Genomic DNA, 72,089 nt, shown 5'->3' with positions numbered 1-72,089 from the left:
ACCCCATGTTAGTTTTGATTTGAGGTCACCACAAGTTGGAAATGACTTGAAGGCACACAAACAACAAGCCTGAACAAACTGGCGGAATACTATGTTGTGAGATATTTGTGATGTGTAGGTCACATGGATATTTTTAAAAATCAAAAATCAACCTGACTTAGGTAAAGGTAAAGGTTTTCCCTTGACATTAAGTCCAGTAGTGTCCGACTCTGGAGGTTGGTGCTCATCTCCATTTCTAAGCCGAAGAGCCAGCGTTGTCCCTAGACACCTCCAAAGTCTTGTGGCCGGCATGACTGCATGGAGCACCGTTACCTTCCCACCAGAGCGGTACCTATTGATCTACTCATATTTGCATGTTTCGAATTGCTAGGTTGGCAGAAGCTGGGTCAAACAGTGGGAGCTCACCCCGCTCCCCGGATTCAAACCACCAACCTTTTGGTCGGCAAGTTCAGCAGCTCAGTGGTTTAACTCGCTGCAGTATGGACACTGGCAAAAATAGAGTGCTCCTTGTATACTGACCAAATTAGACGATATGATATTCTGGGTGCGTAGTCAAGGAAAACTTGTCTAAGTTTAATGTGTGAATTTATGGATAAAGTATTATTTGAGTTTTTAATTTCATGGGCCACTCTCATAGCCACCGCAAGGTGTCTTACGATTCAGCAAGTACTGCTAGCTCCATCTCCAGCATTTAGGACCTTCTCAGAACCTTCTGCATGTGTGCAGCAACCATTAGTATTTAAAATATACGCCAGAAGTATTATAACTTTGCCTTGGGGTCACCATAACTTAGAAACAGCTTGAAGGCACAAAGCAGTAACAAAAATATGTGCTAATTGCTCAGTTGGTGAATAGACCATGAACACATCATACAGCCAAGGAGAGAAAACAGCAATCTTCCTAAATAATGAGAGCTATCCATAATTCTTAATCAAATCAGGAAAAGCAGAGTTACACTTGTTAATGAATTGCCAATTGGGACAATTATAGCTTTAAAATCTTTCCTTTAAGTACAGACATCCTTTGATTCAAGGTATATGAATAAGAGGAAGAAATATGTGCGTTCTTCTGCCATCTTTTTTCTTCTTCTTTTACTATCATATCCTATAAAGAGATCCCACTAAGAGCTATATTTCCAGGGCAGTCGCTTGAATTTGCATTAGATTTATCTCATTCTATAAAAGCACAATTCATTAAACAGTCTGATAAAACTGGTCTGTTTTAAACTAAGACAACTTTATCACAGTCATTTCAATTATTTAACTGTGCTTTCTTAAATAAGTGCTTAACACTTTCTTTTGACAAGTGTGCCTTTCGGTTGATATTTTAAAGAACGAGATAGCCACAATCAGCGAAAGTATCTATAAAGTTATCATTAATCAATTATTGCTTATTAGCTTTAACCTTCTTGTGTTTGTATAAATATTTTAGTTAGCTGATATTTGGGGAAGGGGGTCAAAGAGACTGCAATTATGTAAGGATTTAATAATTATAAAGGAAAATAACACACCCAATTGCTTCATTTGTTTTGACTATAATTATAAAAGAAGATACAGCCACAGACACATACTTGTAGTAAATCAACAAACAAAGACAATATCTTTTGGTTTGAGAGAAAAAAGATTAAAGTCAGTAATGCATAGTTTGTATGCAGCTTTGCCACTTTAGAGCTCAACTTTGCTATCTTATAAAAATCACCATAACATAAACTATAGAAGACCTGTTTAAGAGCCCACCAAGAGGACTGAGAAGGTTGCCAGATGCAAAAGGCTCTACTTCAGAGCTTTGCTTTGCTATGTTTTTAAATAATTGCCATAATGTGAGCTATAGAAGGCCAATTCAAGAGCCCACCAGGAGGGCCAAGTGGGTTAGCAGGTGAAGAAGGTTATGAACTTTCTTCTTACTTTCTGCTTAGACAGAGCTTGAAAACATTTCTGTTTCAGACCATTTTTAATAAAAAGTTTATCTTGTGGTTGTACAGTAAGACTCCTAGAACTGCCGAATGCATGTCCACAGTTTTACTTACCTGCATTTTTAGTACTCCAGGAGATTCCAATGTTATCCCATCTACCCAACCACATCCATCGCTGAAGTTAACCATTGCACTGAAGAACTTAGCAAATTCCTAGAAAGGATACCAATTCCAAACCAAACTAAAGGCAGTTCTACTATAATCCAGCTCAAGGGTGGGGTGTCCAAAAAATATACACCTTCCAATGCATAAAAAGGTAAAGGTTTCCCCTGATGTTAAGTCCAGTTGTGATCGACTCTGGGGGTTGGTGCTCATCTCCATTCCTAAGCCAAAGAGCCGGCGTTGTCCATAGACACCTCCAGGTCATGTGGCCGGCATGACTGCATGGAGCACCGTTACCTTCCCGCCGGAGCGGTACCTATTGATCTACTCACATTGCCGTGTTTTTGAACTGCTAGGTTGGCAGAAGCTGGAGCTAATAGCGGGTGCTCACTCTGCTCCCGGGATTTGAACCTGGGACCTTTCGGTCTGCAAGTTCAGCAGCTCAGTGCTTTAACACACTTCGCCACCGGGGCTCCTCAATAAAAAGTAGCATATAGCAAAATGTGCTGTAGGATGTCTTGCAAAAACGAAGTGTTTGCAGTTTAATAAACTGCAGTTTAATAAACTTTTTCCATGCTTTTATAATAGGACCAATTAGGAAGTGACATTGATAACCCAGGAACAAAAATTGTGTTACATAGTGTAATGGAAGTTATGATCCTACAAGTTGGTGAATACTGCTTAACAGCCCAACACCATATTACTTTTCAACTATACTGTTTCCTGCACTAAAGGAAGATGTATAAATAGAGCTAACGAGGAAGAAAGCCTATTTATGCAGAGGTTGTTTATGTACACCTTTGGTGTGCCATCAGTGAGTTATATAGTCTTTGAAGAACAAAAATTTATTATGACAGGAACGCCACTTGAGTGGCATAAATATACATACTGCTAAATATATAGCATACATGCTCATGCACGCTCTCACAAATATATATATACACACACACACACATACACAGACATACATGCAATATGTCTTATGTTATATGAGAACAATAGGAAAGAAAATGCCTTCTAGCTTAGCAGAGAAAATGTAATTTCTGTAATGAATGGTTTGTATCCTTAGTACCTTAGAATGATTCAGTTGTGCTGAAGTTTTGTTAAGAGGAACTGGGACACCGTCCACATCACTGAGGAGGAAAGGCAGACTTGAAACAAATGAATGCTTCACAGTCAAGCAGACATGGAAGGCACCCCAGTTGTTGCTTTTTCAAACAACAAAAAGTGTCACACTATTTTCAATGCTGATGAGCAGCCAAAAAAGGAAAAGAAGGGGAAAGAAAAACAACAAAACAGTCATTAGTTTTTATTGATGATAACGAGATATGCTTCCGTTAGTAATCCTAAGCTTGCCCCACAATGCTAATGTTTATTATTACTCTTTGTAGCTTTAGGCTGCTGAAAGCCTCATATGTCTTAGCCCTTATATCATCATTTTAAAAAGATTAATCTTTAGACAATGATCTCCGCATACTATTAATCTTGGTGTTGGGCTTGTTTGTTGTTGTTACACAGTAATCATGAGAGTGTCAAAAAGAGAGAAGGAGAGAGAGTCTGCCCTACAAGAAATGGGGACGAAGGGTCACTTCCTGTCCTGACTAAAGAACTAAAGAATTAGAAGAGTCCGCAAGGTCTGCAAGGTCAAGTAATCCAAATTCTTGCTGATGCAAGTAATGCACAGCTAAACTGCAAGTAATCATCTAAACTAAACAGCCTCTATTTAAAAGTCTCTCATGAAAGAGAGTCAACCACCTCCTGGGGTAGTCCATTCCCCCACCATACAATTCCTATGGAAATGTCTTGTTTAGGGCTTCTCCTAATGTTAAGTAAAATCTCCTTTCCATATTTTAAATTCATTGGTCTAGACCAGTGGTTCTCAACCTGTGGGTCCCCAGCTGTTTGACCTACAACTCCTAGAAATCCCAGCCAGTTTACCAGCTGTTAGGATTTCTGGAAGTTGAAGGCCAAAACATCTGGGGACCCACAGGTTGAGAACTACTGGTCTAGGTCCTCAAAAGGAGAAGGCAGCAAACTTGTTTCACCTTTTTTTGCCACATGAACATTCTTTGATAGTTTGAAAATGACCATCATATTACCTCCCAGTCCTCGTGTCTCAAAAATTAAATATACCCAACTCCCTCATAGGACTTGGTTTCCACACCTTTTACTGATTGATGTGGGATGCATCCATACTGTAGAATTAATGCTGTTTGACACATCTTTACCTTTTCCTTAAGGGTAGAGGAACATTGAATCCATGAGATTGGACCATGCCTTTGTTATAGGTGGATATTACAAACAGAAGACAGAAGTGTGTAGGGCCTCATGCATTTTCCATAGCACAAGAAGATCCTCATGGTTTGTAGAGCCAATGGTGTGGTAAAACAGTCTTATCTTGCAATGTTACTTTATTATGGGATGAATAGGAAATAGACAGAGCTTAGAAGTCCCTGATCTGGCTGTTCCAAATTTGTCAGATGTGGGTAACCGCAAAACTACTAAATCATTTCAGTCAATTCTACCTTTCATTGTGGCTTGCTTGCTATACCACTATATTATCCTCCACACAAGGAAGGTAAAAACATCAAAAAAAATCTGAGAGTTCCCTGGGCAACGTCCTTGCAGACAGCCAATTCTCTCACACCAGAAATGATTTGCAGTTTCTCAAGTCACTCCTGACATGAAAAAAAAAATCCTTCACTGCATTACAGTAGGGGTGAACAATGATGGGAGGCTAGTTGCTTACCTAAGCTCCGCAAAATATCTTTTAGGGCCATACCCTACCATCCCACAGCTCATAAAAAAGGTTTTCCCCCAAAATGCTGCTGAGAACCCTTTAAAGGGCACTTTGCTGTCTTTGGTCTTGCACAGGACTATCTTAGGCAAGAGAGATGCAGTTTATTCGCAAGCTGGGTTGTTGTATGTTTTCCGGGCTGTATGGCCATGTTCCAGAAGTATTATCTCCTGACGTTCGTCCACATCTTTGGCAGGCATCCTCAGAGGTTGTGAGGTATGGAGAAGCTAAGCAAGGAAGGTTTATATATCTGTAGAAGTTCCTGGATGAGGGGAAGAACTCTTGTCTGTTGGAGGCCAGTGTTAATGTTATAATTAATCACCTTTGTTAGCATTAAATGGCCTTTCCAGCCTTGCATCCTGGCCTGGGGGAATCCTTTGTTCAGAGTCATTAGCTGCCCCCGATTGATTCCTGCCTGGAATTCTTCTGTTTTCAGAGTGCTGTTCTTTATTTACTGTTTCTGATTTTGGAGTTTTTTAATACTGGTAGCCAGATTTTGTTCATTTTCATGGTTTCTTCCTTTCTGTTGAAATTGTCCACATACTTGTGAATTTCAATGGCTTCTCTATGTAGTCTGACATGATAGTTGTTGGAGTAGTCGAGTATTTCTGTGTTCTCAACTAATATACTGTGTCCAGGTTGGTTCAACAAGTGCTCTGCTATGGCTGACTTCTCTGGTTGAGTTCGAAGGCTTCTTCCAAAATATATCTAGACATGAATTTTCTTTCATACTTTGTTATGATTTCCATTTAGGTGATTAAACTTATCTATGTTTTTGGTTTTTGGACATAATGTTGATGCGAGCTTATCTACTATTTCCCCCCTTCTGTTTTCCTGTTCATATATGCACAGTAAGGGATTCTAGGGGAAAGGGTGGTTTACCTCACTCATTGCAGGAAGGCACATACGTGTACAGTAGAATTAGCTAGATAATTCTGTTTTTTTTCCCAGTTAAAGTTTTGTTTTCACATTATTCATTGGCAACATACTGCTGCAACCTAACATCAAAAGTTGGTGTTTCCCCACCTTTCCTTTACAGCAGTAGTTCCAAAACTGGGATCCACAGAAGCTTTTTTCACAAAATAAAATTAATTATATATGAAGATTTTATTCAAATTCAGTGTACCTCTGCTTTAAAACAAAATTTGAATCTGTGGCATTGAATGACCTGTATAGTGGTATTGATACCTGTCAGTAGACAGACTATCCAAGCTCTGCTCTTCTTCATATCCATCTATCAATGCAAATCAAACATTTCATCTTATGTTTACACCAAAAGCAAATTTAGGAATAAATTTTACCATTGCAAAATTTTTCGTGATCCTAGAATTGAGCTAAAGGGACTCATTTGAGGTCAGGACCCACAGTTTCAGAAATGGTTCTCTTGCCTATGAAATCAGTACCAGAATTTAGTGTTAGTGTCAAAGTAAGCTGAAAACACAGAAAGAAACAGTGAATTAGACTATGTCTCTGAGCGTATAAAGAGTGCATTTCTAACACCACAAATGCTTTAGTCTATAGTTCTCTTTACCATTGACTGTGCTCATTCTTATGGGTTTTTTTTAAGTAAACCGAACCCTGGATTTATATTTCAAATCAGGTGACAACTGGATAAAGCAAACTGTCTACTTCCAAGATATTTGAGTATGTCTGCCAATCTGCAGCTTGGTATAATTTTTTTGTTTGTTTTTATTTTTAGACCCTGTTTAAACATTTCTAAACTATGCAAGCAATGACTTTGAGGAGAAGTAATTGTGATATTAAATTTTATTGAAATTTCCCTGGCACTGATTTGTGTACGGGCTCCCTCTACAAGTTCCCACGAAGCTGTAAAACGTTTAAAATACTGTCTGTGCAAATGCAAAATTTATGAATTCACACATCTCTGGTTGATTTATGTGAAATAATAATGCACTATTTAATGCTTAAACATGGCTAGGAGCAATGCTAGGCTATCAAGATGTACAATGGAATAATAGATTTATAAGACAGATAACCTTCCTGCCTAGAGAAGCTTGTTTAAAGGTGTTGTACAGATATATTAAACTATATGTAATTTTATACTAACTTAATGCTGTAGGCCTATACTGGAAGCAGTAAAAGATTACTGCTGCAGCATTTGCAATAATAAAATGAGCTGGCAATCCAACATAATGGTGTCTGAGGAGTGGAAATAAGTAGAAGGAAACATGGAAAAAAGTTCTTCGTGGCTACAACTTTTTGCTGCCGGCTACAATCTGGATACCACCACCTTTGTCCTAAGCTCTTACTAAACTTCACAGATTTGGTTTCTGCCTTAACTCCTGCTAAGGCCAAATGCTGTCATCTTTCCACTCTTCTTTAGATTTCCTGTTGGAATGAATGGAAGTACATGTGGGCGTAATGATTCTCAAGAGACACGAAGCCATCAAAATCTGAGACTCAAATGTCAGAAGGAATTGTTAGTTGCCTGATGCCAGTTACACCCTGAAGAAACCAATGGAGCTAGTGTATCAAACTTCTGGCTATACTATAGATGCATATAGGGAATCTAAAAGGGGAACCCAGGTGTGATGTCTGTAGATTATACTTGCTTGGACAGAGTTTTTCTTGCCATATTTTTGCCACTGCCAGAGACTAGCCATAAATCAAATAGAGAATGGGAAGAAATAGCACTAGAAATAACCTCAATGACTGTATGAGATTCGCCATGGCTTCTTCTTCGTCTTCTTACTTATAGTTTACAACAGAGTCTAAGGTAAAAAGGTAAAGGTTTCCCCTGACATTAAGTCCAGTCGTGTCCGACTCTGGGGGTTGGTGCTCATCTCCATTTCTAAGCCGAAGAGCCGGCGTTGTCCATAGACACCTCCAAGGTCATGTGGCCGGCATGACTGCATGGAACGCCGTTACCTTCCCACCAGAGCAGTACCTATTGATCTACTCACATTTGCATGTTTTCGAACTGCTAGGTTGGCAGAAGCTGGAGCTTACAGCGGGCGCTCACTCTGCTCCCGGATTTGAACCTGGGACCTTTCAGTCTGCAAGTTCAGCAGCTATTAACACACTGAGCCATCGGAGGCTCCACGAAAGTCTAAGAATGTGAAAATCTTTTAGTCTCAAATTTGTCTCCTTTTTCTGATTCTCAACTGCATTTCCCCCCATTTTCCCGTTTCGTGGGAATACTTCATATTGCATGTATTTTGATATGCATTTTAACCTAATGTGTGTCACTTCGTACATAATTTTTTTCTTAAGATATCCATCTCCTTCAGAGAACAAATTTCATTTTGGTACATTTTTCAGAGCTTTATATTCTGAGTTGTGAGCATGAAATTGTTTATAATTTGCTGCTATCTGATTGCTACAAAGGATTCTGGAGTTTGGACAGAAATAGAGAGTGCAATGCTTGAATTTCTATCCATGGTCAGGGAATAAGTGTGTCAGCTGCTTATAATTTTCCAGAAATAGATATAAGAAGTAAAATATGGGAACTATTTATAGTTAATATCAACAAATATACTTTAGTATAAATGAAAAAATCATCAAAATGTTTATTTCAATATAAACTGCCACTTTTTTCATGTCGGGAGCGACTTCAGAAGCTGCAAGATGCTTCTTGTGTGACAGAATTAACCGTCTGCAAGGACATTGTCCAGGGGACGCCCGGATGTTTTGATGTTTTATCATCCTTGTGGGAGGCTTCTCTCATGTCCCCGCATGGGGAGCTGGAGCTGACAGAGGAAGCTCATCCGCGCTCTCCCCTAGTCAGATTTGAACCGGCAACCTTCAGGTCAGCAACCCAACCTTCAAGTCAGCAATCTTGCTGGCACAAGCGTTTAACCCACCGCGCCACCAGGGGCTCCTAACTGCCACTCAGTAAGTAAGAATAATTAAATCATGCACTATCTATACATATAAAATCTCAGGAAACAACTATTTAAAATAATATAAACTGTTGATTCCTTAATATTTAGTAACCTTGATTTTTGCTGTTGTTATTACTTCTTCATTTTTTAAAATAAAATACAAACAGGAAAAAAAAAAAACAGTTGCCAGTGTCTAAAACCCACACCATATTGATTTACATCTAGATTATATATACTCTATCTGAAATTAAGATCAGCTCCTTATAAACCCAATAAACTTTAACCAGTTCTCACTGAAGAGTTCTTTTAATTTTCTCATTTCCCTCAATTGCAAATACTTTAACATTTTGGCAGTATTCCACACCTAAAATGGGCACACTTTTAAAGAAGATATATTGCTTCCATTGGCATAGTACAGTAATCCCTGCCTTATCAATAAATTCCAAACAAAGTTGAAATATATAATTATTTTATTGAAAATGCAAAGTGTAAAGATAATATGGAGCCAATCATTAAAGTAATTATTACTTTGGATCATCTACAAAATATCTATATTTAAATGAATTCAACAATATGTCTAAAATTTGCATTTTTTCAAGCCAACCTGTTTTTAGAAATCCTGTTAGTGTGATTAACTACCAGCCATGTGATATTTTTGAATTGTTTCTTTTTTATTTAAACAGAAATAATACTGTGTCTTTGATTTAAAAATTCCAAATTTATCCTAAACTTGCTTTACTATCTATCTCTTTATAAACTAATTAACTAGCCAGAAACAAACTCCACATATGGGTTGCTGTGAGTTTTCCGGGCTGCATGGCCATGTTCCAGAAGCATTCTCTCCTGATGTTTTGCCCACATCTATGGCAGGTATCCTCAGAGGATGCCTGCCATAGATGTGGCTGAAATGTCAAGACAGAATACTTCTGGAACATGGCCATACAGCCCGGAAAATTCACAGTAACTCAGTGATTCTGGCCATGAAAGTCTTCGACAAAACTCCAATATGTACTTGTATTTATTTTATACATGTTAATATTTTTTGCTACATAAGAAATTTTGAAGTTCAGCTGTTAGATCATTGTACTTAACAATACTAAAGTGAGCATTGCTGCTAATGTTTGCATTCATCCAGAGTCCTACCAAAGTCAGTAGTTAGCTATACTCTCAACTTTGGAGCAAAGCTCAATATGTTCATTTAGTATGTATGTTTAATAATCTTCGGAAAGTCCCTTAATTGAGTACTGCAGCATCAAATCAAGACATAGAAAGCTATTATCTCTGGATTTGCCAAAAGTCAAATATTCCTTTATCAGGAGAAATTATGAAAGGAAAGGCTTCAAATACGACACAATTTTAACAGAGATCTAAGAGAGGTTTCTTTTACCAACTCAACAAAAAAGCGCTTTTGTCCCCACAATTAAAAACTGCCGAACTCCCAAGAAAATGCTCCATTAGGCTATAACTAAGAATGTATCATTTCAGACCCCAGAAGGGAATTTTGCAGTTACAAGCAATTGAACATTTTAAAATTTCTGCTATAATTAATTGTGCTCCTGGAAAATACTCAATTTGGATAATTAAATATGCCTAGGACTGTTTCAAAAACATAACATTAACTGAAACCTTTTTTCCTTTAAAAAGGACTTTGTAACTTAATGCCTCTTCTTAAAGATTATTGTATTTCAACCATTTTCTTGCATGGTATTAGAAACGAGGAGCCCCCAGTGGCACAGTGGTTAAACTGCTGAGCTGCTGAACTTGCTGACTGAAAGGTTGGTGGTTCGAATCTGGGAAGCGGGGTGTGCTCCTGCAGTTAGCCCCAGTTTCTGCCAACCTAGCAGTTCGAAAACATGCAAATGTGAGTAGATCAATAGGTACTGCTCCGGCGGGAAGGTAACGGTGCTCCATGCAGTCATGCTGGCCACATGACCTAGGAAGCAACTATGGGCAACGCCAGCTCTTCGGCTTAGACATGGAGATGAGCACTACCCCCCAGAGTCGGACACGACTAGACTTAATGTCAAGGGGAATGCTTTACCCATACCTTATTAGGAATGAGAACTGAACATCTCTCATTTGGGCTGGGTAATTTAAAAGATATACAATAAGACCACCGTAACCACGGATCCCATGTATACGGTTTCACTTACTCACATCTAGGAATTTGAAATCCCCAGGGAATTGGTATGCTTTCCTCAAAAGCTGCCATAGAGTTGCATTGAAGGGTCTAGTAAATTCCTAAAGTGGACATGTCTCCAATAAAGTCTAGGTCCTCCTATGTAACTCTATGGAATATTGGGATTAAAAGTCAGGTAATTTAATGGTGTTTGTCATATCTGCTATTTCCAATAACCATGATCTGGCTGAGAATGCACCCCTCCCCCAATGAATACAGCATCCAGTATTTTACTGTATTCTTTTAAAAGTAAAACAGAAACATTTCCTTTTTTTTACAAAGATGAGAAAACATGTTTTAAATATCTGAGAAGATCTTTTGATTGGGAGGTGAGAAGGGCAAATGGAGCTTCATTATTTGAAAATCCGTATGCCTTCATATAGATCCTAAGTAACACCTTTATCCTTATTTCCCCTCCAAAAAAATTCAATCAAGGTTATTTCTAGTAGATGGGTCTAGCAATACAACCTAATAAGACAATTCTACACAAGCCTTTCCAGCAGCACCCACTTTATGTTTATTTAGGTTAAATAACACATTGGAGAAATTTCTGTTTTATTTATTTATTTACAGTATTTATATTCCACCCTTCTCACCCCGAAGGGGACTCAGGACGAATCACATTACACATATAAGGCAAACATTCAATGCCTTAACATAGAACAAAGACAGAGACAAATGCAGGCTCCGAGCTGGCCTCGAACTCATGACCTCTTGGTCAGAGTGATTGGTCTCAGCTGGCTGCAGCTGGCTGCTCACCAGCTTGCGCCACAGCCCGGGCCTTTTGCATTACAACTTCTAACATTCTCAGCCAGATGGCTAGTAGTACCAAAAAAAAGTTTCCTAAGCTCTAGTCTTTGGGATTGTGGTTAAGTTTGTAGCCTAAGCATTGACCTCTTGACAAAACATATTTGTAATTTACCACCTTATCACATTGAGAAATTTCCAAGCCGTAGGATACTTCAGCCTCTATTCAAACATGAGCTCATCACATGAATTAAACTACTTCTAGCAGTCATGGTTGAAAAGAGGCAGAAGTATCCTAAAAGGAGGAAACTCCCACAATCAACCTCATCACATGTTCCAGGGTTGAAAAGAGGCTGAAATGCCCTGAAAGGAGGGAAATATGAACACAGGCCAGCAATCGTGTCCAGAGTTCCTACCTCTTATCACACTTTACTCACATCTTTACAACTGAAAAATAGTCTAATGGGAACCATCAAGGTTTCCCGTCCTGTTTCATTTCCCAACCATCAGCAGTCTCTTGTAACCTCTAGGGTTACATGCAGATCAGTAGAATCCCATGATAGTCCACGCTCTTGTTACATCCCAAATAGACTACTGAAGACTGTTTGGAAGCTTAAAGTAGTCCAACGGGTGGCAGCCATATTGCTCACCAAAGCAATGTAAAGGGAGCATACAACTCCCCTGTTGCACCAGCTCCATTGGCTGCCAGTCTGCTAGTGAGCGCAATTCAAAGTGCTGGCTTTAGCCTTTAAAGCCCTAAATGGTTCCGGCCCATCTTACCAGTCCAAACGTATCTCTTCCTATGAACCATCTCAGAGATTAAGATCATCCGGGGAGGCACTGCTTTCAGTCCCACTTTCTTCACATGCGCGATTGGTTGGGAAGAGACACAGGATCTTCTCAGTGATGGCCCTTGGCTATGGAACTCCCTGGCAGTTAAAGTGTGTTGGCTCCCTCCTGACCTTCACAACAAAAGTGAAGACATGGGTGTGGGACCAAGCCTTTGAACAGTAATACTCAGTGCAATTAAGGAATTATGGAATAGCACAATTTACAACCGGAATGGCTACTGGAATATGCCTTTGGATTGCATGGTTTTAACTAACTTGTCTTATGATTGATATGCTTTAATTATTGGTTTTAATTTGTTTGTTTTTACTTATGTATGTATATGCTGCATCAAATTGTGCCTTCTTTTTTGAGTCACTCTGAGTCCCCTTTGGGGTGAGAAGGGCAGGATAAAAATGCAATAAATAAATACATAAATGTAATGCTGTGGTTTTAACCTGACTCACTGCTTCTTGTATCCTCTGGGGTTTGATGCAAACCAATAAAATCCCATGGAAAGCTATGGTTTTAACCTGGATTGCTGCCTCTTGTATCCCCTGGGGTTTGAGGCAGGACAATTTTTCCCATGGGAAGATGAGGTTTTAAACTGGTGTCAGTCTCCTTTAATGCATGGGATTTTGGGCAGGGCAAGGGAACTCTTGTTTTTTGGATATTGTTGTTTCTCTTGATTAAAAACAAAAAAGTAATGCTGACCTTTTGATGAATGTAAGATGAATGTATTGCCAGCTCTCAAGTTTCCACATGTGAGTGTGAGTGTGATGAAGAGGCAGAACTCAAAACTGCAGAACTAAAAACCAGATGATATAAGAGGGGTTATTCTCTACCTTAAAGGGACAGTCATCCATGCTTTCCCATCTCAATGTGATAAGGTCATTACTGATGTAAATTGATATACGAGAATTGCTCGTACAAAGCAATTCTCAGCCTTTAGGCTGTTGGATGCTTAGGAGGTCTAGAATGCTGGCCCATTGGTTATGTTGGCTGGATCATCTGTGAGTCAAGATCTAAAATGTCTTGTCAAGAAAGCCCAAAATTGAGAACCTAGTAAATGAAATTGTGTTGATGAAGACAGAAACAAAGGAAACTTAACACAACTGATATCATAACTTAACACAACTCATAGCAACACCAAGGGAAGCTTGTGGGTACATGCTTCACCCTGACTTCAAAATCCAACCATAGCATCCTAACAAAATGGTATTTTCAGACACACAACAACATTCAGCAAGTACAGACCAGTTCAAAGCTGGTTCTTACCACTATCCCCTCCACCACAACCACAAAAAATTACTTTGGTATTTAGATGCACACATTATTTAAAGTAGGCATTTAGAGCCTTGACTGATTGGCAGAAAATCAGAATGAAAGCTGCACATACTGACTCACTGCTTTTTAGAAAATAGGAATTGCCATGCTGGATCAGACTGATAAATAATTCATCAAGCCCAGCACTTCCTTGAACACTGGCAGGCCAGCTGCCACGAGGAAGCCCATAAGTGAAACAAGATGGTGGTGGACATTCCCTGTACTTTGCCCCAAGCATTTGGCAAACAGAAATATTATTCTTTTGCACGCCAAGGTTTCTTTTTGAGGTTCCACAACTAGCACCCATTAATTAGAACTATTCTTAATAAACATGCCCAGTATTAAAAATCAATCAGGCTGGTAACCATCATAACATCCTGCTATCCCACCGGCTAGTTGTGCATTGCAGAAAGAATAAATTTCACAGTATCTATCAGGCAGGTTTTCAAACAAAGATTGGTGCTATTTTCATATAGCACTAAAATTGGAGCAAGATTTTTGAAATTTACCTGGCACAAGTTACAATTTTATTTTCCCACACTGCCCCTAACATATTGCCATTCTGAAACATGGAAAATTAAAAGACTGCATTCCAACTGATGGAAGATTGTGGTGGAAAATATTCTTTAAGGAAAGTGCACAGGTGTTTTAGATTTCAGACTTTTTCTTGATTTTGGAATAGCTGAATCTGCATCATGAGATATCATTGCAATGGGACCCAAGTCTAAATATGAATGCATTGATATTTCATAGATACTTTATATACATAGCATGAAATTAATTTTATAAATAATACTTTTAATAATTTTGTGCATGAAACAAAGTGTGCGAACTCTGATCCATCAGAAAACAAAGGTGTCACTATCTCAGGCCCCATCTAGTAAAGTAAAGGTTTCCCCTGACGTTAAGTCCAGTCGTGACCAACTCTGGGGGTTGGCATTGTCCATAGACACCACCAAGGTCATGTGGCCGGCAAGACTGCATAGAGCGCCGTTACCTTTCCGCCGGAGCGGTACCTATTGATCTACTCACATTTGCATGTTTTCGAACTGCTAGGTTGGCAGGAGCTGAGGCTAACAGCGGGCACTTATTCCGCCCCTGGGATTTGAACCTGGGACCTTTTGGTCCGCAAGTTGAGCTTTAACACACTGTGCCACCAGAAGCCCCCAGGCCCCATCTACGCTACCATATAATCCAGTTCTCGGATACAGATTAACTGCATTGAACTGGATTATATGGCAGTGTAGACTCATGCAATTTGGTTCAAATCAGATAATATGAATTGTATATGGTGGTGTAGATCCAGTCTACAATGCCCATTAAGTAAAGGTCTTCCCCTCACATTAAGTCTAGTCGTATCTAACTCTGGAGTTGGTGCTCATCTCCATTTCTAAGCTGAAGAGCCGGCATTGTCCATAGACACCGCCAAGGTCATGTGGCCGGCATGACTGCATGGATCACCACTACCTTCTTACGGGAGTGGTACCTAGTGATCTAATCACATTTTGCATGTATTTGATCTGCTAGGTTGGCAGAAGCTGGGGCTAATAGCGGGAGCTCACCCTGCTCCCCAGATTCAAACCACCAACATTTCAGTCAGCAAGTCCAGCAGCTCAGCGGTTTAACCTGCTAAGCCATTGGGGGCTCCACACAATGACCATTATAATGCAGTTAAAACTGGATTATATTGCAGTGCAGATGGGCCTCAGCCTATGAGGACAATTCTGGATATTGGTGCATTTTAACTTCTACACTGCCATATAAAATCCAACTCATCTGCTTTAAACTGGATTGTATGGTAGTGTAGATTCATATAATCCAGTTCAAAGTGCATAATTCGGATTATCTGCTTTGATAATCTGGATTATGTGGCAATGTAGAAAGGACCATATTCTAGTCATGAATGAAAATAGATTCATGTTTTCATGACTATGGATTCCTATAGCAATTTGCATTTGCAGTAGTTTGAATTTTGTTGCTTAAGCACTGTACTTTCCCGGCTCTGAGAAACTAATAAAATCAAGAAGCAGTTTTCAGAAGTTCTAAAGAACTAGGCTTTGAATAAACAATCAGCACGGAAATGTAAAATTGATTAGTGTTCTAGCATTGTCTCTCGTTTAACTAATTAATAACTTAACTAATAACTTATTGTAGAATTAAGTTTATACTAAAATTCTAATTCAGTCAATTAAGTTAAAATATATTTAGTTAAATTGTCCCTTTATGTTAGAAGTGTCTAACTTAATTAATAACTTTGTTGGTTTAATTAGGTAGCTCCTATCACTATAAAAACACTGCTTTTATTCAAGTAACCAGACGTCCCAACAGATAGTTCAATGCTATTAAGAACTACACTGACACATTAGCACCACAATGAACAGAGAAGCAACATCAGAATGGCGGTGAACTTTCAATGTATTGCTCTTTGCATTATGCAAGATCGCGAGCCTATTTTACCCTTCAAAGCGCTAATCATACTCCAAGAAGGAAAAATATTTTTTTTAAATTATGGTTAGTATGAAAGGACTGGGGGATATTTTTGTTACTGCCTATATATACTTTTTTAAACCACAGAAACCTCTTTTGTTGTGACTGATGCTCGATTTTTTCTCCCCCAAACATTTTTGTCCATCCGCTTGGTCAAAATTATCTCCATACACAGCTGGGCAGGTGAACACGTGAAGGAAAAATTTGGTATCTGAATTGTGCTACAAGACTTTAAAAAATAGTTCCAGCATAGGAAGAACGATTTGCTGTACAAGTGTTGAAATTCAACACAAGTTTTCAGTATGGGTTGTCAGTTTACTACGACAAATATAGGGAAATAGAAATTCCAGTCAAAGAATAATTTACTGAAAGCAGCTGAGCTCCTTCAGTGTCTATCTCTTTGCCTCCTTGTACTGTAATGTTTATAAAGCAGTTCTCAAAATTAAAAGGTCTGTAGATGTTGTAGAAGCTCTACCGTTATAATGGAGGTGCCTCCCTCTTCTGGCCAAACCTGAGAAGGACTTTATGGCTGAGGAAAAAGTGAGTACACGAGTATATAAACATCATGTGAGCTTCTGAACTTTATAGGCTTTCTTATCAAGCAGAGATGGCAAAATAGTATTTAGTTGTGTGCCATGAAATCATTTCCATTGTCCGCCAGCCCTAAAGTGAACCTAACATTGGTTTTTCTTGGCAGGATTTATGTGACTTGCTCAAAGGCACCCAATGGGCTTCCATGGCCAAGTGGAGATTCAAACCCTGGTCTCCAAACAGTAGTCCAGTATTCAAACCACAACCATGATGGCTCTCAAACTAGCATACAAGGTAATAAAAAGATGGTGTTATGGTAATGCAATCAACTTTCTGCTTTGGAGATATAGGATGTTAGAGGAGATCCCATGGCTGTATGAAGAGTGGAAACAAAGGCAATATAGTTTCTGTTGTCTTTTTGAAGTTACAAAGTACTTCCCTTTGATTACTGTAATTATCCAGTTTGAAGCCATGAGCCACAACAACAGAATAATACATTTACTGTATATACTCGAGTATAAGCCTAGTTTTTCAGCCCTTATTTTAAGCCAGAAAAAGCCCCCCTCGGCTTATACTCGGGTTAGGATCCTGGTTGGCTTATACTTGGGTCAACTTATACTCGAGAATATATGGTACATTTATTATTTTTCTCTATTATTATTGGTATTATTACATTTATTACTTTTCTCTATTATTGTTGCCACTATTACATTTATTTTACTTTATTTTTATTATTATTAATACATTTATTATTTCACTCTGGTCCTATTATTATTATTACATTTATTATTTTACTCTATTTATTATTACATGTATTATTTTACTGTATTTATTATTATTATTATTACATGTATTATTTTACTCTATTATTATGAAAAGGATACATAAGCACATTTACATTGAAGAAGATGAGAATAATGATTTAATCAGAGTTGGACAGTCTTATCTTAAATTTGAGCTTTATGTAAATATTCAAAAACATTTAACCTACTGCTGCCTCAATTAATGTAATTTTATTGGTATCTACTTTTATTTCTGAAATTTACCCCTCTAGGCTTATATTTGAGTCAATGTTTTCCCAGTTTTTTTTTGTGGTAAAATTAGGTGCCTCGGCTTATATTCAGGTCGGCTTATACTCAAGTATATACGGTAGTCTCCTAGGAAACACATTATTTTCTAAAATAGAGATAACTTTAGACAATGGACTAGACAAAGTATAACAACTGAACCTGGATCAGATTACTTTACCTGGGATGGGAAGAGTTAAGATCTCAAAATGACAGTTCCCAGCAAATGATGACACAGAATAGCTGCCGATAGCTCTTGCCCACTGACACGCATGGGCAATGAAGGTCTACACGGTCTCCTTCAACTATCAGCAGCCAAGGAACACCATATAGGCCTTGCAAGCTGGTGCACACCCATATTCCCCCACCTAATAGTCACACACACACACTGGGGCGTGGGTGTATGACTATTATGCAATTAAATAAAGTAGACAGTCTGTAAGCACTAAAGTCAACATGGGTTTCTCAAAAACAAGTCATGCCAGATTCCTCTGGTCTCTATTTCTGATAGAGTAACAAGATTGGTAAATTAAGGGTATGCTGTGGATGTAGTATACCTCAATTTCAGTAAGGTTTATGGAGCCCCCGATGGCGTAGTGACTTGAAGGTTGGGTTGCTGACCTGAAAGCTACCAGGTTCGAATCCCACCCGGGGAGAGTGCAGATGAGCTCCCTCTATCAGCTCCAGCTCCATGCGGGGACATTCGAGAAGCCTCCCACAAGGATGGTAAAAACATCAAAACCTCCGGGTGTCCCCTGGGCAACGTCTTTGCAGATGGCAATTCTCTCACTCCAGAAGCGAGAGAAAAAAGTAAGGTTTATGAAAGGGTTCACCATGATATTCTTGCAAACAAACTAGTAAAATGTGGGCCAGGCAATGCTACTGTTAGCTGGTTTTGTAATAGGTTGAGCAGACAAATCCAAAGGGTGCTTATCAATTGCTCCTCTTTATCCTGAAATGACTAGTGTGGTGCCACAAGGTTTGGCCTAGTATTATTCAACATTTTTATTAATTACTTGGATGGTGGAACAGGGGGCCTGTTTATCAAATTTCCAGATGATACCACATTAGGCGGAATAGGTAAAACCCCAGAGAAAGGATCAGAATACAAATAACCTTCACAGTTTAGAGAGCTAAGTCCAAGCTAACAAAATGCATTTATAATGGGGAGATATACAATATCACCATTAGGAAGAAAAAAATGAAATGCAGATATGGGTGACCTCTGACAACAGTATACATAAAAGGTATCTTGCGAGTCTTAGGACCTCTTAAATTGGTGCATTTTAGCACCATTTTGCCATTTTTATTCACAACTTGGATGGGGCCTTACACTACGCATGGCAGCCCCTACCCACATTCCTCCCAAAGTGGAGAAGAAGTGCTTGCTCTATCATTACGGGGAGGAAAGTGTGTTTTGGGTAGCTCCAATGGAGCTACCTGCACTTTCCTCCCCTTTTCCCCTTATGATGACGGAAAGGGCGGCGTCTTCCATCTAATGGGACAGGATGTCAGTGCACCCTGTCCTGTCACCACCGTATGATGGGGGAAGGAGGGAGGGCGCGTAACTGCTGGCAAAACAGCACTGCCCAAAAGGGCCATGTGAAGAGGTCCTTAGTAGACCAAATGCTGAACATGAGTCAACAGTGTGATACGGCATATAAAAAAGGCAAAAAAGTTGTATGCTGCATCAACAGGAATCTATTGTCTAGACCAGTGGTTACCAAACTTGTTTGGCCTACCACCCCCTTTCCAGACAAAATATTACTCAGCGCCCCCTGGAAAAGGGGGCGTGGCTTCAAGAGGTGGGCGTGGCTCCTGCTCAAGAGGATGGGGCTGAGGCTCTCCCCTAGTCCAAGATGCAGGGCTGGGAGGGGGAGGGGGAGGTGGGCGGGGCCACAATGGGCGGCCAAGACTGGGATGGGTGGAGTTACGGGCTCTGAGGCAGGGCTGAGCGTCTATCCGCCCTGCAACACCTGCCAGGACACAGGGGCCAGGGCCTCTTCCCTAGTGCCTGATGGGGCTGAACCTCTATACCCCATGTTCTAACAAGCGCCTCAGGGGAGGTATGCAGAGGCTCAGCCCTGTCTCGCGCTCTTGGGAAGAAGCCCCGCCCCCATTCCTAGCCCGCCCTTTAGTCCTAAAAGGTCTCTCAGGAGAGGTATAGAGGCTCATCTCTGTCTTGCACTCTTGGAAAGAAGTCCTGCCCCTGCCCCTAGCTCCACCCTTTATGTCCCAACAAGCGCCTCAGGAGAGGTATAGATTCTCAGCCCTGTATCTTGCTCTTGGGAAGAAGCCATGCCCATTCCTGTATCTCCGCCCCGTGTGTCCTAACAGGCACCTCAGGTGCTCAGCCCTGTCTCCAGCACTTGGGAAGAGGCCCCACCCATCCCCTGGCCCCGCCCCATCTCCTAATAGGTGCCATCACCGCCCCCCTGGATCACTGCAGCGCCCACCAGAGGGCGGTAGCGCCCACTTTGGGAATCACTGGTCTAGACTAAGGGAAATAATAGTACCAGTCTGTTCTGGTTTGGTCAGACCTCACCTGGAATGTTGTGTCCGGTTCTGAGCACTTCAATTCAAAGAAGGATGGATGGAAGAAAGGGAATGGAAGGGGGGGGAGGGTAGGGAGGAAATACAGATGGAAAGAAAGACAAAAAGGAAGGAAGGAAGGAAGGAAGGAAGGAAGGAAGGAAGGAAGGAAGGACAGAAGGAGAAAGAGAGAGAAGGAAGGAAGGAGAAAGGGGGGAAAGAGGGAAGGAAGAGGGAAGGGAGGATGAAGGGCCTGGGCTGTGGCGCAGGGCCCGGGGAAGGGCCCGGGCTGTGGTGCAGGCTGGAGAGCAGCTGCAATGAATCACTCAAATGAATCACTCTGACCAGGAGGCAGGGCCGGCCGAAGATATTTTTCAATGTTAAGCGGGGGTGCTGAAAAGCGCCACCGCCCCCGCCTCCCGCGCCCTGGCCCCGCCCAGTGTGCCCTGGCCCCGCCTCCCACGCTGCGTGGGAGGCGGGGCCAGGGCACACTGGACGGGGGGGGGCAGAGTTGCCCCCGCCTCCCACGCTACTCCCGCTCGCCCGTCTGGCCTTTTCTAGCTGGCCAGACTGCAGCGGAGGTCCCTCCAGGCGAGCGGGTGTTGCGTGGGAGGCGGGGCCAACTCTGCCCCCCCCCCCCGCTTAGCGTGCCCTGGCCCCGCCTCCCACAGGGAAAGCAGAATACAAACAGGGTACTACACCCTGCAATACTTTGTTGCAGGCTCCACTTCTCCATTTTTTTCTGCATGGAATTGGATTAAGATGTAATACAAACATGTCTATTTATGTCTATTTATAAGAAAATGTTCAAGTAGTTCATGACTTCCTTTGGAAATAAAGACAAGTTGGTAACAGTTTATATTGGATTTTGAGGTATTTGCCATAAAGAAAATTAACAGTTTCAGCTTTACAGTTTCTGGGCCAGGAAAAACTAACTAAAGCACATCCTCCCACTTCTCTGCAGTCATTTTTAAATGATCTATTATATTCCTTAGGAGATTACACCTCACCATCTTTTTAACCTTATCAGCAAGATGCTGGAAGAAAATAAAATGTGTGCAGGGCAATTTTCCTCTGTGTACCATATCTATACTTTAGAGTTATCCAGATCAGAGGCATTTACGGAAAATTGTGATGTGTTGTTATGGAAGTTCAAACTATAATGCACTGGTGATTTGTGGCTGAATAGCATTGTGATAGCTATGTTGTGCAGGAGACTGCAAAGAAGTAGTGATGCAAAGCACAGAAATGAGAGTGGTCAAAGCCAGTAAGTGTTTTAAGGGAGCAGTTGGTAGTGATATTGAATTATTATGACATACGCTTCAAATTTCAATGTAGTTTCTCAGTTTTTTCAGATATGCATTGGTAATAATAATAATTTTATTTCTTACTGGCCACTCCTCATGTTTCAAGGTGGGTTACAACACAGCCAAAAACACATAATCATCATTATATAAAATACACATATCAAAACGTACTTCTACAATATATATATACAGTAGAGTCTCACTTATCCAACACTCGCTTATCCAATGTTCTGGATTATCCAACGCATTTTTGTAGTAATGTTTTCCATACACTGTGATATTTTGGTGCTAAATTCGTAAATACAGTAATTACTACATAGCATTACTGCATTTCAACTACTTTTTCTGTCAAATTTGTTGTATAACATGATGTTTTGGTGCTTAATTTGTAAAATCATAATCTAATTTGATTTTTAATAGGCATTTCCTTAATCCTTCCTTATTATCCAACATATTTGCTTATCCAACATTCTGACGGCCCGTTTATGTTGGATAAGTGAGACTCTACTGTGTGTGTGTATGTGTGTGTGTGTGTGTGTGTATATATATACACACACACACACACACACAGAGAACAAAGATTGAAACATAGTTTACACAAGACACAAGTATAAAATTTATGATTAAAATTGACTAGCTAGGCCTGCCGGAAAAGATAGATCTTCATATACGTTTTAAATTCCGACAGCTTGTTTAGTTGTCAGATCTCTTCTGGCAGGTCGTTCCACAGTCTTGGTAAAGCTGTATAGTCTTATATCTAGTGCCTTGTATATTTTTTCCTCATATTTGAGCTGCACATTTCACTCTAGTTTAAACTCCATCATGGGCCTCATTACTTGGCATTGTTCAAACATTTGTGTATTAACAATGTGAAATGTGGTGAGATTTGTATTTTAATTTATTGGATTTTTAAGTATGAGAAGAGAAGAAAAAAGAAAAGGAAAAAAGGGAGAATTACTATGATATGGGCACCAATGGTAATATAAGTTAAAAATATGTCCAAAAACACAATGTTCTTCAAACTGACCTCTGCAAAAGCATATTATTCATACATAGCTAAAGCAATCAGATCTTTTAACCAGTAAACAACAAAATGCTGAATATTTAGTGCAATAACAGTATTAGCATGCAGGATCCAACCACACTGACTAAATGCTTGATTCCACTTCCAGTGTTTAGTCATTTCCTGCTGTAAAATGCCCCATGGAGGTCAGACAAAAGTGGCCAAAATGCTTTTAAGCTTCTGCATTATTCCATATTAATAATTTCTGCTATCTTGACAACACTGATGCTGTTTGGCCACATACCCATATATACCCAACTATACGCCAAGGCACCTAATTTTACCACAAAAAAACTGGGAAAACATATTGACTCGAGTATAAGATGAGAGTGAGAAGTGCAGAAGCTACTGGTAAATTTCAATAATAAAAATAGATACCATTAAAATTACATGAATTGATGCATTAGTAGGTTAAATGTTTTTTTTAATATTTATATAAAACTGTAATTTAAGACAATAATAAGACTTTAATAAGGTAAGACTGTCCAACTGTGATTACCTATATACTTGAATATAAGCCAACCCGAATATAAGTTGGCCAAGTTTAAACTCACTCAAGTTTAAGCCAAGGGTGGCTTTTTCAGTCCTAGAAAGGGGCTGAAAAACCCGGCTTATACTCAAGTATATATGATACCCCAGTTTTCATTTGTGAAAAGATGGTATGCATGTGTTCTATAGATCCTGGGGGTTGCTATCTATCTATCTATCTATCTATCTATCTATCTATCTATCTATCTATCTATCTATCTATTTATTATTTCTATTTAGAATGCTCTCCCAGAGTTCTAGTGCCTCACTAAAGTGCAAATCCCAGGAGTACACAAAATGCAGCCAAGGCAGTTAAAGTGGAATGATAGAACTATAGTTGTTCATTTGGTAGGGATGCAAACTTGGTGCCTTCCAGATATTAGGGGGGTTGGCTATTCCTTGACTCTGCAGAGATGCTGACTGTAGTTCAAAATAGTCAGACAGTATTTGGCTGCCTAAACTTGATGCAAGGCATGCAGCGCCAAATAACCATCCTAGCTCTAAAACTTCACCATCTCTATCCCTTAGCCTGCAGGTATTCTGCTCACTATTGTATTTCTTTATAGGGCACAGGTGAGTAACTGCAAGCCTCCAAGTAGTTTTGACTTACCATTCCTATTGGTCCTTGCCAAAGGTGGAAGGATTATGAAGAGCTATAATCCAAAGCATCTGAAGGGACACAGTTGCCAGTTCTTGCTATAAAAACAAGACACTCCCCTTTTGCACTGACTCAGAGCAGAACTCCAAAATAGTTATTTCAAATTACAGTAGAGTCTCACTTATCCAACATAAACGGGCCGGCAGAACGTTGGATAAGCGAATATGTTGGATAATAAGGAGAGATTAAGGAAAAGTCTATTTAACATCAAAATAGGTTATGATTTTACAAATTAAGCACCAAAACATCATGTTATACAACAAATTTGACAGAAAAAGTAGTTCAATATGCAGTAATGCTATGTAGTAATTACTGTATTTACGAATTTAGCACCAAAATATCACGATATATTGAAAACATTGACTACAAAAATGCGTTGGATAATCCAGAACGTTGGATAAGCGAGTGTTGGATAAGTGAGACTCTACTGTATTTGCTTTTTAAGTGGCTGATTATACACACAGGATGATCTTAAGAGCTTTTTCTTGTCACTCCAGTGCCAAGTGGGCATGTCTGTGCATTGTGAAATCTGGACGTTAATGTATGTAAAAAGATTGTGAATATCTGTCATCACTTACAGAAGCAGCTTTTTGCTCCAAGGAGAGCTCTAGATTTTGCTGCAAAGCACTAGAGGTTTCCAATTCAGGCAAAGTAATCGTTTCATGGGGAGATGCCTTTGCTTCTTTTTCCCAAGAGGTATCTGATTTTTTTTTCAGAACTGACATCCATCTAACCACAAGGCAATGAATGAAAAAGTAGAAAGTGAATAGTAGAAAGGGAAATATTTCCAAACAGGATAATCCCTGAGCACTTAGTTAAGCTCAGTATATTTCAAATAGTTTATGCAGGCAAAGGTGGAAGTAGTAGTACTACGCATATAAACAAGTGCAAAAGACCCTAATTCTTCTGATTTAGACAAATTATACTTACCAGTGGTGCTATGTAACTTTATGGCTGACATTCTGCTTTAGGTGAAGGCAACAATGCTGCTATTAAGGGTTTATGCTTTACCATATCCAGAATTGCCTCAAGAAGGCTTCGGCAACTGACAACATTAAATTTGGTGTTCTGCAAACCATTCTCTGCTTCCTAAGTATTATGGCGTCCCTTCCTCGTACATACAGAAAGAATGCCAAGAGCCTTCAAAATGCATTACCATGCAAATATCCTGGGCCCCTTCACTACACATTTATATTGCAGGGTAATCAATAAATTATTGTTTCAATATTTATTGGGATCCCAGAATAAGAAAGAAGACAGATTACACAAATCCATCTTGGCTGATTAATGGCCATTCCAGCAACAGGCCTACGCTGATGGAGTAGGTCAGTATGCAGACTATATTACTGAATATTTCAGCTGGGTTGTAAATATAGTATCTGTTTCTCTTAGGGACTGTCACACTGAGTGCAGTATAAAAGGCTATAAATTTCAACAGATTAATTAACTCTTTGGTTACTGGGGCTGTGTGTCACCTATCCTGGCACCTAATAAAAAATCCTTTAATGCCAACGACATAAAGAAGGGCCTCTTTGGAAATGAGTTATTAACAGCATTTTGTGAATAGATGGAGAAATTGTAGCCTAGCCATTTAAGTGTCATAAAGTGCAGCAAAGGCTGCTAGAAGCCTCAAAGGGACGCCAGGCAATACCATAACAATCAAATCTGAGATGGAAGAGGGATTGAGCTGTCCACTCAGAATTTTTATATTGTCAAAGAGCAGCGAGGAAATAATGTGATCAAGAAGTGAATTAACCTTGTGTGTGGAAGGAAAGGGGATGATCTGATGGAAAAGGCAGTAAAGTAAAAATCACTCCATAATGCCGACATTGCAAGCTGGTCATCAGGGGCTCCTAATGTCTGCAGGCTCTCGGAAAACACAGATCCAATCCTCTAAGTACCGTAAAACCATTACCTACATTAGGTGGTAATTGGAACCCATTTATTCATGCTTTTTTAAAAAGTTCGTAAGGGGTCCTACCGTTGTACACCCAAGGCACATTAATTTCAACAAACAGTTTGTCTTTTAAAAGACTGGGGTAGGCACTCTACAGAGGGCAATTAATACTCCATGATGAACGAAAGAATTATGTATGGAATAAAAATGTGAATTCATTAGTCTATCATACCAGTGTATTTAATCCATATTGGTGGGTATGGCTGCTCGCCACTTCCAGACCCAGGGCTCTGATGGCAATAAATCCTAAAAGACTCTTACTACAATTTATATGGAAAATCATATGCAAGGACTGTGTGCGGGACAGATGTTGCCGCTCAGCCTGATGAAGCTGTTTCGGTGCCTCGGCAAAACAAGTATAATGAAGCCCAAATTTCTAAACAAATTGAGTCTGGATTCAGCTGTCAGCTCATTATACAAGATATTCCACAACAGAAACCATCCAACAGCTGAGTAAACAAATCACAACTCTACGGATGTTTGCTAGGAAGTACGTTTCAATATGTCTAATAGGACTCACTCCCAAGTAAGCATGCAAAGTATTGCATCCTTAATAGAAAAGAAAGAAATGCTTTCTTAGGGGGCATTCCAGTGGTGCCTGCACTCATTAATATTTTAATGATTTTGTTCATTTGTATTTGTTGCATTTAATTGTATGCCATCTTAAGTCCCTGGATCCATTCACATTATAGCACTGTGGTTCTATCCTATGAAATTCTGGGATTTTTAGTTTGATAAGGCATTAGAAAAGAGCTAAGAACCCTGAAAATTCATCACTAAAGTAAAACCCCTAGGATTTCATAGGATAGAACTGTGACAGTTAAGCTGGAATCATAATGTTGTAATTCTGTAGTGCAAATTCTTTCCCTTCTTGGGAGAATGTTGTTGTGTGCATTCATATTGCTTTTAACTTTTGGCAACCCTAAGGTGATCCTATTAATTAATTTGATACATATCTTGGGAGAATGGCAGAATATAAATCAAATTAAGTATATATTGCACATACATGTGCATGTGCACACATGAAACTATACAGTAAATTGTGTTGTCGAAGGCTTTCATGGCCGGAATCACTGGGTTGCTGTGAGTTTTTTGGGCTATATGACCATGTTCCAGAAGCATTCTTTCCTGAAGTTCCACCCAAATCTATGGCAGGCATCCTCAGAGGTTGTAAAGTAATTTCTGAGGATGCCTGCCATAGATGTGAGTGAAACATCAGGAGAGAATGCTTCCGGAACATGGTTATACAGTAAACTGCCAAAATCTGAAACTTCATGTGGATATGCAAAACCATGGATAATAGCAAACCCTATGATTCTCAGTGAGATGAACAATGGAGGCATTGGGAAAGTGTAGCCCATATAGGAGGTTCTAACTGAATAAGTGAAACCACATATATTGTTTCCACTGATAGGGTTGAATTGTAGTTACATACACACATTATATATTGGCTGGAATTACACTTAAACAATGTACCTGTTCCCATTTACATACAAATTCAACATAAGAATAAACCTACATAATCTATCTTGTTTGTGACTTTGGGGGCTGTCTGTACATGCAAGTATGCCAAGTCCAAAAGTCCACTGTGGATAAAGAATATTCAACCTGTATTCACTCCGATTCTTTTAATTATCGTAGTTCCAATTTTGAAAGTTACTGTGAATTTCAGACTGGTGAAAAGATAGGATATGTGTAAATAAATAATAATAACAACAACAACAACAACAACTAAATATTGCAGCTATAGTTAATTCACAGTATAGTTAATTACATCTTGAGTGCTAGAAAAAGAAATGTGCAGCCCCTCTACAGATCTAAAAAGACTACCACTTTGTTGCAATGCTAAAACTTGGCAATGCCAAGGATTCTTAAGTAAATGTCTACAATAGGTTTTACTTCTCACATCTTTGTAGATAATGTGTTCATTCAATCTGTGTAAATGCATAGAGCTGGGGTTTCAGCTAGTGAGACACGATTGTGGTTTTATACTTAAATCTGGATTTCAGTAAGGCCTTCGACAAGGTCCCCCATGACCTTCTGGCAAACAAGCTAGTCAAATGTGGGCTAGGCAAAACTAGTTAGGTGGATCTGTAATTGGCTAAGTGAACAAGCCCAAAGAGTGCTCACCAATGCATCTTCTTCATCCTGGAAAGAAGTCACGAGTGGAGTGCTGCAGCGTTCCATCCTGGGCCCAGTTCTGTTTAACATCTTAATTAATGACTTCGACGAAGGGTTAGAAGGCATGATTATCAAGTTTGCAGACGACACCAAATTGGGAGGGATAGCCAATACTCCAGAAGACAGGAGCAGAATTCAAAATGATCTTAACAGATTAGAGAGATGGGCCGAAACTAACAAAATTAAGTTCATCAGGGACAAATGCAAAATACTCCACTTAGGCAGAAAAAAAATGAAATGCAAAGATACAGAACGGGGGACACCTGGCTTGACAGCAGTATGTGTGAAAAAGATCTTGGAGTCCTCGTGGACAACAAGTTAAATATGACCCTACAATGTGATGCGGCAGCTAAAAAAGCCAATGGGATTTTGGCCGGCATAAATAGGAGTATAGTGTCTAGATCCAGGGAAGTCGTGCTATCCCTCTATTCTGCATTGGTCAGACCACACCTGGAATACTGTGTCCAATTCTGGGCACCGCAATTGAAGGGAGATGTTGACAAGCTGGGATGTGTCCTGAGGAGGGAAACTAAAATGATCAAGGGTCTGGAGAACAAGCCCTATGAGGAGCTGGGCATGTTTAGCCTGCAGAAGAGAAGGCTGAGAGGAGACATGATAGCCATGTACAAATATATGAGGGGAAGTCATAGGGAGGAGGGAGCAAGCTTGTTTTCTGCTGCCCTGGAGACTAGGACACGGAACAATGGCTTCAAACTACAGGAAAGGAGATTCCACCTGAACATCAGGAAGAACTTCCTAACTGTGAGAGCTGTTCGGCAGTGGAACCCTCTGCTCTGGACTGTGGTGGAGGCTCCTTCTTTGGAGGCTTTTAAGCAGAGGCTGGATGGCCATCTGTCGGGGGTGCTTTGAATGTCATCTTCCTGCTTCTTGGCAGGGGGTTGGACTGGATGGCCCATGAGGTCTCTTCCAACTCTATGATTCTACTACACAGTTATACCAGTTTCATCCTGCTTTAGCTGTCAAGGTTACATCTTATAAATTGTTTTTATACGTGGGGTTTTTTTTGTTGTTGTTGTTTATTCGTTCAGTCGCTTCTGACTCTTTGTAACCTCATGGATCAGCCCCTGTCGGCCATTGTCAAAATACGCGGGGTTATTTTGGGCTATTGTATTTGTATTTGTTGTTGTACTGAGGCATTGAATGTTTGCCTTTTCTGCTTTTTTCAGGGAGATAAGGTGGCATATAAATAAAGCTTTATTATTACTGTATTATGGAATCCTAGAATTATTATTATTATTATTATTATTATTATTATTATTATTATTTCTTATCTTCCTCTCCTCGAGACAGGAAACACATTTTCATAAAACATTATGTAAAATACATATATTAAAAATTATTTCTATAAAAGACATATATTTAAAAATACAGAATAAAGATAAAACACAATAAACACCAAACATGAGCTTAAAATTCATAGTAAAAAACTGACTAGATATTGGTGAGGTGCTCAGAATTATCTCCAGCAAAGTCTGTGCACCAGTCAATCCCTCTTGACCCTGGAAATCCCATTAAGACTGAAACTGAAATGAAACTGATATAACTATGTAATGTAGATATACCATTAGTCAAAGTGAGAGAGCTTAGCTAAGAGTTCTGGAAAGATCTTGAAGGTAACTGCTTTTCTTTCCATTCTGATCAGTGACCAGATGTCTGGTAGAATGGTTTTCACCTGTACATAACCTATATATTTCCAAATGAACATTACAAAATGACCTCAGATTCTAATAAAACATTTACAATTTTGAAATTCTTTTTTGGAGAACTAGGTGCAAGTTTATAACATTATGAATGTATGGCCCATATGATGATAACATATAAATAAAAGTCAAAAATGTAACAAACAAAAGGTACAGCAAGTTTTTTCTGCCTTGAAAAAAAAAACACTACAAAGTGTATGAAAGCTCCTTTTTTATTCCCATGTTTGTTCTGGTTAGGCCCAAATACTGTATTTATTACGACATAAGCAGAAATTAATTCTGCTTTCTGCTTGTTTAGTCATAAATACAATATATTGCTTCTGAGTGCAGTTTTGATTTACTTAATTCCCAGCTGTAAAAACCATTTTCTCTAGCATAAGGCAAGGTGAATAGAATGCCTTGACCCTGAATATTAACTAGTTCAGCAAGATGAAATTGCTCAGATGTGAAAATGACATCAGCCAAAGATTTAGCAAAGAACAAGTCTTAGAAACCTGGAAGAAACCATGTCCATCACAAACAAGTGTATTTTTTTGAGCTGAAAACTGCTCAGAAATAATTAGAGATATTCCATACGTAAAGCAAATCTAGTGGCCATAAAACAATACAGTGGGTCTTTGGTATCTGCTTGAGTTTGGTTTCAAGACCTCACGTGGATAACAAAGTCCTAATGGTATAGGGTGTGTTGGCACTGTAGAAATAACACAGTTTGATAACACTTTAACTGCCATGGCTCAGTGCTATGGAATCATGGAGGCTGTAGTTTTGCAAAGTCTTCGGCCAAAGAGTGCTGGTGCCCCAGCAAACTACAAGACCCATGAGCCCATAACATCGAGCCATGACAATTGTATGGAATATGTAGGTTAGTGAGACACCAACACTCTTTGGCAGAGAAAGTTAAGTATCTTGTAAAACTACAAGCGCCATGAATTCCATAGAACTGAGCTATGGTAGTGAAAGTGGTATCAAACTGTATTAATTCAACAGTATAGATGCACCCCTAGAAACCATTACAAAAGTAAAATGCCCTTTTCTTATCCATAAGGTTTTTTAAGTAGAGGAAGTTCAATTAGAAGTTTATTTTATTTTATTTTATTTATTTACTACATTTATATCCCGCCCTTCTCACCCCAAAGGAGACTCAGAGCGGCTTACAACAGTGTATTATATCACTAGCATGTTGTCGACCGCGTTTCGGGGGATCGGGCCCTTAAGGAGAGACCCGACCCGGTCCTGAGAGAACGGACCTTGGCGAAGCCAAAAGGAGAATATAAGCCGCAATACAACCTGAAGCCGAAATGAAGAAGGTCCGCCAAAGTTGAAGGAAAATTCCGCCAAGGAGTCTTTATTGAGCAATTCAGCTGAAGAGGACTCTAGTAGCGATCATTCAGTCTACTAGGGTACCATATAATCAAAATAAAGCCATATTTATACAAAGTTTCAGTCTGACAGCCCTTTGAATTTCCCGCCCCGCTCCCCCGCCCATCTGATCGCTGATAGGCTAGAAGGTTGAACGAGGCGGGCTTTCGTTTCCCGCCTTACTCTGTTGGCCCAATAGGGAGCTGTTTTTTGTCTCTTTTCGAGCCAATCAGGAAGGAGAAGGCGGGAGTTATTGAAACAATGAAGTGACTGAGCAGGAAAGATCGGATTAATTCCTGCTAGGCCGATTTCTAAAGGGATTAATGACAGCAATCAAGGATGTCCGGGTTTCTGTCACGTATACAGATTTTAGATATGCCTTGGGGTGTCAGGGGTGGAAGTAGAGATGGGTGGTGATGGGCCATAATTGACAGGCTCTGCAGGGCGCCTTCCTGAGGTGTCCTGGATTTTCCTTTGGATGAGATATGACAATGTTTGCCTTGGGGGCGAATCACCTTTAGGTCAATACTCCGAATTCGGCGACTCAAGCCCTATATTGTCCATGCAATCTGAATTTGATTGGGTTAAGCGGTGGCGGATTATCCTTTTGTTTTTGGGAAGGGAAGCCTGGGTCATAGGAACTGGGATGGGTTCTGGGGTTCAGGTTGAGTTCAAAATATTTCCTATTTGATTTCATGACTTGACAATTATATGAAATAAAATGAAAAATAAAATAAAGTTGGAATATAAACCCTGCTGGGAAAAATACATATTTTCCGGGGATCCCAAAGAGTACAAATACATATAGGCAGATAGATAGATTTCAAGGAAATAAGGGAGAATCCATAAAGGTGGGTTACATTGCATAAAGGGGAATCATGAATGATATAAACAATTGAAAACATTTGATAAGAACGAAGTTCATAACACCTGGAGAACCCAATATGGAAATTCATAAAAGTGGAGTTTTAGCAGCATGATTTTACAATTCATGAAGTTAGCCCAATGCTTAGAAATTCATACAACAGTGATTCATGAGGGTGTCCAGGTACATAGGATATGAAAATTCACGGATACATTGGGAAAAGAGTTCATCTGTGGTGGAAGGAATTCATAGAAATAGCATGGGGAAGAGGTACATGTGGGTTGCAGTCTTTGGAAATATAGGGTTTCACAAGTTCAGGGGTAGGTCTGGGAAGAGTGTTCTTCTCATTCATAAAATTATGAAGGTGTGAATGAAACGTGGAGGGCGCCCGTCCAGGCACCCTCCTGGCAGCTGTAGAGAGGGTGAAGGTCCTTGGAGAACTATGTCTCCCCAGCGGGAGAGCGATCCCCCATCCACAGTTCACAGAAAGGGACCAGTGATCTCTTAAAAACCATCCCGCGGGTCGCGGGGAGAGGAAAGTCTGGGATAAGGCTGGAAGAGAGCAGTCTGGCTTGAAAAGAGCAGTCGGTTCCGTTTGACAGTCAGCTGATGAGGTGCTGAGAACTGGACCGATTTTGGTTCCGCTGGTGGTCCTTGGGTCAGGAGCCTTAGGAAGGGTTAGGACTAAAAGAGGAGCGTGCTAGGGGTAATTTTGATAAAGATATGAGCCAATTTGTATTGTCCGCCGTATTAACCTATGGCGGGGAAGCCTCCGCCAGGGTTTTAAAGGTCGGACGGGTTAGAGAGAGAGAGAGAGGGGGGGGGGGGTGGCGTGCAAAAGAAGGAGTCAGGGAAAGACACAAAATAACCAGATAGAGAGTGTTACTGTTAAAAATGAATGCTACTTTTATTGGGGGGATTTGTTACATAGTTCAGGGAAGGGGAAAGTGAAGAAAAAAAAGATCTTTTAATAATAGTCTGCTGCGGTCCCGCTCCGTTCCTTTGGTGATGGATCTGCGGAACTCTCCGCTGCGGGTTCAAATCAATTTGAAAGCTGGCGCCACGGTCATCAAGCACAGCACAACACTAGCACTATATACCAGCATATTGCACCACACCACAATACTGTAATATTACCAGTAATATTACATGTAATAAATAATATATAATTCACATTATTATATTGTATTATTATTGGTATTATATTGCATCCATTATAATATTATAATCAATATTACATTTATATACAATATATTAAGTTTCACAGGGCTCGATAAGTCTCCATTAAGTCTGCATAAAATTCAATGGCGTATAGCAAGAAAAAGGAAATACACTAGATTTTCAGTTAATCAGAACCTATGGGGATCCCTAGATGCTGGATAATATTAGTTTCTGGTTGCCTGAGAATTACTACTTAAGAATAGGCCTAAGTAATTCTATATGGTATATATACTATACTATATTATATAACACTATGTGACACGATTTTTGTTCCTGGGTTATAAATGTCATTTGCTAACTGGTTCTATTATTAAAATGTGGAAAAGATGTATTAAACTGCAAAAACTTTGTTTTTTGCGGGATATCCTACGGCACATTTTGCTATAGTTTTTCAATGAATATCTCATTGAGTCTCAACCAATTCAACATTGTTTGTGGCAGCAGCAAAAACGAAGTCTCTGGGGCATAACAACGACTTTCAAAGTAAGTACCGCACAATTAAACAGGAAATAACTCTTTCAAACCAGGAACAGAATTTTTTTCCTAATTTTGTTACATAGTGTAATAAAGTCTGTATTGACTTGACATGCATATTGAAAATAATTAAAAGCAAAAAAAGACTAATCTAACAGTTTTGTAAATGCAGTATGCAATTGTAATTATTTTTTGCCAGTGGCTTGAGAGTTCCGGTTAACTGAGTCCCATGTGTTTTATTTTACATACACCTGTCCTGTTTGTTTGTAGGTATGTATCTTCCAAGGCACCAAAATCCTAAAACAGCACTATGGGCCCTTCCAGACAGGCCCTATATCCCAGGCTATGATCCCAGGCTTTCTGCTTTAAACTGGATTATATGAGTCCGCACTGGCACATAATCTGAGATAAAAAATAAACCTGGGATCAGATCCTGGAATATAGGGCCTGTTTGGAAGGGCCCTTTGTAACACAGTTTTTATTCCTGGGTTATACATGTCATTTCCTACTTAGTTCTATCATAAAAACACGGGGAAAGTTTATTACTGCTTTTGTGGGACATCCTGCAACACATTCTGCAATGGTTTTTCAATGACTATCTCATGCAATCTCAACGAATTCAACATATTATCAAAGGCTTTCATGACTGGAATCATGGGGTTGCTGTGAGTTTTCCAGGCTGTATGGCCATGTTCCAGAAGCATTCTCTCCTGACGTTTCACCCACATTTATGGCAGACATCCTCAGAGGTTGTGGGATCTGTTGGAAACTAGACAAGTGGGGTTTATATATTTATGGAAAGTCCAGGGTGGGACATTCCACTGTTTGTTTGAGGCATGAGAGAATGTTGCAATTGATCACCTTGATTAGCATTGAATAGACTTGCAGCTTCAAAGCTTGGCTGCTTCCTGCCTGGAAGGAATCCTTTGTTGGGAGGTGATTAGCTGGCCCTGACTGTTTCTTGTTTGGAATTCCTCTGGAATTCCATAGTATAATAAAGTCAGTATTGACTTGATACGCATACTGAAAGTAATGAAAAGCAAAGAATGACTAACAGTTTTGTAAACGCAGTATGCAATTGTAATTACAGTAGAGTCTCACTTATCCAACGTTCTGGATTATCCAACACATTTTGTAGTCAATGTTTTCAATGCATTGTGATATTTTGGTGCTAAATTCATAAATACAGTAATTACTACATAGCATTAGTGTGTAATGAACTATTTTTTCTGTCAAATTTGTTGTATAACATGATGTTTTGGTGCGTAATTTGTAAAATCATAACCTATTTTGATGTTTAATAGACTTTTTCTTAATCTCTCCTTATTTTCCAGCATATTCGCTTATCCAACGTTCTGCCAGCCCGTTTATGTTGGATAAGTGAGACTCTACTGTACGTCCTTTTTTTATACACACACACACATATATACATATATACAGTAGAATCTCACTTATCCAAGCCTCGCTTATCCAAGCTTCCGGATTATCCAAGCTGTTTATGTAGTCAATGTTTTCAATATATCATGATATTTTGGTGCCAAATTTGTAAATACAGTAATTACAACATAACATTACTGCGTATTGAACTACTTTTTCTGCCAAATTTGTTGTATAACATGATGTTTTGGTGCTTAATTTGCAAAATCATAACCTAATTTGATGTTTAATAGGCTTTTCCTTAATCCCTCCTTATTATCCAAGATATTCGCTTATCTAAGCTTCTGCCAGCCCGTTTAGCTTGGATAAGTGAGACTCTACTGTATATATATGCGTGTGTATAATTGGCATCCTTCCAAAGCATCAACCCTAAACAACCAATGGTACTGCGGGGCAGCAACACTTTCAATTGTGTTCTAAGAAGTGACGTAGCCGAAAGGGGCGGGGATTCGCTCGCAGATTGACAGTCAGAAAAGGCCAGCTCAGAAAGTCAAGTTCTCCGCCCAGGCGATGTTAATCGAGCACCGAGGTAATAGATGACGTCGCCTCCGCCGGCGACGCTAGTTCGATGCGCTCTGTGTTCGCCGCCGCCATTTTGGGCGCTTGCGGTGAAGCGGTGGCGATAGAGCGACAAGAGCCGGCCGGCCTTCCTCGCCTTTCCTCCTCACTCCCCCGCTCTCTGCCTCTTCAGAGCCAGGTACGAGCAAGCCCTCCACCCCTTTTTGGACGAGGGAGGGTCCTGGGAGTGCGGCTTCCTTGACCAGCCACCTCTTCTCCCTTTGGGGTCCTCACAGAAGGGGTGCTTTCTTCCCTATTGGAACAGCTACTTTCCTATTCGGTCCCCTCTCCCTCATTTTTCATTCTCCACTGACTCCCCTCCATTTGTTTCCCATCCCTGTCTAGAGTAGTGGTTCTCAACCTGTGGGTCCCCAGGTGTTTTGGCCTACAACTCCCAGAAATCCCAGACAGTTTACCAGCTGTTAGGATTTCTAGGAGCTGAAGGCCAAAACATCTGGGGACCCACAGGTTGAGAACCACTGAAGAGGGACTGTCTGCTCCTGGAAGCTAAGCAGGGCCAGCCCTGGTTAGTCTTTGGATGGGACGCCACCAATCAATAACAGATGCTGTTGAGGGGCACCTTTCAGATGAAGGAAAGGGCAAAAATTTCTACGAATCTTCCCAGTCCATTTTAAACTATGTACATCGAAATGTACATTTTCTTAGCATTAGTGTGTTAATATTTGTTTCATTTTTTTTAATATTTGTGGTTCTATATAGACCCTTTTTATTTATGTATTTTAAGTGTTGTCCCTCTGCCTCAAGCTGTGAGGAGAGGCTGGTAACAATTATTATTATTATTATTATTATTATTATTATTAAATAATACTTCATGTATGGGATTTCATCAGTTGGCAGGTGATTGAAGACAGAATAAAGATATTTTAAGAGCAGCATTGCAATTGAAACATCACACTCCCCCCCCCCCCCCCATCTTTTAACCGTTCAAATAAACAGATCCTCTCCTTTCCTTTAGCTATAGGCCAAGTATATATTTTTGAAAGGAGGTGAAAGATTAGTGTGAGATGCAGAGACTGCATATAGTAGTTATGCCTCACAACCTCTGAGGATGCCTGCCATAGATGTGGGCGAAACGTCAGGAGAGAATGCTTCTGGAACATGGCCACACAGCCCGAAAGACATACAACAACCCTGTGATCCCGGCCATGAAAGCCTTCGACAACACAGTTATGGTCTTTCTTTCTTTTTTACTCAGAACATTTAATTTGATCATGCCTAATGATGCTTTCTCATTACCAATCTCCCAAACGAATAATAATAATAATAATAATAATAATAATAATAATAATAATAATAATAATGTTTATTTATATCCCACCCCCTCTCCCCAGGGGACCCGGGGCAACTTACAACATGAATAATACAATAAGTACAATACAGTAAAGTACAGAAAATAGTATACACATTAGTAATACATCAATCAATAAAAAACTCAAAATACAACACAATAAAATACAAAAAATAGGAATAAAATTATAACCATTGAGATAAAAGACAGTCGTTTCTATAAAACTAAAAGGTGCTTGATACCATAAATCCATATACTAGAGGTTGACTAATCACTGTCAAAAGTCTGTTTAAATAACTAGGTCTTGGAGTCTCTTTGACACTGGGATGGGGAATTAGCTTTGCAATTGATTTTTAAAAAAATAAAAACTTGAGAATAGTGTTGTAGGTCACTCCTGAAACTGATGGTTTGGGACTGCTTTGTATGGAGGAGTACTAAGGTATGGCTAATGGGATTTGTAGCTCAGCATAATCTGGGGAACTGGAGGTTCCCCATCTCTGATCAGACATTTCATATTTCAGAATTTTACAGCTGGTTTATAGATATTGTCTCAGTGAGTTGTAGTCTTCTATGTCATCGTTCTAAAACAACATCCTTATACAAGGGTACTGCCCCTCAATATTGTGTGTCTTCAAGTCATTTCTGACTTTTAGCAACCCAAGATGTCTTCAGATAAGGTTTGCCATTGTTTTCCTCTGAAGCTGAGAGAATGTGGCCTACCCAAAGCTACCCAATGGATTTGCATGGCAGACCAGGCATGTGAACTTAGATACCTAGTCCAACTATGCCATGTTGACTGTCATGTTTTACTCTTAGAGGTTATCTAAAACTAAATGTAAATCTAAAAAGCAGTACAGTAATTGGCAATACTTGAAGCATTGATTGTGAAGCAAACAACCTATTCTAATCAGCAAATGTTCAGATAATCAATTTTAACTACAATTTGATTTGTTCACACGTTAAATTTCTGTCATATGACTGTTAAAAGCAAGGAGATCTGATGTGCTTTCCTAGAGTCATTCTGCTCTAACTCAAAACATTTGTCCCATGATGAGACATTCCTGTAATGTAAGGAAAAGGAGGCATGTATCTGTATAAAACAAATTTCAATGATGGTATTGGGAATAGAGTATTTTAAATATAGGCAGTCCCCGGGTTACAAACATCTGACTTACAAATGACTCATAGTTAAGAACGTGGTTGAGCAACAGGAAGTGAGAGAAATCTACCCCTCATGAGGCAAAGGTGTCTCCACTGAAGCCATTTTGTTTTTCAAAATCCAATTATCAGTGGCAGAAAGTGTGATGAGCTCTTCTGAACAGACAGCAAAACAAACACCACAGGGGTGTTAACCCTTCCTCATACTATCCAGAGTTCATATATATTGGCTGGAGTTACAATTAAAATTGTACAAACAAATTCAAATTAAGAGCAAACCTACATAACCTAAGAACAAACCTACATAACCTGTCTTGTTTGTAACTTGGGGACTGCCTGTATTCTACTCCCATACATACATACATACATACATACACAGACTCACATGCATTCCTAAACAGAATATATCTTCAAGATTACTTGGAGTCCAGTTCTTAAGAAAAACTCATAGACTTCACTTAGATTTATTTCCTTGTACACATGTTTAGGCCTGTAGCTCCGATACAGTACACTTAATAGCTTTAAAATTATGCACTTGCAAAATCTTGCTAAAGGGCAGTATCAATTTTTAGTTAATAAATAAAAATAGATTAATTATTTGTTTTAAGGATTCTTCGATTCTGAATCTTTGCAAGTTTGTAAATGCATTTAGCATAAAAACCTAGATATACTTAGATAGTTGATAATAATTTCTGTATAGCCTGTCTGAACCATTAACACTAGGTTGGACCCAGACTTGCATGACTACTTCCATTGAAGCAAGATGGCAGCTGTGGAGGAGGAAGAAGGGGCAATGGGCACTGCTGGGCAGCTCCTGGTGGGACTTCTCTTTTGCGTCATGGCGGCAGGTCCAGGCTGGTTCAACTGTTGAGAGGAAAATCTACATTCCCCTGAACAAGACAGCTGCCTGTGTCCGCCTCCTGAATGCTACCCATCAAATAGGTTGTCAGTCTTTCCTGAATGGAGACATGTAGTGGAGAAGGAAGCAGATTTGAAGTGGGTGCTTATGGATGGGCTACATGCCCCTTATGTGATGCTGCTGGATGGAGAACTGTTCACTGGAGAATGGATACGGAGGTTGAAAGGCAGCTCTCGGATTTCTGGGCTAGTAGTAGCCATTGCCAAGCCCAGCCCTTCTAGAGGGGTTTCTCTTGGCTTACAATGTCCCAATGATGGCTTTGGCATCTACAGTGATAGTTACGGCCCTGAATATGCACACTGCAGCGCCACTGTCTGGAACCTTCTCGGCAGCGGCCTTTCCTATGAGGACTTTGACTTTCCCATTTTCCTTCTTCAAGATAAGAATGAAACAGAGGTCATCAAGCAGTGCTACCATACCTACAACCACACTCAATATAACTCCATCCCGCAGTATCTGCTGTGCGCCATGCAGCTGTCTTCCCACATGCATGCAATTACAAGCACAGCCACATGTATGCGCTGCAGTGCCATCCAGAGTACCTTCTGCTTCAACCCAGTCTGGCCCGCTAACTGATTACAATATATGGAGTGTGTTGAAGCCCATCAATGATTCGGAGGAGCTGGCCCCTAGTAGCATCATTATTGCTTCTTCTCCATTCTTTCTTCTGGAACATGGCCCCTGGAGCAGAGAGTGCTGTCTCCTCTTTCATTACCCTTTTGGCTGCAGCCGAAGCCATCCACAAAATCCCTGATGTTCAATCCTTGCCAAGAAACATCATGTTTGCCTTCTTCCAAGGGGAGAGCTTTGACTACATTGGCAGTTCTCGCATGGTGTATGATATGCAGAATGAAAAGTTCCTTATTGGCCTGGATAACATCCATTCCTTCATGGAGCTGAGTCGGGTTGCACTCAGGAATGGCTCAGATTTGTGGATGCATATAGATCCTGTCTCTCAGAAGAACCACTCTGTTAACACGACCGTCAAAAACATGGTGAAGATGCTGAAAAGCAGCAGCCAAAACACCAACGTGGTAATGAATGAGATCGGATTGACCCAGCCACTTCCACCATCTTCCTTCTAGCATTTCCTAAGGGCCAGGCAGCTCCCAGGACTGGTATTAGCTAACCACCACTCCACTTTTCACAACAGGTACTACCAGAGCATCTATGACACAGCAAAGAACATCCAATTGCAGTATCCCAAAAGTATGAGTCCCGAGGAGGCCCTGAACCATGTAACAGATACTGCTGAGTCCCTGGCAGAAGTAGCCACTGTGGTTGCCCGCACTTTTTACCAGCTTGCAGGGGGAGCAGTGATGCCTTGGCAGTTCAGGCTGATCCTGTGACAGTCGCCCGCATGATGTATGGCTTCTTGGTGAATGCAAACAACGCATGGTTCCAGTCAATAGTGAAACCTGAGTTCAAAGGATATCTCAGTGATGAACCCCTCCAGTATTACATTTCGATCTCCACCCCGATCAATACCCTCATGGTCCAGCATGTTCTAACCAACCTCACAAGGACCCGGCTGGATGACAGCACCACCAAGGAACAGTGCCAGAACTTGGGCAAGGCCTTCAAGCGAGATCTTTATAAATACACTTGGGTCCAGGGTTCTCTGTCACCCAATGTCACATCTCCCCAGAAGTCCTTCTGTGTCCGGTCCACGGTCTGCTTGGACTTGGCTACCTCCCCAGCTTTTGAGCTCCAGGACTGGGGGTCTTTGTAGTACTCCACCTGGACGGAGAGCTGCTGGAAGGAGCTGCATGCCTGAATCTTTCTGATGGCCAGCAAGCAGCTGGAGATCATCACCCTTCTTGTGGGCATTGTCATTCTCGTCATCTCTTTCATCACCACCTACTTCATCAACGCCAAAGCAGATGTCCTCTTCAACAGCATGGGGCCATGGCTCAGGACATTATTCAGAACTGAAAGCAAACTTGAAATTGCTCATAGAACAACACTGAAGTTCCTTTCACAGGATAAATGTTTCCTGGTCAAAGAAGTGTTCCAGACTTGTCTGTTTTTCTGCTTGATATAGAACTACTAGTTAGAGAGAAAAGAAGGGGGAGAGAACTTTATACAAGAAGCAAGTAGAACTTCCTGATACTTCTGACAGATCTAACTTTAAGACTTGTATCTGATTTTAAGACCTGTATCCTGTATCCAAGATGACAAATTGGAATTTGACAAATCCTGCAGAGCAGGGGCAGGCAATGTGTGTCCTTCCAGATATTGTTTGACTGCTACACGGTTAATCTTTCACCATAGGTGTGTTGACTAGACCTCATGGAAATTGTGTCTGAGCAACTACACTATCAATTTTTGCACGCCCAATTTGGGAACATGCTCTGTAAATTTTATCAGTTTTTTGAAGTGTTACAAGTTGGACTTCTATAATCATGTTTATAAAAAACAAAGATTATCAAAAATTAATCTTGAAAAATATTAAAATACCTGCCAATTTCTAAGAACTTTTTAGTCACTCTTGGCAGGGTGTTGTAAGGCAGATTTCACTTTACAATATCAATTTTATAAATAAAACAAATCTAATTACTTGATTTTTTTACAAGCTGGTGTACTTGCTAGATGTTTTGAAATAAAATGGGGAAAGCTGTCCTTTCATATCAGCCTGTGTACAACAGTGCTTGTCTTTTGTTTGTGTTGCTGGTACAGTATCAGCGTTTTCCAACCCCTATGTGAATTTTCCTCTCTTGTAGTGGCCATAACCATCTTGTTCATAGCTATACAGGCTGAACTGAGAGAACCCACTTTATTGGAGGAAAACACTTATTAGCTGAGAAAATAAAACAAAGCTCAGCAAGCAGAAGATGTTATAAATAACTCCTAACTACATAAACTGTGTCCTGGTACATCCAGAAAACAACCAAACAAATCAAAATTAATTAATAACTACTACCTAAATAATCTGCTGATCTGAAGTTATAGAGAGCCCTGCTTGAGTACTATATATAGCCTGAAGCTGTGAGTGGGAAAATGTGCCTTCAGAGTTGTTTAGCAATTACTATGTTAAGCATCTATGACTGGCATGTCCATTTAAGCATTTTGTTAAATAAACACCTCATTTCTTTCATAATACTGTATATCCCATTTATGTATTTCTGACTTGATTTTATAAATCAGTCACGCAGCTTGCAAATTGCCAAGATAGAAATAATACAACCACATTTAAATTCTTATTTATATTCTGAATGTAGTTTTTTTTTTTTCAAACATTGGGATTTCCACACTAAAACAAAGCAAAGAACATCCCTATAGTTAGCTGCTCTGGATTCATTTGAGGTGTTTTTTCAAGTAACTGTATGAGAGCAATTGTTGTAAGCAAATATATAACTTGTTTGAAAGAACATTTTCTTTTCTGATCTTGTAGGATGGTTAGAGGAAAATGCCAAACTAGGATAAAATTGTTCTAAAGTAATCCTCTGGTTTCAAGGCCAATTATTTTTAAGAAGCTGCATAGCTTCAAATTTAGCTAATAAATTTGGGAAATTATTTCCTTTTTGTCCATTTTGTAATTCCCCTGAAGCTAATTCTTCAGTATGATGTACTGATAAGGGAGTGATATATAATGTTTGTCAGGAACTATGGTCCATTTTGTGCTTCTGGGACTCTGGAGGTGCAAAATGGCACACAATTAAAACTTGTGCACCAACTGCGCCTGTTCCTTGAGAGTCCAGATCTGACCATGGTGGTACACACCTTAGTCACATTATGTTTGAATTACTGTGCTGTATGTGGGGCTGCCTTCGAACAATGTTTCGAAACTTCAACTGATCCAAAGAGCTACACCCAGGTTGCTAACTGGGACTGTCTACAGCGGGGAACAACCCCCTTACTGCATAAGCTCCACTGGCTGCCAATTTGTTTCCAGGCAGAATTCAAAATGCTGGTTATGATCTTTAAAGCACTATATGGTCCAGGTCCAGGCTGGTTGGCTGACCACATCTCTTTGTGTGAATCTCCCCGGGCACCGAGATCTTCAGGAGAGCCCCTTCTCTTGGTCCCACCTACATCACAAGCTCATTTGGTGGGAATGAGAGGGGGGGGGCTTCTTTCTCAGTGGCTGCCCCTTGACTCTGGAATTTCCTGCCCAGGGAAGCCAGAATGCCCACCTCCATGTTGTCCTTCTGTCAGCAGGCTAAAACCTTTTTATTCAGACAGGCTTTTAAAGAAGAAGGTTTTTAAAATCAAATGAGTGGATGCTGTGGTTTTAGCTTTGGATACTGTTTTAACCCTTTTTTAAGGATTTTAATTGTTTATTTTTAATACCATTAATATTTAATGATGTTTTAATGTTGACATACTTTTAGGTTCAAAATTGTATTCCATTTGGTTTTACTATAAGCTTTAAATCTCTTTGAGAGAGAACGTGGGGTATAAATAGCAAATATAATAACAACAACAACTATTGTCGGCTTCATTTGCACAGGGTGCACACAGGGGCTGGCTAAATTAGTGTGACCTACCAGAGTAAATTTAGAGGACAAGGGGCCACTTGGGCCGGGCTGTGGCGCAGGCTGTTGAGCAACCAGCTGCAGCCAGCTGCAATGAATCACTCTGACCAGGAGGTCATGAGTTCGAGGCCAGCTCAGAGCCCCATGTTTGTCTTGTCTTTGTTCTATGTTAAGGCATTGAATGTTTGCCTTATATGTGTAATGTGATCTGCCCTGAGTCCCCTTTGGGGTGAGAAGGGCGGAATATAAATACTGTAAATAAATAAATAAATAAATTGTATTTATGCCTGAGAAAGGTTCAGGCATGGGCTTTAGAATAATTTGGGAGATGGAGAAGAAAGAGGGGCTTCGTAAGTCACTGATTTTGCTTGCTCGCATAAAGCATCTGTGTGCAGTGCATATAGCAGCTGTATGTTCTGCTATGCTGTGCTCACGTGAATGAGGGGAGCCAGTGCAAAAGTTCACAGAAATTATGATCATCAAAGAAAGGTGGGGGGACCAGAAAGCATTTGCTGTATTTTCATTAGCAGTATACTATTATATTAAAAACAGGTAATTCAACATGTTATTTCTGCAGCAATAGTAACAAGTATGACATACTGGTTGATCAAGTTAATGAGTAAGAGAATGTATTTCCTTTTCAAAAGTAAGACTCTATGTTCTGATTTGATTGTGATTTTCCATTGAATATTGCCTTCACATAAATTGTGATCCAACGATATGTGTTTTTCAGGTTCCAAATTAAAGAAACACTTTATCACAACCGAATGCAGCAAACTAAGTATCATGGATCTGAAATTCAATTCCTCTCGGAAATATGTTTCTATCAGCATACCATCAAAATCCCAAGTTATGTCACCACACATCAAATCAGTAGATGATGTAATCGTCCTTGGGATTAATCTCAGCAAATTTAACAAGGCTACTCAATTTTTTATCTGTGTGTCTGGAGTTTTCCTGTTTTATCTTATTTATGGCTACCTGCAAGTAAGTGCATAACTCATTCTGTATACTTCCTTCTGTAGAATTGCTGTTATTCAGGATAATTGTGGTGCAGAAGTACAACATTTGCATCAATCTAACTATAAAAGAAGGGTGGGCAAAATACAAAAAGACTTTAAAACTACAACCTCATTTTGCTTTCAAAATGACTTTTGGAGGGTGTGTAGGGCATTTCCACCATGAGTTAACTCACCATTCAACAATTGATTGAATGGGTCTACTCTAGTTGGAACTAACTAAAGGAATGTTTGGAAATTGAAAGCAGTCTCCAGCCCCTTCCATACAGTTGTATAAAATCCCACATTATCTCCCTTGAACTAGACTAATAATAATAATACTTTATTTTTATCACACCCTGTTTCCCCAAGGGGACAAAGGGGACTCAGATAAGCCTATTCAAAGCAGATATTGTGGATTATCTGCCTTGATATTCTAGATTATATGGCGGTGTGGAAGGGGTCCTCCATGCCAGTGTGGTAACATCCCCCAGAGATGATGCTCCTGGAGAAATAGTTGAGGAAAAAAGATGATGCAATATCAAAAACTATATATAGCTTTACAAATTCTGAATGGTATAGAGAAAGAAAGCAGAAAAATATTGATCTCGGATATTTATACTGCAGTGAATTTGTATAATAAATGGAACCAGAACCATGTATCCTGAGATGCAGCAAATAGTACCTTCTTTTACTTTTGTGTCTTCTCATTGGATGCAGATCAAATGGATCTAATCAAGCAGAGTTTCTTTTGGGTTTAGCTGGGCTGCTCCACAAGAGATGGGATAAAAGAGGCCCCATTTCTATCAGTGTAAACCCCACTCTCAGGTCAAAGAGTAGCTCCAGATAATGTTAGAATTGCCTTATCTAAGATGGTTTTCATTCAACAAGCGAATTAGTTAAAACAAAATCCTGACAGGAGGATTGAGTATATTCATTCAGCTACTGATCTACACTACTATATAAAATCCAGATTATCTGCTTTGAACTAAATTATGTAACAGTGTAAACTCATGTAATCCAGTTCAAAGCAGGGTTATTTTCTTTTATAATCTGGATTATATGGCAGTGTAGATCCAGCCAGTGTTATTCACCTAACTGAATGTTTAAAAAGCACATTTATATTTAATAATGTGGTCATGTGGAAAATACATTTAGTACATTTAGTATAAAACTTTTATGTTTTTCTCCAGGAACTCATATTTTCAGTTGAAGGCTTTAAACCCTTTGGCTGGTATCTTACATTAGTGCAATTTGGATTTTATTCCGTTTTTGGACTCGTAGAACTACAACTTATTCAGGATAAAAGGAGACGGTATGTGTTTCTTTCCCGATGTGTATGTTCAGAATACAGTGCGCTAAATCTGACTTCCATTTTTATACATAGTTTTATTGAGTGTATATTTCCAAAGTTAAACTGTGCACAACTTGCTAAATTGAATTAAAATAAAAATCTGAAAAAAACAGTTTGACTCAAACATTTTTTCTAACTGTTTTGTCATATTATTAGGATATGAGACTATCCACATGTTGTTGACATGTTGAATTAATGGATAGTCAAATTTTAAAAATGGATATGAAGTAGAATTTCACAATTCCACCTACCCTTTGTGTGTGAGGTTCATATATAAACTGTTTCTTCTGATCTCTGCCTCAGTTAACATAAATACTAGAATTCACAAAACATTCCTTAGAAATTGCCTTTGCCTTTCTTATTCATTATGTGATTAAATAGAGGGATTATATCTTGCTTGATTGTACAAAATAATCTCATTCAAACTTCATTCCAGCTGTTTCACATTTAAACAGAGTTAGCTTATTAAAAAGTTAACATTTGCTAAAGGCTGGAAACAGTGGACTGTGTGGAGCTTGTACACATGAAGTAGACTTTTGGAAGTGTACTGCTTTGCTCACAGATTCCTGACCCTCCCGAATAATGCAAGAATAGTATTAGTTCAGTGTAAAGAAATGTATTCAGAAAATAAACTGTGCTGTTAAGATCCCAGATTTTCTTTTTCTTTTTTTCTTTTTCTCTCTCAACAGCCTAGTGTAAGGTAACAGATGGTATTTAGGATATTAAGGTTCTATATTTATTTTCACAGAGACAGCTAAAAACTTCACTCAGATTAAAGTTTTCAAACCAAATATTTTGGAGTTATCCCATTGTCTGATGCTGGGATATATTCTTTTTGCTTAAGATAGGAATGGCTAGAGTGTACCACATTCTCTCTTTTCAGTACATTTATGTGGAGTAAAAAGATGAATGTGGAGTAAAAGAAAAAAGGCTGTGCTCCTGTTTATGTCTTACTTTTTCGTCTCTTTAAATTGGGAAAAAATAAAACCTTACAAAATAGGTGTAAAGGTAAAGCATCACCTTTAATGGCGTTATAGTATATTTAGATTGACAATATACAATTCAGAGGTTATGACATTTATAAATTCTATGAATTTCAGCACAAGTCACCAGTTTTAACTATGATCTTTGCTTAATATAACATAAAGCCTCTCTTTGGTGTTGCCATTTGCTCCCAATACAGAGCTTCATTTATATTTTCCAGGATTCCAGGCAAAACCTACATGATAATAGCTTTTCTAACAGTGGGGACAATGGGTTTATCAAATACCTCTTTAGGATATCTGAATTATCCTACACAAGTAATCTTCAAGTGCTGTAAACTGATCCCAGTTATGATAGGAGGAGTCTTTATACAAGGTATGCCTTATTCTTGCTATTGAATGCTGTTCATTTCAGGAAGTAATGTTAGAGATCTGGCAGTGATTTCTTAATTATTTTTGTTTATCTCCACCTCAACTCCTACACCTCCAAGTAGAACTCTTGTTTGCACCAAAAATATGAATTCTTGAATTTGAGTCAAAATAATACGAAATAAAGTGTTTGTATTCAAAATGCATTCTCCAAGAAAGTTTTATGATCCTTGCACAGCCCTGCTAACAAGAATCTCAAAGAATTTCATGGTCGCAAAGATTAATGTATTCAGTGACATGACAAGTATATGAAGCTGTTGTTATATAACATGTTACAGACAGTCCCGGGTTATGAACAAGATGGGTTCTGTAGTTTTGTCCTGAAGTTGAATATGTATGTAAGTCAAAATAGGAGCATTTGTAAGTGTAACTCCAGCCCATTTTTTATTTTTCAATAGCATAGGGAAGGGCCAACATCCCTGTAACATTTGTTTTGTTATCTGGTACTATTCATAAGATTTCCCCTCGCTTTTCATCCCTGTGACAATTGCATTTTGGAAATTTTGTATTGTTGTGGAAAAAGGATTGGGGATAAAGCTTCACTGGATACACCCCTTTCCCATGATTACTCTTACAGGAGTGAATTTCCCTTCTTAGGGGTAGATTTCCTCTCACTTCCTGTTGTCTCAGTCCTGTTTATAACTGGGAGTCACATGTAAATTGGAGGTTTGTAACTCAGGGACTGCCTATACTTAACATCTGTTCCAGATTGCCCAAAGTGTAGACAGGTGCCAGTTAAGGTTCATGTAACTTCTGACCTCTTTTGAATTTACATCTCGCTAAGCTGTCACTAACTTTCATCAACCTCAGTTCAGCAGAAATAGCCAGGCATTTATGCTATGTTGCCATATGCTGGGGAGGAGAGTCTTTTTTCCCCTTTTGCTACTTTGGTGATCTCAGAGTACATTCCTTCTTTAGTATTGATCTTGCTGCTCCTGATCCCTGAATCAGAAGTAATAATGCTAATCATTATACTTGTTTATAGACCAAAGGAAGATAGTCTACAGGAAATAAGTTGACGGCTTTTGCTTGTCTGCAAATAGTTACTCTGAATCATTTATAAAATCTATAAGGCTAATTTTCCCTATTCACTAGATTATAGACCGCAATGATAATTTTGCTTATTTTGTGCAATTTAAGTATATAGAAAACTAAGGAAAGGGTTTCCAAACTGACTTCTTTCCATAGCACCTAGATATTCTTTCAAAATCTATCCGCAGTTATGTAATGAATTTGAACCATGAAAATATCTTGCCTGGATTATGTAATGATAGTGAAGTTGATTCCCGGTGTGAAAGTGATCTCAAGGTTGAAATCCACTTTACCATTAAAATTGAAAATTCCAGACTTCTGGACTTATTGCTTTGGAATACTTTTAAAGCAGCTAGAAAGGGCAATGAAGCCTGCCACTTATAACATTCATAACTCCTGTGTTCCCAAGAATTTAGATGATGTGCAGATGGTGTTATACAATAAGATGTTATGAAGTTTCAGTTTTAGCAGAAATGCTTTAATGCCATATGTCAAGTTACTGGTGCAGAGGGCTGGGTGATATGTCACTCTTAGTAGCATGGTTATTGCTTCTGCACTGCTGCTTCCCCACACGAGTTCAATAAATGTTTGCAGTAGGAAGATAATATGGGAAGAGATAATATACTTTACTTCTCATGGCAATCTTGTGGGTTCCTGGGGTTGTATATACAGTCAATCCTCCATATGTACAGATTTAACCATGCATGAATTCAAAATATTTTCCATCCCACCCCCAAGAAAACTCCCAAAAAGCAAATCTTGATTTTGCAGTTTTATATTAGTAATACTTTTTATTTCAACATCGTATACCAGTTTCTCATCTTCCTCTTCTACTGGTTTATAAATAAGTTACCTTGCAGATCTCATGCAGAAAAAGACTACATGGAAGCAGCAGAAACATTGATAACATGACATAATTGATGTAAAATGTAAATGAACACTTTTCCTTATACCTATCTTCTAAAGATTGCATTCTACTAAGGGCAGCAGCTTTATTTGTCAGGACACCCCATTTGTGGAGCCTCTTGTGAAAGTGTGGCACATTCTTTGGGCATTGTAAACATTTTAGTTAGCCCAGATAATTTTAATTTGGCGATTTTGTATTAAGGTTTATATAGTATTTTGTTATCTTCCTGTATTAACCATTCTATTTTATGACTGTTATTTATTTGTTTACTTATTGTTCACTATACTGTTATACGTTGAAGAAGGATGATTTTATAAAGGTTCAGACAAGTACAGCATAAATTGGACCTATGCCGCTATGCAGGGTGGGGAATTTGTTATTTTTTATTTGTTTTTATATGTTCTTAGACCAAATAAACAAGAAATAACAGTGTTACCTCTGGTTATCCATCCTTTTCTCTTTCCCTTTTTAACACAGGAAAACGTTATAATATTGCAGATGTTTCTGCCGCAATGTGTATGAGCTTGGGCTTAATATGGTTTACTTTAGCTGATAGCACAATTGCACCAAATTTCAACTTTACAGGTAAACTTTATGTTCATAGCATCATTTAAAAGTTATTCTTGGAATATAAATTAATATTCCTTTCAGGGAAGAAAGCTATAGATAAAGTAGCTATTTGTCTGATCTGAAACTATTCTGATTAGAGCAGTGCGGCTGCAAAACTTTAGAATATAATGTGCATTCATACCTCAGTAAAGATGTATAACTTTTGCTACTAATGTAAGACTGTAGTTATTTTTAAAGCTGTGTATGCAGTAGTAAAGATGTACAGTGTTCCCTCTGTATTTCGCGGTTCGCTTTTTGTGCCCTCGCTGTTTTGCATTTTTTTAATAAACACTAAAACAATAGTATGAATCAAAATAATATTATAAATCTTTCTACTTCCTTTTAAAAGAGAAACCTAAGGAAGGAAGGAAGGAAAAAGCCAAAGGGAGAGAAAAGGAGGATGAAGCAGCTTTGTTTTTGCTTGAGAGGCGAGGAGGGGACAGAGACACTAGTTGCCAGTGAGATTGTTAACAACACAAATATAGCATCCCTACTTCGCAGATTTTCACTTTTCATGGGTGGTCCTGGAGCTTAACCCCCGTGATAAGTGAGGGAACACTGTAAATCAAAGATGTAATCTGAATTATGATTTTGAACTTGCTTGATTTTAATTGCCATTTTAATCATGTATGTTTTATTATTTGGTTTTAATTATAATTGTTATTTTTGGAATTTGTATGTTTGGCATTGAATTGCTGCCAGTTGTGAGGCCACCCTGAATCCCCTTCAGGATGAGAAGGGCAGGGCGGGGTACAAGTAATGGAAATAGATAAATAATAATAAATTTTCCCAGATAAAAATGCTTATTCCATCTTTCAGACAAAATGAAATAAAACTAAATATTTGCAAGAGTGGGAATGAAAAAAAGTGGTTCCTTTTCATAGCAAATTCCAAATTGCTTACTAAGCATTGAAAGAATGCCCATGTGAAGCTACATTGAGTTAACCAGAGATTCATAGGCTTTGGGATTGTAATCCTTGATTAATTCATGAAGAACTGAAGGATTTGAAGAGAGGAGTACAAATCACTGCAAAGAAGCACATTGCACTGAGAAGATGTCTATGAAGTGTGTGCAAAGAACTTCCTACTAGATTTTTGGTTTAAATTCCTGTGGTGTGTAGACCAGGGTTAAGGCCCCATTAAAAAAACAAATACCAGTATAAATAAAATAACAAGAACTAGAGTCCAAAAGTCATAGTGAGCTACCGTATGTCCTAACGGAAAGCTTTCGGAGAAATCCCATTTTGTTTTCAGAGATGAAATTTATTTGTGATGTAGCTCCTTCAGTTTCAAGGAGATGGCTGTGTGTGTCTTCTACAGGCTAAAAAGGAAAAAGGCTTGTTGCACATTTAAAACTAAACAATATATTTCAATATAAGCTCTCATGAGTGCCAGTATTGAAAGAAGCATGCTTTAGCCCATAATGAAATAGGTTGTTTGCTTTTAAAGGTGCCACAAGAGTACTTTTGCTTTCCCTTCAGTTAAGTGTATGCACTGGAGTGAGAATGTAAAAGTCTCATTGTTCTGTGTACACAATACAGGCTTCTTGACAAGGCTGTTTTCTGTAACACACTGTATTCCTAGGAGGAGGCACAGTTATCTGAGAAGGTCACTCATGGGGCATGTACTTTGAAAAATATGCACTGACATGAATGCTGTGAAGAGCAAAGTTGTGAATCTCTCAAGCGGTGTCTCTCTGCAGGTTGGAGATGTAGATATGTCAGAATTCTCTTTGCAATTAATTTTATTTATGTTATCACCATGATGATAAACTGTACATTCCTAGATTATTCAAAATATATTTAGGTTCCTCGTCTCCTTGTTAGTTTTTATCCATATCTGTCCATATCCATTAAAGCTTGGGGTCCCCAGATGTTTTTGGCCTACAACTCCCAGAAATCCCAGCCAGTTTACTAGCTGTTAAGATTTCTGGGAGTTGAAGGCCAAAAACATCTGGGGACCCCATGTTGAGAACCACTGCATTAAAGAAACTTGGTTCAGGAACCACTCCCCTGAGGAAAGCTGCTACAAACATATCTTCTCACATTTGAGTGAATATACTGAACATACAATAATGTATATTTCTATCTTGGGATTTATTATTTTTCATTTAAAATGTTTTTCTTAAAGACAGCCTTTTCCTATATGGTGAAAAATCCATTTGCATTCAGCAGTAGAATATACTTTTGCATGCATTTTCTGTTTAGAGAGTTAAAGGGGCAAGAATATGAGTGTTGTAAAGCAGAACAGTTTCCTGAATAGCAGTAGAACTCCTGCCCTTTACACGCTGCACACTTAATGAAGCAGGAGATCCCACACTTTGGGAGCAGCAGAGCAAAACCTGTGTATCTCTGTGAACGTATCCCTTTCCTTCGGATGCCAGTGTTATTACTAATTTACATACATTTATTTGGTGAACAATACAATTTCATTTGGGGAGTATATATAATGAAGATACTATCAGATTTTTACTTACTGAAAGCAAGTAAGCAGTACCTTAGATACCAGGACAGACAAATGTTCCATGGGAAAGATTCCAACTAAACATTCAGAAGAACTTCCTGAGTCATTCAGTAGAGTAATACGCTGCCTGGGAGTGTGGTGGAGTCTCCTATGGTTTTTTTCAACAGGCTTGATCCCATCTGTTGGGAGTGCTTTGATCTTACATTCCTGCATTGCAGGATGGGGTTGGACTAGATGGCCCTTGTGAACGCTGGTAGCTCATTAAATTACAACTCCAACAATTCCATAGCATTGAGCTATGTCAGTTGCCTGGGTGTCAGACTGCATTATTTCCACAGTGTAGAATAAATCCAGAAGTGATGGACTAACTACAGGGAGAGTGATGTCCAACCTCTTCTAAACTCCTATAACAGCCCAAACTAGACCCCTTCACCAACAGAATAGACTTGTTTAAATAAGTAGGTAAGAAATATGTAGTGATTTGATGTTGGACTAGGATTCTGGAAAACCAGCATTCAAATCCCTTGTCATGCACAGAAACGCATTGGGTGGCATTGGACAAGTTGCACACTCTGTCTCAGAGGAAGCCATGCTCAGTGGAGATTTCTTCAAGTCACTTCTCAAGCTATACAACAAGCTCTCTTGGGTTGGAGGGATATTTCAAAAGAAGTGATGGGGAAGATGTCCCTGAAGAGTAAAATACCGGAAATTCAACCTGTATTGCCAAAAGTGGAAATTCTTTGAGTCCAGGTCAAACACACAGTTGAAATTTCTTGAGTCTAGTTATATTTCCTTCTGGAGTAGTAGTTTTCTTTGCCTGATGTAAGTATTAGATTTAAAGTTTGGTTTAACTTAATATTGCTTCCTGTGAGTTAATATAGGGAATATGGATCCTATATTTAGACCTTTCAAGATAAATCTGAAAGGAAACTTTTCAAGATAAATCTTTGTAAGAAAGGATCATTTGGTATAAGTTTCCATTAGCATTTTAGGCATAATTTGAGGAATTTGAGTATCTGTGTTTGTCTACTCATCAGCATTTGAGAAAATATATATATAAAAATTGTATTGCATCCTAATATGGAAGTATTCAAGCTTATTTTCTTTTTTTCCCCGTTTGCTTCAAAGGTGTGGTACTTATATCACTTGCCCTCTGTGCAGATGCAGTCATAGGAAATGTACAAGAAAAAGCTATGAAGTTACACAATGGCTCAAATTCTGAAATGGTAAAAATGCTTCCCTTCTGTTGTTTCATTCATTTAATTAGGAGTGTGGTTATGTTTCTGTTCTATTTCTCCCTTCTGTTTTAACTCAAGTTGCTGTGTTTATAAGATGTGACACTAATACTAGAAAATTCTTGTCTCTGGTTGGCAAGCAGAACTAATACTAGCTTAAAAGAATAGTAAAACAACTGAAACTTTCCCTCAAAAATCTACAACTTAAAACAGAGCTTCTACAAATAATCATTATATCATCAAGTTAATATAATTATCAGCATGGTTGGCACTGCTGTAATCTAAATCTTGTCAAAGGGAAGATTACTATCATTGAGTAACTAGCATTTTCTTCACAGCCATGCCCATGTTCACTTTTGAACTATATATGCCACTGCATATTTATTCATCATTATTTTGAATGTATATTTTTGTAATATTGTGTCCTTGTTTGCATAGATTGGGAGAAGGAGGAATATATTTTAAAACTTCCAGAAACATTGCATTAAGATGCTAGTCTGCAAGACTGCTGTCTTAATGTGTTGAAAATGGAATAGGGCTTGTGCTTAGAGTCAGCAAAGCTGAGGTTCAGACATAGCACCAGGTCCATTTTAGTCGTAATGGAAAACTTGGAGCTGTTCTTACCCGCATGAGTTCTCTAGTCAAAAGGAATGGCTTCTACACAAAATCCTAATGCCTTCAATATAATTTGGTGTAGCATTACTTCAAGCATGGGGAGAGATCTTACAGTTAGTGATACTCCTTTCTAGAAAATCATTTGAGATTGGTGGTGTTATATCTGATTTTTTAATATTCGCCACAGTTTTACTGGAAACTTCCAAATGCCTTGTTTCTGTTATTGTATCTTTGGATCCAAATAAAAACAAGCTACTCTAATACTGTGGGATGCCATACCAACATATAACAAAAAGTTCACATTAGTCTCTTTATTTTCCAAAACAGTAATATTCCACTGCATATTAGTAGGTTCCCTGAAATCTATGGATATTAGCATTGATTTTGTTTTGAAAGAAAAGATCCCATCCACTGAAATTATCTTTCTACAAGAAATATACATAAAATATTATTCCCAGGATTATAAAGTTATTTTAAAAGTGAAAGAAAGCTGACTCTGTTTTTCACATGACATTGAAATTATAGGTTGTCACTTTTAGGTCCCATTGCTTTATAGAGCTTATGTTAAATTCCACTGAAATCATTAAGACTCAAACCTGTTATTTCTGTTATATTCTAATAACTGATTAAATAGACAAACAGCAAAGTTTACAAACTGGTCTGGTTCACTAGCATGATGTGATGAGGTCTAAGCTGCACAATCCACAGAAGAATCATAATTTAAACTTTTGCCTCTAATGGTCAGAACTACACATATGGAAAAACAGGTTGTTTCACTAGGGGGGAAAAAAACAGCAATCTAAGTACAGGATTTTCATACAACAACATAGAAGATGAGGTTTTAAAAGTTCCAGCAGCACTTACCCAATCAAATTCACAGTCTTCCCTTACAGTTCAGATTGTAGTGAAAGGCTTATGGTAAAAATCTATGTTAATTCAAAACATGTTGCATTTTTCTTGGTGATACAACATAGAAATAAGACACAGAAATTAGTATTTTAAGTTTTCTAGATTAACGGGATATCATTCAGTTCTGCAAATTAAACAAGATTTTTCCATGCAGCCACTCTTTCTCTCAGGCCAATCCCAGTTTGGTTGTGTGAAATCACAGATTGGTTAACTAGGCAACCACTGTGCATTACCTGCCAACCGAACAAGGTTTATTGAAAGTTAATGAGAAATAAATGTATCAGTTAACTGTGAACTCACTTTCATTTTGCTAGAAAATTTTTGACTTTCAAAAAAGATGGCATCAGAAAAGAGATGTACCAGCAGAACCACAAATCACACAGTTCATAGCCTGTTATAAAGTTCACAAGTTTAAATAATTTGTTTTTGTAACTATTCCAGGTTTTGTATTCCTATTCAATAGGTTTCCTGTACATTTTATTGGGACTGACATGCACTAATGGCTTAACCCCTGCAGTAAACTTTTGTTCAAAGGTAAAATGCTTTTATTCTTTACAGTGTCATTGCTTTTGCATTCTCAGAACCCAAAGAAATAGCCATACTATTATATTTTAACATTAAAAGATATAATCTAGTAGCACTATCAAGACTAACTTGGGAAAAAAATATCTGCCACAAAGTTTTGTGGATTTCATTACCTCTGATGCATTAGATTGTATTCCTCAAAACTTGTGCTAACAAAATAATTTTTTAGTCTCAAAGTTGCTACTGGATTTTTTAATGTCCTTTTATTCTCAACACTGATTTTAAAGCACATTGTGTGATTTGCTGTTTAAAGATGGAGTCCTGTAAGCACAATTGAACGTATTGGGACTTAATTGTGAGCAAACACATAGAACTGATCTGTTTGACCCGGAGATAATATGCTTTTATCCAATCTCACTAGGGTCTATTTTTAAATCAAGGCGCCTTATAATTTCATTGTTCTCTTTGTATTATCTAGTCAAAATTAAATAAAATCTGTTTTAAAACATTTTAGTTTGATTCTAATTCTTTTCAAAATACATCAATCCCATTTTAGCATTCTGTTGATAATTTGTTGTTCTTTCTATAGCATCCAGTGCAAACTTATGGCTATGCATTCCTGTTTTCCTTGACTGGCTATTTTGGAATCTCCTTTGTCCTTGCTTTGATCAAAATCTTTGGGGCTCTTTTGGCTGTAACAGGTAAATTCGTGGTTCATATTGCATAGAATTTAATAAAATCCCACCGATCAGGAAAGTTTGTGATTTTTTTTCTCTTCCGGCTCCTGTTTTTTTCACCTGTGAACAGTTTGCTAGATTCATGTAGCAAGGGGTTATGTGTCTTACAAGCATGCATATTTTCTGTTTTGATTAAGTGCTTCTAGCTTCGGAAGCTGTTTGCACAAATTTAGATCATTGCTCTAGATACAATGTCACCTTCCATGCATCAGTATTGTCCACCTGTGTGTGTGTGTGTGTGTGTGTGTGTGTGTGTGTGTGTGTGTGTGTGTATATATATATATATATATATATATATATATATAATATTACATAAGAAAGAAAATGTATGTAAATACAAATAAAAGGTGGGGGTGCCTGAACTAGAAAATCTCCAGGTTCCTTGGGTGATTTAGAAATGCTTTGTTTCTGTTTTTTTTTCTTTTTCTTTTTTTTTTCTTCTTCTTCTTCTTCTTCCTCCTCCTCCTCCTCCTCCTCCTTCTTACTATTATTCATATTATTATTCCACCTCTCCTTGTGGTTTGATCCAAGGTACAACATGGTTAGACTTCATTTTTTCATATCTTGATAAGAGTTTGTGTTATCAAGTAATCTTGCATCTGTTGAACAAAGGATGCAGACCATTGAAATAGATGATGTTAACAAGTCAATTAGTGATAGACTAGATCATCCAGCGCATGAGTGATCTGCTGGGCTCTTAGCAGCGGAATAAAAAGGAGAAAGAGACATTCACCACCTTTCTTCCATTTTATTGTTTCTTTTTATCTCCCATTGATGGCAACAGGAGTGAAATTATATAGACCACTTCAGGACTTGTGTGAATGTTCAGGAACCAAGAGTTTTTGGAATCTAGTCAGTTGAAAGCTGTTGTAGGCCTGCCAATAGGAAACTCTTCTTCCCTTTCCCAATTACCAGCAACAAAGCTTTAAGAAGTAAGAGATATGAAGGTCAGGGAAGGGTCCACAAGCTCAGGGAGTGGAAACCTGAGGTTGGATGTTCTTCATTGATGTTGGAGCTTTCTCACATCTTAGGAAAAGAGGATACTGCTATTTTTTTCTTGTGGTTCCTGGGATTTGGACCATAAAACGTTGCTGTAGTTTGAAATTCTGTATTCACTTACTCAGTGCTGTATGCATGAGATTTCTCTGTTAATATATGAACCAGATATGTTCTCAGCATCAACATGTATAATAATTTGTAAGGAAAACCTAGTAACAGTGATAGAGAGTGAGTATCCATCTTTGGAGCTTTAGAAGCATCCAAAAGGTCCCTCTCAGACAGACTTTCTGAATTGGTCTTCACACACTGAAAATAATTCCTGCAATTTACTCAGCACATTTGTTTTCCCAGCCACACAAGGAAACATGGATTAACATTAGAGATAGAGCAGAAACAACTAATCCACAACCATCCATATAGCCACTACTGATTAGGAGATGGTCTCATAACCTAGTAAACATGTACCAGATATGTCTCTCTAAGGGTGTGTGTGTACCTTGACCCCAAGCATTGTAGAATGGTGTGTGAGAAAGGAGACAAGAGAAAGTTGTGTGCTTGATCATTTCTGAAGTTCTAATCGAAAGCTCTGCTCAGTGCTAGGAGCCAACCATGATCCACTATAGCAATTAAATGACTAGTAGAAGCCATGCTGAATGTACTGACATTTGTCTAGCCAAAGATGCCACAGTTGCTGTAGCTGTTGAGGTGTAAGCAACTAAAGTGGCTGCATGGCGTTCGGCTGCCCAGATGCCAGCCTAATTTGCCATTGAGCAGATGCAGCTAAGCTACATTTTTTAAAAGAGTAATAGGAAAAACAATTTTCTGCTTTCCAGCCTGGGCTTTGGGAGTGAATACTTGGATGACCTTGGATGAATCATTTTGAATTCTTATTCTGCCATTTCTCATTTTTCAAATGGGAATAAAATATTTAACACATCCATAAAGAAGTGCTTTGGCTATCCATGGGGTGAAAAAAGTTCTGCATTACTGCTGCATATTATTTCATTGCAGGGGATTGTGGCAGAATGAGACAGATATACGGTATGGCGAAAGGCTGATAAGAGGACCTATAAAAGGCTTCATAACCACAAAATCTTCTGCTAAAGCAGAAGACTGACAGGCAGCCTGAGCAACATAATTTGCTGACATTGTTATGCCTGCAGGGGAATTCCACCACGCACAGTCACTTGCCCTGTGAAGTCTGCCTCATTGTGTCGATGCCTAAAGGTGCTGGGGATGAGTAGACTTCTAGGGGCTGGAGCTGTAGGAACCAGCCAGCATAATGCAATATTTATTAGTGCAGTCAATCAGCAGTCATGGGGCAACTGTCTCTTGCCAATTAAATTAAATTGCTCATCAGTTGAATATATCATTCTGAAATAGCTAAAGTAAGTATGAGAGTGTAACCAAATGATTGTTACAACTTATTTTTGACAAATGTGGTCTTTCACATGTTTTAGTTCTTTTTTAACATGTACAATGCATTATATGGCAATGTAGATCATGCCAAATACCAAGCATCTCACAGATGAAAATCCACCCTCCAAGATTAAAAAATGGTCTCTTAAAGATTGTAGTAGCTCTTTATGATAAAACAAGGGTGGTCCACTTCATTTGATCTAGGGAGCATTTTTTATCCCTGTTACTGTTCTGGGGGCCACAGTGTCTGCTAAAACAACTCCAAAACAGTCTGAATTGGCTGAAAGTTCATTTCCAGTTTTTGAAAGGTCAGGATCATGCCTCATGGAGACCTGTCATAAAAATTCCAAATACAAAATTACTTCTTTCCTCTCAGCCCCTCAAAAGCCATTGTTTAGCTGTGGAGGTCCCCAGAGGCCATGAGGACAGCAGCTTGGTAACTGGCTCAAAAAGGAAGTTGGGGCCAATTTGGGCAATTGTCTGAAATTGTCTGAACCTGGGCAGTAACCAAAAAATGACTTTGTTGGATTAAGTTGAGCTACACTGCTGTAACTAACAAACAGGATGCTAGTAATAGTTTTTAAAATCACATTTTATACTTCATTTTAAAATTATTCCCTGCAGTCTAATTAAAAAGTGAACTGCAGCTCCTGATAAGTTCCAAGTAGAATAATTCACCTCTCTTCTCTGTTTTTCTTGTGAGAAAAAAATGAGTAGCCCCTGGACGTTTCCTCATTTGTTATAGATACAGGGATCAGTTGCAACAATTCTGGCCTCTTTGGCTTCCTTCTACCCCCCCCCCCCCCCCCGGACTTAGTGTCTTCAAAAGCAATGAGTTCTCTGCTACAAGCACCTTCAAGCATTACACACAACATGCTAGCTGTAGAAGCCTGCCATTAGAGCTTTTTACCATTGTGGATCAGTGCTCTAGATCATTACTTATTAAACTGTGGGTCCCAACCACACATGGGGTTCCCTTAGCTGGGATCACGAAACATTTGGCAACAGTTAAAGGTTTCTGAACACCATAAAAAGGAATATCCACCTTTTAGCAAGACTTGCAAATGCTGATCTGTTATCATAAGGGTTAGTAATGATTCCCATATGAAGACAACACAGCACTTTGGCAGCAACTTAAAATCACATTAATTTTTCTTGACCTTAAGTGCAGCTAATTTTCTATGTCTTTGATATATGATGTCAGGTTGTCAATTTCAAATCAGCAATGATGTTAACGTTTGTATCCATTTGCATGATGCATTCAGACTGTATTTTATTTGAACTGAAATAAATGTGTAAATTGGGTATTTCTTTTTCATCAGTAACAACAGGAAGAAAAGCGATGACAATTGTGCTTTCATTTTTGTTTTTTTCAAAGCCATTCACATTCCAGTAAGTATTAATCACATTTCTATATTTTATTAATATTAGCACTAATGGAATTAAGTATCTAAAAGTATTATTAATATGTGTTGAAAGCCATTTGAATACAACTTTTGCCAAGAAATTAGAATTTTTAAGTCCCACTTACGTCCTGCAAGCCACTGTCCTCTGCTTTATAACTAGTGTCTCATACTTGGATTTCCATATTTTTATTCTCATTTATTTTAAAGAGAAGGAGACAACTGTTCTATGTTTATCCATTACTTGATTTGCACACCTCTTTCTGTGCATGAAGAACAGTTGTGGAAGGCAATCCAAGGATGTGTACCTAGTGCTAAACTGAAGTAACCGATCTTTAAGTGTGCGATACTAAAGTTATTTTGAAATAGCTTTCATACACTGTCCTTGTTTACATGTCATGATAAATTAGAATTGATACATTTTCCTGTCCCTGCATTTTTTTCTGAAATCCTAAATGCGCAATCAAAATTTAAACTCTTGAATGAGAATATATGACAAGGGGAGGGGTCCGGAAGTGACAAATTATGTGAACTAGCAAAAGCTAGACAGAGTTTGTCACAGCTTCACGCAGGAAAAAAAGAAAGGGAACACAGTAAGACTAAAGGCTGATACATTTTCTGCAAAACCTAAGATTCATCTCATTAGGTTTGTTTTGCACCGTACAAATGAGGAGCAAATCATTTAGGTGTTGAAATAAAGACAGAGATGTATAATAAAAGCTTCAAATTAAAAAAAACTAGAATATAAATAGCTTTTGTGAATTTGATGCAGTAGTCCTGTTGTACTTAACTGATGTACAGCATTGATAAATAATTCCCAAACTGTGTCACAAATATTAGAAGTATCAAAGGCAAAAAAGCTCACTCCATCTACTTATTGTGAGACATAAAATAGAATTAACTAATTTTGTTTCTACAGAATATTGAGGAAGTAAAGCGTTACTATAATTAACTTCCTTTTAAAGTTTCTGTCCCAGAGCTTTTCTACTACTCCAGCCACTAGAACAGAAATCAATGGATTGAGATTACAAGAAAAAAGATTCTACTTAAACATTAGCAGGCACTTCTGCACAGGAAAAGTTATTCAGCATTGGAGTAGATTGTCTTGGAGAGATGCTGGAGTTTTAATCTTTGGGGATTTTAAAGCATTTATGCAAAATGTTTTAGTGGTTTAGATGGCAGAGGGTTGAACTAAAAACAATGTTGTGGCCCCTTCAAATGCTATACAATAGTTCTATAGTTCTGGAATTTGTGTAATAAATGCACTACAAACCATGCTCTATCTATCTATAAATAAAAGAAGAGATATCAAAGCTTTTTTCTGGATCGAAATGACATGCCCACATTGGAGGTTGTCTCTTTGCCTCTTCCTAATCAATATTCATAAGGAGCAAGCAATTTTACCTGGTTCAGATTTCTTTGGAGGTCTGTTACCTCATCCAAAAGCACCACAGAGTTACTTATTCTTATAAGGAGTTGTCTCTGGTTTTCATGTTTGTGTGCCTGAGCCATAGGTCCGGTGCAGTAGTAAAAAGCTACAGATGGTCTGGGGACTGTTTTTTCACCACCCTTCCAGAACTGCCATAGACCATATTAGCAACTTTGTGCAAAACCATTATCTGAAATGTTTTGGGGAGTACAGAGTGAAACAAGGTTTAGGAGACTCTGAGTTTAGCCCAAAAATTGTGATGCCTACATTTTCAACGGCATTATTCTCCATTTTCTCTTGGAGAAAAAAAATTACCAGCAAAGCAGACTCAGGAGACTACTAGGCAATCCTGGCAGTGTGCAAGAATGACCTTGCCAGACCTCATAGATGCATTTCCAACCCTTGCTCTAATGTTCTTCCTCTCAGGAGGCCTGCAAAAACACCGTAGTCGGACCAAGTGTTCTTATATACTCTAAAAATAGACTCAAAGAAGTAGTAACTGTGTTTTTGGTTATAATACAGGGTCACAATGTAGGATAAGGAACAATTTCTCTTAGGTCACTGAAGTTTGGGAAAAACAGATTTTGTAATAACAATGGCACAATTGATGAAAGTGAAATAACTAGAAAGTTGGTTTCAAACAATTTGTTATAGACTGAGAAACTGAAAGAGGCTTAATTAATTAATACTTGTATTAGAAATGTGAAGGCCTATTTTTTGTTTCCTTATTTCCAGTATCATTTCAGAAAGTCACGTTTTGCCTTCTACAATGTCTGTAGCATGAAGTTCACTCAGCTGCTAATGTGATGTTTCTTTTTTGTTCCTCTTCAGGTATGTTTGGTCAGGTTTATTAGTTGTCCTTGGTATATTTCTCAATGTTTACAGCAAGAATATGGACAAAATCAAACTACCTTCATTACGCAGTCTCTGGAATAAATCTATTGAAGAGAGAAAGACAAGGACGTTGTCCCAAACTGTGTAAAGAATGGCTGGTGCCATATATTACACTGAACTTTTCATTCTTTGCTATTCCACTGTAATAGTTTCCAGCTGATTTACTTTCCAAAGGGAATAATACTGAAACCAAAGGCATTGAAGGCATTCAGTCTGCTTGTGGATGGTGGATGTCAACATAGCTTCTCCTTGGAGCATATGGATCTTATCCTAGGATGGAGTACTTTAGCATGAATAATGCTACTTGACAGTGGGTTCTGAAGGATGTCTATTTGTGGAAGAGTCTCACTCTAAGTGGGTCATTTGCGAAAGAGCGTGTGTGGGCATTTTAATTGAATCAAAGATGTTGCTCTTGCTGCTGATATCAATTGATCTTCGTGTTTTACGGTCAGGGTCAATTTATTTAAATGTAATGTTGTATTGAAACTTAATTGAAACTAATAAGAACGTGATTCATAAAACAAAATGTTTAAGCCTGCAAGGTTGGGATCATTAATGCCACAATTATATTCTTTTTAAATAAAAGGTATATCTGTTTTTTTAAAGCTTTTTTCACAATGTTTTAGTACTAAAATATTTCTTCTGGAAAAAAAAGAAAGTTCTTTTTAGAATTAAGGACTTTGAGACCAATTGAAAAGGACCAGTATTTGTTTTTCACTCATATTTCCTGATTCTTAAGGCATTGCTCCTCACGATTAGTTATAAATTGTATCCAGAAGGGCTTAACATGCCAAGCAATTCACAGGATGACCAAATAAATAGTTCCTTGCTATCTTTCCACATTTTGACAAAATAAGAAAGAGAAACTTGGAAAAGTATTTACGCAGTGGAAGATGAATTCTTTTACACTGTTGGTTGCGTATTGTAATTATCTTGGAAATTAGCTCTTTCAATAGAGCTCACTGTACTGCACACTTTTTTAAAAATCAGTTCTGTGCCATGAAAAGCTGGCTTCTACAAGCTGAATAAATTATACACATATTCATACATTTGATGTTTTTAGATACTTTATTGCGCTTCAGAAAATCATGATAAACAGCAAGCAGTTCTGCAGGATACTGAAGATCTGTTCCGTATTACAAAACATTTTTCTTCGTGCATAGATATTTTTAGATTGTTGGTTACTTTTTCAACAATGAGTAGGGTGGTGAAAGAGAAGAGCTTAGTCCAGGGATCCTCAAACTTCTTAAGTGGAGGGCCGATTCACAGTCCCTCAGAGTATTGGGGGGCCGGACTAGGATGAAATAGTAAAAAATTAGGATTGTTGTTGTGTGCCTTCAAGTCATTTCAGACTTTGGTCAACCCTAACATAAGACCATAGGTAAGCAAAGAGACCTCCAAAGACCATCTAAATGGTCTCATAAGACCATCAGTAAGGAAAGGGACCCTCAAAAGCCATCTAGATAATCTCATAAAACCATAGGTAAGGAAAGGGATCCTCAAAGGCCATATAGATGGTCTAACAAGGCCATAGCTAAGCAAAGAGACCTTCAAAGACCATCTAGATGATTTCATAAGACCATTGGTAAGGAAAGGGACCCTCAAAGGCCATCTAAATGATCTCATCAGGCCATCAGAAGACCATAGGTAAGGAAAGGGACCTCAAAGATCACCTAGATCGTTTCATAAGACCATAGGTAAGGAAAGGGACCTCAAAGACCATCTAGATGGTCTCATAAGACCATCGGTAAGGAAAGGGACCTCCAAAAACCAGCTAGACTTAGGTCAACCCAAAGTCTAAAGTTTAGGACAGGGGCCAGGTCAATGACCTTGGAGGGCCGCATCCGGCCCCCGGGCCTTAATTTGGGGACCCCTGGCTTAGTCTCTCCCAGGAGAAGCTGAAAGAACCACTGACTCCTGTGCTCTCTGTCATGGTGCCAATTCTGACCTTTTTGAATGTCTGGACAAGGTAGTGTTGGCTGTTGCTGCCAGAGGCATCTGGCCCCCTAAGGCAACATTGCTGCTTTTCCCTCTCTAGAATGACCTTCAATTTATCCATGAATCGCATCAAAATCCTTATATATATATGGTGGAGTGTTTCAAAAAGATAGACCCAATTTGAAATTGCAGTGTCTCTACAACCACAAACCACCCATGAATGAAACTTTTACCACTTGAAAGCGTGGGGCATAGAGCTTCAAAGGATTACTTCTTTCAATGCACAAACAGCCCCTAACCTCAGTCACTCGCAAGATGGCAAGCTGGCAACATAAGGCCTAATGAGATATTCTCCATTTGTGGTTTTATTTTTGAGATTTGTTTCACATCTCAAAACGGTTAATAAAACTTGAGAATGTTAAATTGTTTGTAACCTTTTTGTGTAATTGTAACATATTGCTATTGTGTAAAATACCATATTTATCACCCCTTTAGCAACAAGGTTGGAATCAACATTATTTTGCCAGTTTCCCTGTTTTAAAATGGTCAGGGCCAGAGAAAAAAATATCAAGATTTCAGATTATCCTGTTCTCAAATTGTCAGAAAAAAACTATCATGAAACAGTGTCCAAAAAAGTTACAGTTTAAAAAATATATTACCAATGTAATCCTTTCCTTTTTCATCCATTATTTAGGCTACCCATTGTTCTTTGTCTCTCGCAGGCACTATCTTCTCTCATTGCCCCCTTCATCTGATTTGGGTGACCTCTACCATTTCCTCAGCCTTGTACAATAAATAATGGGAGATGTCTAAAGCTCATCACAACAGTAAATAGGGTGGTGTATAACACATCATCCTCTCAAAATTGCCACAGCAGGAAGGGCTGGCAGCCCATTCATTACCTCCATTATTCCAGGCAAACAGCTTTCCCTGTTTGTCCTTGGACACGTTAAAAGCAGTACCTAAGGGACAGATGCAAAGGTCTTAATCTTTGCAATCTACACTCTTTTGCTCATTTTAAAGAGTTTTTTCTAAGTGAAAAACAATATCAAACACCACATTTAGCACATTATTTCCTCTCTCTCTCTCTCTCTCTCTCTCTATCTATCTATATATATATATATAATACACACACATAGACACACACACATATGAGTGAGTTGCAGTCACATACAGATCTCAAGAATGCTAATCCTCCTACCTATATTGAAAAATACTTTTTTCTGGGAATACATAGGTACTCTTAAAAGTAAACCTATTAAGATAAGAATATTATCAAATGAGGTTTCCTCTACGTCCAATGATAATCAGGATTTCCTTTCTGTTTTACTTTGCAACATCCATTTTTATATATACATTTGCAGATGCATGCATTTCTCTTTTGAAAACTTTAGGAAGCCTTCAGAAAAATGTTAGAACATATCCATATGTGTACAGTGTTCCCTCACTTATCGCTGGGGTTAGGTTCCAAGACCACCCACAATAAGTGAAAATCTGCGTAGGAATGCTATATTTATTTTAATATTTATACATTATTTTAGTAGTTATACACTATTTTAAGTCTTTATCGACCAATCGTGGGTTGATAAATCGCCTCCTCCTCCTGTTGCCGCTTGGGCTCCTTTTCTCTCCCTTTGGCTTCTCCTTCCTCCCTTCCTTAGGCTGTAAATTGTAATTTTTTATGATTTATAATAGTCTTTTAGAGTTTATTGAAAAACCACACAACAGCAAATCTGCAAAAAGTGAACTGCGAAGTAGTGAGGGAACACTGTATATGCATACATAACGGAGAGAGTTCAGGTTGCACTGCCTACCACTCATATAGTACAGTTGGCTCTTTACATTTGCAGGATTAACTTTTGCAGATTTGATTATTCAGACTTGATTAATATGTACTCTCCAGGAATCTCTAGGTTCTTAAGGGCAACTCTATAGTCAACCTCCGCTGGAAGTGGTTGGCCACAGAACCTCACTGGAGAACCTAGAGAGAAAACATCTTTGGGGATCTCTAGGTCCTCCAGGTGATTCTGTGATTGACATCTGGTTGAAGTTGACCACAGAGTCATCCTGAAGGAACTAGAAATTTCTAGGGTGTTTTCTCAGGTGAGAAACATTTTATTCACTTTTCTCATTTTCATGAGGGTCCTCCACCCCTAACCCCAGTAAAAGTAGTGATCTTACTGCAGTTAAATATACAAATGGATAGATGCTGAGTCTAATGCACCTAAATAGAAATACATCCCATGGAAATACAAAACACAAACACTTTCTCCTTTACGTTAAAGAAAACATTAAGATATCCTCAGATGTTTTGGACTACAGTTATTGTAGTTATTTCCATTGACCATCCTGGGTCACAGTTATGGGAGCCATATCCCGAACCATCTGGCCTATTTCTATTTTACGTCATCTATCCACCATAGCAGCCAACCCAGAAAGCAAGCCATTCTGGATATTTTAGGGAAAGATTGTGTCTGACTCTGGGGATTGATGCTCATCTCAATTTCTAAGCCAAAGTGTCAGCATTGTCCATAGACACCTCCAAGGTCATGTGGCGTGCATGACTGCATGGAGCTCCGTTACCTTCCCGCTGGAGCAGTACCTATTGATCTACTCACATTTGCATGTTTTTGAACTGCTAGATTGCCAGAAGTTGGGGCTAACAGCTGGAGCTAACCCCGCTCCCTGGATTTGAACTGCAGAACTTTGGGGCAGCAAGTTCAGCTCAGTGGTTTAACTCGCTACACCATCGGGGGCTGGATATTTTAGCTGTACTTAAAAAAAAACTTTGAACCATTCTTAAACTGTTATTGGAAAATATTTGTGACTAAGGAAATTGTTGTAGTTGTATTGCAGTCAAATTTTATGAGTCCATCTCCTTTTCAGTCATGGAAGTACTGAAGAATGTACGAGGGTAGAATGAAAAATAATTTCTCCACCTTCGTAACTCCTCAACCGATGGTAGTCATGGTATGCGGCAAGTACTGGCTTGTTCAGTAGACTCTCCTCTACACTTCCATTTGGCGGGAAGCCTTAGCATTGAACGGTTGTATTGTTAAAGTGTGAAGTATGGAACCCTGCGCAGACGGTCGGTCAATGCGACTTAAGCAGCGTGCAGTCACTGAATTCTTGACAGCAGAAGGTGTCACCCCAAAGGAGATTCATCAGAGAATGCAAGCTGTTTATGGTGATTGTGTTGATGTGAGTACTGTGCGTCGTTGGGCGAGTAAGTTTAAAGATGTTGAGATGGGAACATCTGACTTGCGTGACAAAGAGTTCTTCCATGACGGCTTCAGAAACCTTGTTCATCATTGACAGAAATTTATCCAATTGTCTGGTGATTATGTGGAAAAGGGAATAGTGCACATTCTAAGGATTATTTCTGTGTTTGATTTATTTAAAGAGCACATTCTAAGGATTATTTCTGTGTTTGATTTATTAAAATATTCCCATCCAAACCCAAGTAACGAAGGTGGAGGCATTACTTTTCATTCAACCCTCGTATATTTCTTTTCAAAGACTTCAGGTTTCTGCCAGGATCTAACATCAGCTAAAGTGATGTGATGTAAAAGTCTAGGCATCCTTTGTTAAGACAGTTAAACAGAAGAGACTTCAGAATTTCATTTATGTCCCTATTTCTTCCTCTAATCTAGATGAGATCTATATGCAGAAAGAGAATGTCTTTTACCATATACGTAGGTTAGAACATTCCAGTTTTCAAGAGAAGTTAGATTTTTTTCAACACCAGTACCCCGAAAATGGGAAAAAGTTTTCATAGAATCATAGAATCATAGAATAGTAGAGTTGGAAGAGACCTCATGGGCCATCCAGTTCAACCCCCTGCCAAGAAGCAGGAAATCGCATTCAAAGCACCCCCAACAGATGGCCATCCAGCCTCTGCTTAAAAGCCTCCAAAGAAGGAGCCTCCACCACAGCCCGGGGGAGAGAGTTCCACTGTCGAACAGCCCTCACAGTGAGAAAGTTCTTCCTGATGTTCAGGTGGAATCTCCTTTCCTGTAGTTTGAAGCCATTGTTCCGCATCCTAGTCTGCAGGGCAGCAGAAAACAAGCTTGCTCCCTCCTCCCTATGACTTCCCTTCACGTATTTGTACATGGCTATCATGTCTCCTCTCAGCCTTCTCTTCTGCAGGCTAAACATGCCAAGCTCTTTAAGCCGCTCCTCATAGGGCTTGTTCTCCAGACCCTTAATCATTTTAGTCGCCCTCCTCTGGACGCTTTCCAGCTTGTCAACATCTCCCTTCAACTATGGTGCCCAGAATTGGACGCAGTATTCCAGGTGTGGTCTGACCAAGGCAGAATAGAGGGGGAGCAGGACTTCCCTGGATCTAGACGCTATTCCCCTATTGATGCAGGCCAGAATCCTGTTGGCTTTCTTAGCAGCCGCATCACATTGTTGGCTCATGTTTAACTTGTTGTCCAAAAGGACTCCAAGGTCTTTTTCGCACACACTGCTGTCAAGCCAGGCGTCCCCCATTCTGTATCTTTGATTTCCATTTTTTCTGCCGAAATGAAGTATCTTGCATTTATCCCTGTTGAACTTCATTTTGTTAGTTTTGGCCCATCTCTCTAGTCTGTCAAGATCGTTTTGAATTCTGCTCCTGTCTTCTGGGGTGTTGGCTATCCCTCCCAGTTTTGTGTCATCTGCAAACTTGATGATCGTGCCTTCTAACCCTTCGTCTAAGTCGTTAATAAAGATGTTGAACAGAACTGGGCCCAGGACGGAGCCCTGCGGCACTCCACTTGTCACTTCTTTCCATGATGAAGACGACGCATTGGTGAGCACCCTTTGGGTTCGTTCGCTTAGCCAATTACAGATCCACCTAACCGTAGTTTTGTCTAGCCCACATTTTACTAGTTTATTTGCCAGAAGGTCGTGGGGGACTTTGTCGAAGGCCTTACTGAAATCCAGGTACGCTACATCCACAGCATTCCCTGTATCGACCCAACTCGTAACTCTATCGAAAAAAGAGATCAGATTAGTCTGGCATGACTTGTTTTTGGTAAATCCGTGTTGACTATTAGCAATGACTGCATTTGTTTCTAAGTGTTTGCAGACCACTTCCTTGATGATCTTTTCCAGAATTTTGCCTGGTATCGATGTGAGGCTGACCGGACGGTAATTGTTTGGGTCGTTCTTTTTTCCCTTCTTGAAGATAGGGACCACATTCGCCCTCCTCCAATCTGCTGGGACTTCTCCCGTTCTCCAAGAACTCTCGAAGATAATTGCTAGTGGTTCCGAAATAACCTCAGCTAGTTCCTTCAATACTCTTGGATGTAGCTGATCTGGCCCTGGGGACTTGAATTCGTTTAGAGAGGCCAGGTGTTCCTGGACAACTTGTTTCCCTATTTGGGGTTGGATTTCCCCAAATCCTTCGTCCATTCCATGTTGCTGAGGTTGAAGATGGCTTTCTTTTTTTGAAACGATACAATCTGAAATGCACCATAGAATTAAGATGCTTGCTCTCAATTAGCATCAAACTAACCAACAAACAAGAGGCGAGTATTTTTCTATGTCATAGGAAGCTAGATTTGGCAAAACAGATAAGAAGGAGGAGGCCAAGTGTGGGAAACCTGTGGATGTATAGTTGGGTTTCAGTGGTCATAGAGACCTAACCATCATGCTTGAAGCTAGATCTACATCTGAAAGGCAATAGGTTTACCTGATGTATGTACATGGAAGTTTCATTTCTAAAACATCTACTTCGTGGAACTTGTAAGCATCAAGCCCAATCAGAAACTGCAAGGAAAGTATTTGTGTAGCTCTTACACCTGGAAACTATGAAATTCACAATTGGATGATTGGGACAAGTAAAACAGCCAATGGAAATGTATGTATTTGCAGAATTGGCCTATATTTTAAGAACAGAATTCCACTGAACTAGGCCTCCTTGTCTGATGTATTATTTAAAAAATAGCAAATTGGTTTGAGGGCAGGTGAATTTTTGTTGTGTCTATGCAATATGCCATGAAATTGTTAACACAAGTCAGGGAGAACAGCAGGTGTAACGTTTTGGTGTTAGCTGCAACAGGGACCATATTTTAAACGTTCACAGATATATTCTTTCAAGTGTAAGTGTTTTATGCACACTTAGGACATAATCCACCTATATGTTTTCCTGCACAAAACCCACTGAGATGAATTGCAATGGAACAAAAGAACGAAGGGGGTAGATTGTATCCTTCGATCTTACAGATTTAGCAAGTAGCTTTGGAAGCAACTTTTTTGTGGTTTTTAAAAATATTTTCACTGTACAGATTGCCATCTTTTTCAGGTCACTTGCCTTGTCAGATACATGCCACAGGCCCAAAAAACAGAAGAGGTGGGGGGAAGAGAGAGAAAGAGAGAGAGGGAGAAAGAACGAGTTCCACGCACTTCATTCATGTCAGAACTCAACAACTTTAACAGTGCAAATATTCTGCAGTCAGTCATGAAAAGAAATTTTTAATAATAAATATCTAACAATTAATGGGCTGGTAGCCGCAGTTGTCTTGAGGGCATAATATCTAATTTCCTTGCAATGTCTCATATCCTTACTTTTCACGCTGCAACAGTCTATCATTAAAACCGAATGCAGGTTTCTATCACTTTTATTTATTTTTCAAATCAACTTATAAATCAGTGCCAGGCCTTGTTACAGATGAGTTCCAATAAATTATCGGCTGTGAACAAATTCTGAATGTTAAACACTCTGTTCTCTCTCTCCCCGTCACCCTTTCCTTCTCCCCCCACCCCAGGCAGGCTTCTCTCTTCCTCTTATTGTGCTTCTTTGTAGCCCTCTGGGCTTGGATTCATAGCACAAGCTGGATTTCCCTCTACAGCCGCCAAGAACCTTGCTACTTAATTACATGCCATTTAAATAATGTAAAAGGGCATTTGTATTTCTGCAAAAATAAATACATACAGTAACAATTTCAAAGTCCAGGAGCAAGATTTACCTTTCTTTTTCTTTTAAAAAAAACTTAGCTGCAGGTAGCCTTTTTTGTTTTGTTTTATTGTTATCGTAGACCCACTGCTTCTTGCTGACAGGGGAGAAAATCTTGCATATTTACATCAGCATCTTATCCCGGGGCAAAAAGGAGGGGTGTGTGAACTTTTCCTTCCCTTGCCATACACTTCACACATTCTCAGCTTGTTCTCACAATTATTTACTGTGGTTTACTGGCGCCTTCTGAAGCTTAATGTTGCTTTGTTCTCACATCTAACTGCTTCTCCTGACTAGTTGCCCCCTTTCCCTTCAGATTTCCAAGTGTGAGTGGTCTGTATAATCAGAATATGAAACTATGACCAACTATACTTAGCTAGAAATATTTGCTCATTACATTTTGAACAAGTTCAGAGCACAACCTCACAATCTCTGAGGATGTCTGCCATAGATGTGGGCGAAACGTCAGGAGAGAATACTTCTGGAACATGGCCATACAGCCCGAAAAACATACAACAACCCTGTGATCCTGGCCATGAAAGCCTTCGACAACACAAGTTCAGAGCAGTTTGTTTGGGGGTTGTGTTAAAGTCCACTCAATTTTATAAGGCTCACCAAACTTAGTGAGATATTTTTGTGGGGATGCAAAGGATGAGAAGAAA

General features: G+C 39.0%; 1 protein-coding gene and 1 pseudogene across 2 annotated transcripts; both read left to right on the top strand.

The window, feature by feature from the left end:
• The first annotated feature begins 35,715 nt into the window (after window positions 1-35,715).
• Window positions 35,716-63,595, top strand: slc35b3 (solute carrier family 35 member B3). 2 transcript variants are annotated; one of them, XM_008114979.3, is made up of 10 exons: window positions 35,717-35,881; window positions 44,340-44,593; window positions 45,798-45,919; window positions 47,163-47,317; window positions 49,787-49,894; window positions 53,510-53,607; window positions 55,582-55,674; window positions 56,255-56,366; window positions 60,143-60,212; window positions 62,484-63,595. In XM_008114979.3, exons 2-10 carry the CDS (start codon window positions 44,393-44,395, stop codon window positions 62,632-62,634), a joined length of 1,110 nt encoding a protein of 369 aa, XP_008113186.1. In that variant the 5' UTR covers window positions 35,717-35,881; window positions 44,340-44,392; the 3' UTR covers window positions 62,635-63,595. The 2 variants fall into 2 exon arrangements, with proteins under 2 accessions (XP_062833779.1, XP_008113186.1); XM_062977709.1 differs by lacking the exon at window positions 55,582-55,674 and having other exon boundaries at window positions 35,716-35,881.
• On the top strand, window positions 36,935-41,775 carry LOC103279509 (nicastrin-like; annotated as a pseudogene).
• Window positions 63,596-72,089: the final 8,494 nt, after the last annotated feature.

The sequence above is a fragment of the Anolis carolinensis genome, chromosome 4, assembly GCF_035594765.1.
Source record: "Anolis carolinensis isolate JA03-04 chromosome 4, rAnoCar3.1.pri, whole genome shotgun sequence".
NCBI lineage: Eukaryota > Metazoa > Chordata > Lepidosauria > Squamata > Dactyloidae > Anolis > Anolis carolinensis.
This window is presented reverse-complemented; position numbering and strand designations above follow the sequence as displayed.

Excerpts from the sequence above, each read along its gene's own strand:
- slc35b3 (XM_008114979.3), top strand. The coding sequence starts at position 44,393 with ATGGATCTGAAATTCAATTCCTCTCGGAAATATGTTTCTATCAGCATA. Across the intron at positions 47,318-49,786 it reads AGGAGGAGTCTTTATACAAG|GAAAACGTTATAATATTGCA; the intron begins GTATGCCTTATT and ends TTTTTAACACAG. Across the intron at positions 60,213-62,483 it reads TCAAAGCCATTCACATTCCA|GTATGTTTGGTCAGGTTTAT; the intron begins GTAAGTATTAAT and ends GTTCCTCTTCAG.